Consider the following 68564-nt stretch of genomic DNA (forward strand, 5'->3'; position numbering starts at 1 on the left):
GTTTCCTAAGATAGGAAGGCTTACAAAAAAAGATAAAAGAAAATGAAGAATATAAAAAAAATAAAAAAAAAAAAAAAAAAAAAAGAGAAAAATTACTGCTTTATAGATCGATATGAAAATATGGTAATATATATATAAATTCCACAAAGAAAAAGGGAAAAATATGAAATTAGTCAATGGGTTTTCATTAATTTGCAAATAGCTCAATAGGATATATATATATATATATATATATATATATATATATATATATATATAACGGCTTAAAACTTCTCGTAGGAAGCAAAAATAATAAATAACTCCTCGTTCTCAACTTCCATTTCAAATTTTGATAGAAACTGTCAATCCACCAAGTCAGTACCAATGATAAAATGACAAGTGTCCCCTATAAAAAATATAAAATGAAAAAATATAAATATAAACAAAATAATTTTTTTAAAAAAATACAAGAAGGTGGTGAGACCGGATTGGCCGAACCATCTCACCACCGCTGGACAGTCTAGGTGTAGCCGAACCACCCACTTTAACCAAAAATTAGGAGTGGTTTAGCCAATATAGAGCGGTCCAACCACCTTTTTCTTTATATTATACTCTTTATTCTTATTATATATATATATTTGTCATTTTATTATTGGGGCTTATATGATAGAATGATGATTGTAATCAAAATGTTTTTTATAAAAAAAAAATAAGAGAGAAGATTTTAAACCATACACGAGACCTTGAAATTTGAAATTTGAAACCACTTATTTTGCATTTCTCCGTGGACAAGAAACCGCTCAATTTCAAATGAAATTAATAGTATTTTATGAATCTGAATATAATTTAAAGTTGATATATTTAACGGAATACATAATTTTACATTATTTGTTTTTTTAAAAACGTGCAAATATTAAACTTTAGATGCACCTTTAAATAGATGTCCGAACTTTAAATTTCGTTCATAAAATACATACTATCCATTTCATTTTAAATTTCGTTCATAATATTAAACTTTAGATGCACCTTTAAAGAAACGCATTGTTTGGTCGCCTAAGAAAAAGAAAAAAAAAACCCGACGCTTCCGCACCCGCCATACCCTTCGGTAATCCCCCAGCCCCTCCCCCACACGCACCAGTTGCTGCCCCCGGTTGCGGCCAGTCCCCTTGGGCAACCAAACACACAGAAGGTAGGAGCTACGAGCTGCTTTGTTTCTTCAAGTCCTTTCTCTTTCACTCTCTACGCCGAGCTACCTCTCTCACTCGCGCCTCCACGTTGAGGTAACTTTCCATCACAGAGATCTTAATCTTTGGGCGATTAGGGTTTACTTTTATCTTCAATTTAACTTTTATCCGAATCAGATTATACGAATCCTGCGTATTGAAAGCCACTATTTGTTTTCTTGCAATTACAGTTGATGAACTAGTATTTGGTGGTTTTGAAAGAGAAATAGCATAAAATCATTGACTAACAGATTAACTCAATTTACATATAAATCCATTATCTGTACTCATTCTATGAAATATTGTGAAGAAGTATATGCGTATTCATGCTTGTAATATAAATTGCAATTTAGCGGTAATAATCCATAAAGGACTGGGGGTCCTTTAGTGCCTAGAAGGTATCTTCTGTTGCTTCATGAATGTAACGTCAATTTTTATCTCTGTGGTATAGATGTAATATTTTGAAAATAAAAAATTTAGAAAGTATTGCCATATTCTTTCAAAATTGCTGATGCACAGCTTATAAGAGTTGTTTATATTTTTTGGGGTAATTATATAATAACTCCTAGAGTTTGACTTAGTTTCAAGTTAAACCCCAAGGTTTCATTTGCAACATTTTACTTCTTAATTTTTCAAAATCATTATAAAATCTGTACCCTCAATGAGTCTTGTTGACTAAAAGTAACAAAAACTCACCTAAGCTGCACTTGAGACCTTTCTAAGTACTAAAAAACTCTTTACATTAACGCCAAGCAGTATTTTAACGATAAAAGCCCGCAATAAAATGACATTAATTAATGGTGTGCATTTGCTAGGATTTTTTTTTAAATGTGTGATTAGGTTATATTGTGAGCCTTTTAAGTACCAAATGCCATCTGTAACTCTGATGGAGAGATTTTTGGTGTTCATATAGATCTGGAGTTGTTACAGCTTGTGCTATCGATGTATTCTATTGAATTACTTAATATTTTCTTCATACCACAAATCAGGGTTGAACTGTTAAGATTAAGAATTATCCTTTCACAACTATAATTTATTTAAACACTCCCTAAATTCAGACCTTCCTGTCTATCTCATGGCTTTATACATGGGGCTTAATCATCTGTCCTCCGTCCAATGTTGACTGTCTTGCTTTTTCTGTTGGACGTCCTAAAATGAGTGTCCACTTTGAAAAAATTAAAGAATTTGTGTTTTCATCTTCCCACTTACGAACTAGAGAAACCAATCAAGGGACACTTATGGTATAGTTTTACTCTTAATTTAATATTGTGTTATTTTGAACCAAGACACTCAATTTTGGAAGAGGGAGTAGATGAAATGCATATCTTAGATAATTGAAGAAATTCAAAATGTCTTTATTGATGTATGTTGGTTGATTTTCATGCAGTAAATATTTGTTTTGGAAGAAGCATAAAAGCCCATTTTTTCTTCAAAATGGCATTGGTGGTAATCTGTGGGCAACCATGCAGTGGGAAGTCCACAGCTGCCCTCTTCCTAGCTGAAGCTCTCAAAGAATCAGAATCAAAGCAAACTGTCAGGATTATTGATGAAACTTCCCTTCATCTTGATCGCAATCAGAGCTATGCCAATATGACTGCAGAGAAGAATTTAAGAGGAGTGCTTAGGTCTGAAGTTGATAGATCAGTGTCAAAAGATAATATCATAATAGTAGATTCGTTAAATAGCATAAAGGGTTACAGGTATGAGTTGTGGTGTTTGGCTCGTGCTGCTGGAATAAGATACTGTGTGCTGTATTGTGATGTCGAAGAAACCCACAGTAGAAAATGGAACGAAGAACGGAGGGAGAAGGGAGAAGCTGCTTATGATGATGTGATATTTGAAGATTTGGTAAGAAGGTTCGAGAAACCGGATCGAAGAAATAGATGGGATTCCCCTTTGTTTGAGTTATGGCCACATAAAGATGGGATAGAGAAATCTTCTGCTGCTGTTTTAGATGCTGTTTCACATTTGACGAAGAAGGTGGACTCAAAGACGCAGGATGTAAAAATTTTACAGCCAACAATCGCAACACAAAATGTACGGTTTTCAGAGGCAAATTCTCTATATGAGTTGGATAGAGCAACACAGGAAGTGATTAATGCCATTGTGGAAGCACAATCCCAGGCACTCGGAGGGCCTCTAAATGGGGTTTCTCTGGGCCAGGAATTCCCAACTATCAATATTTCAAGATCAGTTGGGCTGCCAGAGCTACGCAGGCTGCGGCGAACTTTTATTAAATTGACCGGACAGACGAGTTTAAGTGGGCGACCACCACCGTCTGATGCAGACAGTGCCAAGAGGATGTTTGTGGACTACCTGAACAGGGAACTGGGAACTGCTTGAAAGAGTATAATGTCGATGATGTTAGGAGTTATCTATTATTGGAGATGCCTTTGGACTAAACTGATTTTGGACATGGAACAGTGAAGAAAACGAAAGACAAATAACAAAAAATTTTACACTTCCGTTCTAGGTTATGTGAGACATGGAGTTTTTTCCACCAACAGACATATATTAGGGGTTTGTTTTTTTAAGGATTTGTACCGTGCTTACTGCTTATGTTCAGTTTTGAATTGTATCAAGGTGTTCGGTAATAGGAACACCAAGCTATCATTCCGACATTATTCTACTTGGAAAAATGCTCTCTCACTCTCTCTCTCTCTCTACCCTATTAGAATTTTTATATTCTAGAGTAACCTGTAGTAAAAAATTTCTGGGATGGATGGTACATGTCAACCATATCCTTGCTTGCAAGTTAGTCCTTACAGAAAGTGGTAGCTAGATTGTGATCGCAATTAAAATATATAAAGTAAGCATGGATTTTCTGATTTTCTCCCTTACCTCTGAGAATGCTTTTCTTGAAGGGGGTCCAGTGTGTGGACCTCACCCTGATGTGAGGGGGAAGAATGGCTCTTGCCGTCTTGCGTGGCAAATCCTTTAGTCAGAAAATGAAAGCTGAAAAAGATGCTGCCCAGCTGACTGAACAAGCACGGCACCCCCATTTAACTGGCTAGGGAGTTGTTATATTCAACTTTATATTCAACTTTATTTGGTAACTGATGAACAGTTAATAGTCAGTCTTGGCTATTTACTGTTTACATGTTAAGAAGACCGGCTAGAGTAACTATTCTGCTGGAAGAGAAAAAAAGCAGATAAAAGTTAAATTTAACCATTTTGGTTAAAATGACTAGTCTGTTGGAGATGGCCTTAGCGCATTGGGATGGGTGTTATGATTTAGCAGCGTAGGCTATCATCACTGCAGCAGTGAAACTCGGATATCGGCCCGTTTGAAATTTCATTTCTCCTTCCCTCTCCTTCTGTTTGCTTCTTTAAAAAAAATATCAATTTTAAAAAATTCTAAATTTTTTTTTTCTTTTTATATCACATTAACATTTTTTTATTGCTTTTTAAATAAAAAATTCACTACAATATATATATATATATATATTTTTTTTTTACTTTTTTTATATAAATTATTTTAATTTTATATCACATCAATCTTATTTTTCAACCATTAAAAAAAAGAACTTCAAAAGAGAAAGGAGAGGGAAGAGAAAAGGAAATAAGATTTCAAACTGGCCGATATCATCTTCAAGGATGGGCACTCAATGAGAGACGGGTCAGTTTCTGGGGTTAAATGCTCCAACCCAAGCTGACGAGTGACGACCCTTCAAAGGCAATTGAGCCATGTTCATTGTTCAGCCTCATTTTCATTGTCACCAAAGTTTATCCAACGAAGTTCCTTTAAATATACCGTGAAAAATTCAGTATCAGGGGGGAATCATGGACACAGCTCATCTTCTATTCGTGCCACCCTGGAGTCACTTGGTTGGGAATACAGAGAAAATATACACCCTTTTCACTCAACAAACAGAGTTCCATCATTTCCCCAGTCATTTGGTTAGGCTACCAAACTGGACCAACCTGAATAAAGGTTTTTTTTTTTGGTTGAGAAATTCCGAATTTATATAAATAGAACAAAAAACTTTAATAATTTAATTTAAAAATATATTTGAGAAAACGTCTTAATTAGTTCAAGCAATCCCCCCGCTGGGCCTGCTGGTGGGACTCCTTTGGATTTAGCAAATGCGGTGCTCGTCATCACAAACTCAGCTCCCCACGTTCGGAGTAGCCGTAGGCGATCAATGAGTCACCTTTTCTGTCTTTTTTTCTTAAAACAAAAAAAGAAAGAAAAATGGAAAGAAAATCCCCCCCAAACACTGATGTGACATGCGGAGAAGGCAACAATTGAATACGTCGACATGAGAGAGAGAGAGAGAGAGAGAGAGAGGCTACCCTATCCATTTAGCACTAATCTATTACCTAAAGTGGTATTCTGCTGATCAATCCCATAATCAAGGGACTTTAATTACGCATCTGGCTTCTTTATTTAGCAAAGCAAGTTTAACGGCCTAAACTTCACTTTACGACGGGTAAATCTCAACCGTCTGTCCGTCTTACTCCTTTACCAGTTCCAAGGTCCTGATTGGGCATTCTCGCTTAATTCCCACACTCTCAGCATTGCCATTTGCCACATCAGAAAACATAAAAAACCAAAGTGGGTTTAGAAGTCCCCACGCCATAAATAACAATTATTCCCCGCGCCATATAATTTATTTTATTTATTTATAATTTGTTGTGCACGCAGAAAATGATATATACGCTCGCTGTTAGTTTTCGTCTAAATCCGCGAGCCTCCTGCCTCCTGCCTCCTGGATCTGATTTCTGGATCACATATAAATATTACAACAAATGACCAACGCAAACAAGCCTCAAGAGCTAGAATCCGGTATATTTTGACCCACCCAATCGTACCTTTCTCCGTCTCTGTTTTTGCAATTTTCTCTGAATCTCAGTATTCCTTCTTCAGCGACCCAGCACTGGTACGCCCCCCAAAACCCTAATCCCAACTTTTGGAATCAATGTCGATTGCTCACTGCGCTTAATTTTGGGTAGGGAGTGATTTGGTGTTGGTTTGATTGGATCTGTGTTCGTATCTTTCCTTTTTGAGATCTGGGTTTTCAACTTTTCCTCACTGGATTATAATAATGGGGAAAGGGTTACCCCTTTTTTTTGGTGTGTGTGTGTGTGTGTGTGTGTTTTATGCTTTTTTGCTTGCTGAGAAATGAGAATCGTGGAAAAAAACGGAGAAGAAAATTTGGAATCTTATGATCAAAATGTAATCCAATTCCGTTATTTTCCTTGAAAACCGGGCGGTACAGTTAGTGACCTATTGTTTGTCTTCTTTGCAGATTGATCTGGTAGATTAAGAGGACGGGTTTTTCAGAATTGGCATTACTCTGTCGTGATCAGTTAGTTTATACAGTTTATTCTGAAATTCTAAATCTTGTGGATTGTTCCTTTCTTTTTGTATTATTGATCCGTAATCGGGTGTTGAAACTTGGGGCGCTAGCGATCTGGATTTCGTATTTTGCTTTGTTTTATGGTGAATCGATGTGAGTTTGCGCTGTACCTTCTCATAATTATGTGAGTCCGATGGTACAATCTAGTGGAAACAGTATACCCATGTTATTTGGAAAGTGTGAACGGTGGTGGTTCTAATGCTTGTAGTAATTGTCTGGATTCAACGTAAACATACACTGAAGCTTGTATGTTAGGTTCAAGGAATTGGGTATTGAGTGGGTATTCTTAATTCAATTGTTGAAGGGAGTTGCACGATTTGGACATGAGAAGCTCTTGGTTGAATAAACTATCCGTCATTTTTGGCCCTAGACCGCCACTCAGCTGGTTACTGTTGTGCCTCATTAGCTTGCTCGCACTAATTGCAGTTTTAGGATCTTCTTCCTCGAATGCCTTTGACTCTGTCACTCCCACTCCAGTGCCTGACGATTATTTGAATTATAGAAGGTTAAAGGAGCAGACAGCAGTTGATTATTTGGAGCTGAAGTCTTTCTCAGTCGGAGCTAGTCGGCAAAGAGAGCTTAGCCTTTGTGGCAAAGAAAGAGAAAATTATGTGCCTTGTCACAATGTTTCAGCAAATTTGTTAGCTGGGTTTAAAGATGGGGAGGAGTTTGATCGGCATTGTGAAGTTTCTAGAGAATTGGAGCGGTGTTTGGTTCGCCCTCCTAAGGACTATAAGACCCCCCTGAAGTGGCCCGCTGGTAGGGATGTGATATGGAGTGGAAATGTGAAGATAACCAAAGACCAATTTCTTTCGTCAGGAAGCATGACCAAAAGGTACCTATTTTTTTTTTTTTTTTTTTTTTTTTACCAAAAGGGACTTCTTAATCACAGCTAACTGCTGCATTGTGTGGACCTATAAATGCATTAGTGATTGGAACCTGCAGAACGCACTAATTCTGCACATTAATTGGTTTTTACACGATTTTCTTTGTTGGGTTTGTAATTGATTTCCTTGTTGGGCTTGGGAACAATTTTTTTTTTTTATAAGTAATAAACTAATCTCTTATTAAAAGTATAAGGCGCCCTTAAGTACAACGGGAGAATACGAAAGAAAACACCTAACTGGAAAGAGAAAAGCGAACAAGAATATCATCATAACTAATCGTCAGAGAGGACACAAAGGCCGCAGTCCAAAGATACCAAGTATGGAAGAAAGAGGATAGAATATCCTCCAAGGACCTCTCCAAATCCTCAAATCCTCAAAGCTCATATTGTTCCTCCCTCCAAATAGTTAAAAAAAGGCACGTAGGCACCAATTTCCACACCGTAGCACTTATTGGTGTTCCAGAGGTCCACTCGAAAAAGGCCTCCCTCGAAGGAGCCTGGGTCCACAACACACTCTTCCAAGGAAACCGACTCCTTTCAGAACAAGCCAAAGAGCAGAAAAATGACTTAACCTTGAACATACCTCTTTTGGAGGAGACTTCCCAAAGCTTATCTTTACCACCTCTTCTCATTGTAACTGAATGAAAGACCTGTAGAAAAGAAGCAAAGACACCCACCTCCCATTCATGCTCCTCTCTAGTTAAGGCCACGTTCTACAGTAGAACCGGCTAAGAGCTCCACACTAGTCGCAACAGAGGCGTCCTTCGACCAAGGAATACCAAATAAAACTGGAAAAGCAACATTCAGAACCATATCCCCACACCATAGATCATGCCAAAATCTAATCCTAGTCCCATTCCCCACCACAAGTCTAATAAAGCTTGGGATGGACTCCTAACCTTTTCTAATGTTCTTCCACAACCCCACCCCAAAGGCTCTTACAAGTTCAAGACAGCACCACCCAGGCACCTACCCCATAAGCTGCCATATTTTGAATTCACCACAATTCTCCAAGCATCCCTCTCAATCCCATATCGCCACAACCATTTACCTAACAGAGCACGTTTGAATACCAACAAATTTCTGATACCCAAACCTCCCTCAGAAATCTGAGAGCAAACCTTTGACCAACTCACCAAGTGAAGTTTGAACTCTTCACCTAGCCTGCCCCATAAAAAATACGTTGTAGCTTCTCAATGCGATTAGCAACACTCGTGGGTAGAGGGAAGAGGTGTGGGTAAATTAGCAAGGGTGCTCTTGATAAGGGTAATCCTGCCACCCTTGGACAGATATATCATTTTTCAACTAGCCAACCAATGTTTTATCTTTTCAAGAACACCATCCCAAATACGCTTCGCCTTATAGGAAGCCCCCATCGGAAGACTAAGATATTTAACCAACATATTGGACACCCCATACCCTAGAATTTCGGCCAATCTTCCCACTAGGTCAATGTTCCCCACAGGAATTCATTCAAACTTAGCCAAGTTAACCTTCAATCCCGAGACAGCTTCAAACAACAAGAAAAGACCCTGCAAATAACTCAACTGAGCGGGACAAGTGCTACAAAAGATCAATGTATCGTCGGCAAACAGAAGATGAGAGACAGTAGCGTTGCCCAACTGTGAAACCTTCTAGCAGCCCCCCATTAACCGCAACAGAAATCATTTGACTCAAAGCCTCCATCACAAGAACAAACAACAAAGGAGAGAATGGATCCCCTTGTCTCAAACCACGGGAGAGAGCCATTAACCAAGATCGAAAACCGCACAGAGGAGATACATTGAGATATCCAAGAGCACCTTTTTCCCCCAAAACCGCTACTCCTCAGTATATATAACAAAAAATCTCAATTTATATAATCATAAGCTTTTTCCAAATCCATTTTATAAATAACACTTGGCTCCCCCAATCTTAACCTACTATCAAGGCATTTATTGGCAATAAGAATCGGATCTAGAATTTGTCTCCCCTTGATGAAAGCACTTTGTGACTTGGAGATGACCTTCTCCATAACCATCTTTAATTTGTTTGCTAAAACCGTAGCAATAATGTTGTAGATACCTCGCACAAGATTGATCTGACGGAAATCTTTGAGATCTAAAGTACCTGGAATCTTCGGAATAAGCGCAATAAATGATGCATTGAGACTCTCCTCAAACAAACCTCCAACGTGAAATTCACTAAAAACCTTCATGATGTCCATCCATCCTTAACACATCCCAGCACGCTTGAAAAAAGGTCATAGAGAAGCCATCAAGACCCGATGCCTTATCACCATTTATAGCTGAGTCTACCTTCCTAACCTCCTCTTCTTTAAAGACTCTCTCCAACCAAAGAGCCTCAGACTCCAGAATGGAATCAAAGGAAAGACCATCCACCATAGGCCTCCACCTACACTCTTCAGTAAAGAGCTTTTGATAGAACTTGACAATGTGCACACTGATCTCTGCCTAATTGGAAGAAGACCTACCATCAATCAATAAAGAATCAATGGAATTGTACCTTCTGTTTGAGTTGGCTATAAAGTTAAAGAATGTTGTGCATTTATTGCCTTCCTTTAACAACAAAACCCTAAATTTTTGCCTCCAACTCACCTCCTCCATAGGAGTACATCCCTGGAACAATTAATGATTTGATTGTGTAAAATGATAGTATATATTTTTTACCATCTTTCCTGATAGGTTGATGTTACTGGAAGAGAATCAAATTGCTTTCCACTCTGAGGATGGGTTGATCTTTGATGGTGTTAAAGACTACTCTCGCCAAATTGCAGAGATGATAGGGTTAGGAAGCGATTCTGAATTTCTTCAAGCTGGAGTAAGTTTTATTCACATCTCATAGATGTAATTTCTAGTTGTTACTCGTTGGCCACCATTGGGTTTTAAGAAGCTGGAATTTGTTGAATGCAATTCTATATTTTCCTCTTAATGTGTAGTAACTTTATATCTTAATCAATCATACCATATAGTTTGCATTTTCTTTTGGTTATTCTCTTTTTCCTTTCTGATGAAGACCAGTAGAATTATTAGTTGCATTACATATTTTAATTTACTTATGCTAATTACAGGTGCATACTGTACTAGATATTGGTTGTGGATTTGGTAGCTTCGGAGCTCATTTAGTCTCATTGAAGTTAATGGCTGTTTGTATTGCGGCTTATGAGGCAACTGGCAGCCAAGTCCAGTTGGCCCTTGAGAGAGGTCTTCCGGCAATGATTGGGAACTTTATTTTGAGACAGCTTCCATATCCATCATTGTCATTTGACATGGTTCATTGTGCTCAGTGTGGCATTGTTTGGGACAAAAAAGGTACTTTTAGACTTAGATTAGATCACTTCATCTCACTTATTGGTGCTGTGCTTCCTTTTGGCTCTCGCAATACTTGTTACTGGTTGGTTCGTGCCACTTGGATTTTTGTTCCTTGATTAATACCTTCTTGGCTTTTGTTTTCTGTAACATTATTCTCTCTTTTTTTAACACACTAATAGATATACATAGTACATACCCAGAGTATAAAGCACTGTAGCACCATCAGTTATGAGTAAGTTTCTAGTCCAGCTGACTTTTCCCTCTCCTTTAATGACCCTTTTTGGAAAATATATTTTGAACAATGTAGAAAGCAGTGGTGTAAATTGCGCTCCCTTTTTGAATGGCAGTCACTGCTATATAAGGTCATAGTGATAATAATTCATTCCAAGCATGGAAGGGTCAACTTTTTTAAAAAAAAATTCGCCAGACTAATAAACTCATTTTGAGAGGCACGTGCATGAGCTCAACGGTAAAGAGAGATGCAGTGCATTTTGTGTTCCATATAAGAGGTCAGGATATATGACAAGTATTCTATTAGAAGTAGGCCTCTCAAACAAAATGTGTGTAACAAATAGGAGATGCGTATATGACAAGTATGAATTCAAAGCCTTAGTATTATTGAGCTCTTCTACATTATAACAACTATGAATTTAGAGCCTCAGCAGCATTGGGTTATTCTATGTTATAGCAAGTATGAAGTTTCCTATCATGTTAGTATTGGTCGAGTGATTGAAAGAATTTATGGTAAAATTGTGCTAATGAAGAGAATATATTAGCAGAAGTTGTATAAGAAAAAATAAACAGAAATGCAGGAAAGTGGAACAAGTCACGTACAATGGTGAATTGGTAATACTTTGGTAACATTTTTTGAGTTATAAGCAAGTGTGATCTGGTGTCCCATTTTCCCTTTATCAAGAATTAGTAAGATGGAAGCTGGATAAGTTTGAGTATATAATAAACCAAGAAATTTTTTTGGTGAAGGTGTTGAAGTTTCAGAACCAGTACATTGGTGAGAACAAGGGGTGATTTTTCGTGTTCCTAATAACTTGTGGAATCAGTATAATAAATTTCTTTGATTTACAGAGCTCTGTGAAATTAGGCTTTTGGTTTGTCAAAAGACTCTGATAGAAACTTGTTGAGCCTTTTTTTTTTCCTTGTGAATTCTTGTTTGGTTGTTGGAATAATGTCAGTAAGGGTGTAAAATGTTTGGCGTAATGGGATAGAGTTTGGATTTTCGAGAGGCATACCCTGACCTTTCTGTTAAAACGATTTGAATCCAGGATAAGCTCCTTTTTGGCTCAGTGACTAGCAGGTTTTTGTGATCTTATATTTTATTTTGTTTAAAATTGTTTGTCAGTTGTCTTGGGATCAAATAGTATCTCCTCTGCCCTTAAACAAGGATTCAAAATTTTGTAATCTCTTATTATGCATACGGAGTTGTTTAGTTCATGCATAGATTTTTGAGACCATAATGGCTTCTAGAAGCTATAGATGGTTATACTTTGTCTCCTGTGGAGTGATTTGGTTACCCCTAAATGCAGTGGTTGAATATTGAAGCAAGATGTATTTCAAAATAACATGCTAAGTAATAAAATGTTTGAACCCATGGATGCTATTCTGAGGTTTTTAATTCTTGATATCTTTCTTTTTAAATTTTTATAAATCTGGTCGGCTATGGGGTTGAGTATCATTTACTTGTAAAATGGCATGTTTTTGCTGTCTAATAATGACTTTATTAAACAGATGGAATGTTCCTCATAGAAGTCGACCGGTTACTCAAGCCTGGAGGTTACTTTGTATTAACCTCACCTACAAGCAAGCTACAAGGGAGTTCAGTGAGTATGAAGAAGAGAAACATGTTAACACCATTGGAAGAATTGACCCAGGAAATCTGTTGGAGTCTTCTAGCTCAGCAAGATGAAACTTTTGTCTGGCAGAAAACTGTGGATACTGATTGCTATGCATCTCGGTAAGGATATAAAAATGATGCACATTTTTCCATGAATAAGGCTTTGTTTTTGTTTTATTTTTTGGGAGTAGGGCTTGTACTTAGGTAAGAACTGTTTCAGCTTTGGTATTTCCTTGCTCCAATGAATTAGCTGTATTTGTGGAGCTGCCATATTTTTCTCTTTAACTTATGGCATTATTAATGCGTTCTTTTGTTCTTCTTTGCAGCAAGCAGGGTGCTATACCACTTTGTAAAGAAGGGCATGATGCTCAATCATATTATCAGCCCCTTGTATCGTGTGTAAGTGGGACCTCTAGCAAACGCTGGAATCCAATCCAGAACAGATCCTCTGGTTCCCAGTTGAGCTCAGCTGAGCTTGAAATTCATGGAAAGTCTTGTTTCATTATGGTTTAATAATCCTTCTTATTACTATTTTTTTGTTGTTCCAGCTGTCTAACCGTGGGATTATTTATTTTGTCTCTACGACCATTACAATCTGCTGTTACCTTTTTATTCAATTCCTAACTCATGTCATAATTCTGTGCCAGTTTGTTGATCTGCTTGTATCTCTGCAGGAGTTCTGCCTGAAGATTTCTTTGACAACTTGCAGTTTTGGCGATCAGCTTTGAAAAACTATTGGTCTTTGCTTACACCCTTAATTTTCTCCGACCACCCAAAGAGGCCTGGTGATGAGGACCCATTACCGCCATATAACATGATACGCAATGTGATGGACATGAGTGCTCATTACGGGGCTTTAAATGCTGCATTTTTGGAGGAGAAAAAATCAGTATGGGTAATGAATGTTGTGCCTGTCAGAGCTCCTAATACACTTCCTCTTATACTTGATCAAGGCTTTGCTGGTGCTCTGCATGATTGGTAAGTTGTTAATTTCAGTTCCTTTGGATATTTTTCTTAAGTGATATTAGAAGCTTTCTTTGGGTTTAATTGATCTGGTTGGCCACCCTATCACAAATATGATGCAAATTCAAGAAAGTAACTTCTGGATTTTAATTTTTTTTTGAGTGTGTGTGTGTGTCTATATATATATATATATATTTGTCTGCATGTGTGTGTGTGTGTATTACAAAGACAAATCAATACTTGCAAAAAGAATTATATATATTTGGATTGTGATTAGATTTTAGAATATCATGCTTATATTGTGTGAAGAATAGTTGAGGTTGATCACATTATTATCTCTGCGTTCTCTCCCTTTTTCTAATAAGAAATTAGGGTGAATCTGAATCTTTAAAATGTCAAGGAATATTCTCACTAAAAACTAGTGAAATATAAGATATTGTTAGATTGGATTTGTGATATACCCCTTGCCTGTCTGACATATATGTCACAAATTAGAAGTCAAATTATCTTATCATTAAAAATAAAAAGAAAATGAAAAGAAAACAAGCCCCATGTCAAATTATTTGTTTGTAATCTTTGAGCTTTGCCCCTACTACCTAGGTGGCTTCTCTTTTATACTTCCTTTGTACATGGGACGCCTTACGCTTTTAATGCTTTTAATGATATCTCAATTATTTATCAAAAAAAATCTTTGAGCTTTACTTCATAAAATTAATATACATGATTTCTGGCTTAGCTGTCCCAATTTTACTTCACTTTCAGAGACTCAACTCCCAAGTTTTAGACATGTTATACATGTACCTAACTTATATGGTTTGGAACGTTATGTTCATAAACTTTGGTTCTGAAAAAAAAAAGCTTGTTTTCATTTCTGGGCTCCATAACCTATCTCTTTTCTTCTTCTTCTTCTTCTTTCTTTTCTTTTCTTTTCTTCTTCTTTTTTTTTTTTTTTTTTTTTTTTTTTTTTTGTCTTTTCTTTAAAATTTGTAAATAACACTCTGTTTATAAATAAATTTACTGCATCATAAGTAGTTTCTTGGCTATTAGATTTATGGTTGTGATCATCTATTGGTGCACAGGTGTGAACCTTTCCCCACATACCCCAGGACATACGATATGCTTCATGCAAATGGGCTCCTTTCACATCTCGCTTCAGAGAGGTGCAGCGCAATGGACTTATTCTTGGAGATGGACCGAATACTGCGCCCTGAGGTATTTATATTGTACCACAGTAATTCTTTAGTGCTTATGCCAGAAACCATTGTGTTATGTGGATTGATTATTTTCAAATTCATTTGAAGATTGCCTGCAAAACCTTTCCTTGTCTTATACTCATATAAACCTTTATGCCCCCCTTCCGCCCTCTTTCTTGTTCCTGATCTGGCTTTTTCTATGCTGGAAAATTTCATGTAATATGAATTGTTTACCTTTTCGATTAAAATTGGAATATTGCTCATGGCACTTTTCCTTGTCTTGTAATCCGCTGATACAAGATATACACAAGTAGGAGGCGAGTTGAATTGTGCCCCTTTCCTTTTTTTTTAAAAGGTTTTCAGTGATGCAAGTCCACTTACATTTGATGTGCCTTCACAATAAGTTGTGGCAGTGATGTTTCGGATTCAATAATGCTAGTAGCTTGGATATCAGACTGCTATATGATGAGGTTGATAATCTGATATGAATTTCTGATTGGTTGCTAGGGATGGGCTGTTCTTTCTGATAAAGTGGGAGCTATAGAGATGGCACGCACAATTGCTACACAAATACGATGGGAAGCAAGGGTGATTGACCTTCAGAATGGCAGTGACCAGCGGCTGCTTGTTTGCCAGAAACCATTCATTAAGAAATGATAGATTGAGCATCTGGAGGTCTCGCCTTTTCAAAAGTGTACATTTTTTTTGCTCTGGTAATTCCTCTAAATTGGTCAGGAAATTGGGAAATATGAGGGCAATAATGACTTGATGTTCATGTTATAGTCATACGTACACCCTGCAATAGTTGGAAAAAAGTGAGAGCCTTGAGTCAACTGGTCTAGTTGTGATCCCTTGGAAAGTGCTGTTTAAACCCTAGCCACTTTTGTTGCTTCCCTTTCAAAAGCAACTTATTACACTATATATAACACTGGGGAAGCAACCAAACAACTGTTAATGGCGTGTTTAACGTTTATTACACGTTCATTAGTGGAGTTTCTTAACAATGCTTAGGTGTACATAGCTTCACAATAATCTTATGTTATTATTGCGCAGGGTTTCGATCATTTGATAGCATATATCCATATAATATATGCTTAGAGCCTGATGGATCTGACGCTGTCCACCATTGAACGAGAGGGCATGTGGAGGCTGTAGATTAAAGAGGTTTGCCACACAAAGTAGCTGCAAATCAGATTTTTTTTTTTTTTTGGTCAGAGCGCTTGTAGCAATTCATTCATCCAATTTTTTTTCGCATTTTTTTTTTCAAAAAAAAAATCTTTATTGATTGATTTTGGACTGCTTATCTTGGAATTAAACAATCGCTGCTGTTGAGGATAGAATGTGAAATGGCAACGAAATGTAAAAGAGCTAAAAATTGTATCTGTAGACATTTTCTCTTCTCCCTCGGGAATATTATAGTATCTTATTGATCATCTTAAGTATCCTTCTGTTTCGCAGATTTATGCCCGAAAGCTGTCGAAAGGACTCATTATGATAGTTAAAACTGAAACCAGGAGAACACAGACCAAATAATTACATTGATTTGGTGAAATTAGTAATTCCAATCAATCAACCACTAAGCCTTTGTTCCGTAGTTTAATACATTCCAAATTTCAATGGGGGAAACATTGTTATCAACTTATCACACGTTGATCAATTACGACTAACATGTTAAATATACACAAATTTTTCGGTCCAAGGTCACAAACTTAAAACGCAAGCCAACTCTTTGTACGAAGTCCCTCTATTCCTCATAGTTAAGGCTATTGAAGCGGATTTTTTTTTTTTTTAAGCCAATGGGGAAATGGTTAAAAATGAGTGTCTTTTTCATTCTTGATTTGAATGGAAGGGAGAATGGGAGACCATTTGAGAATTAATGGTTTCAAATGAAAGGTTGAAAGCGGTCCATCTAGCTAACAAATGTGCATGAGAATTTGCACTCCTAGATGCTTTACAAGCCTTCTAGCTACGAAATAAGGACAAGTGAAAATGAATATCCAAAATAATTAAAGCAAAGTTTCAATCCTTGAAGATATATTTACAGTTGTTGAATTGCAAGGATTATGTTGATAGCATCCCCTTCTATTTGCAGAGAGTAAATCTCAAGAGAGACGACATATTGAGTAGAAAGAAGAGCTGCTTGGATTGAAAGCGAACTTATGAATAAGAATGCACTCTTTTCCATTCTTATTATTTATTAGTAGGATATAAATTTCCTACAAGTTGGAATTCTTCCAATTAAGTCTCTAAAAGTGTCTTAAGCGGAAGCATTCTCATCCCGTCCCTCCCCCTGTTGTCAGTGTTCCTTTGAGTGACCTTAAACCTCCATGATTCCTCTGTTTGTTCCCCTTTTTCTGGTTGTTTCTTTTTGTTTTCTGTTTGTTGTTTGTAGGTGGTTGTTTTTTCTTGTTTCTGTTGGTCTCTTTTTGCCCCAAAAAAAAAGAGAAGAGAACGTAGTGAATGCTTATAAGCCACAAAAATGAAACAGAATACGAGTCTACATAATAGCCTGTGACCTTGTTACATGGAAGCAGGTGGTTCCTTTCTCCCAGTTCTACAGCAGAAAGGTCAAGTTCAAAGTTCCAACCTTTTTACCTTTCTTCATATTCATGCTATGAAAATGATAGTTCCTTTTATGTTCTCTCGTTGGGGCTTGGAGACATAGATGCCATGCAATGCATGTCCTCCACTGCTACATGTTCGATCAAAGAAACCCAACTGGTTTTATGGCAGGCTAGGGACAAGAGAAAGTCTAGCTGGAATTTTCCCCCACATGTAAAATCGTCTGTACGTCCACTTGAATATGAACAAATTTAGACAGGCTGTTATAGAGAGAACGTGGATCCGAGCAGATTGCAGACAAAACCAAGCCTTTTTGTGGAGCCACTGGAAATGTGCATAACTGGGTTCATTATTTCAACTTCATAATAAAGACAACGACATAAAAGTGATTAACTTAGGTAAAAGAGATTGTTGGAGATGCAGGGGATCGAACCCTGTACCTCTCGCATGCAAAGCGAGCGCTCTACCATTTGAGCTACATCCCCGCTTGACCTTACGTCGTACCTGCTTGGTTTTAAATGCTTTTTCTCATCTTGCTTTTCTTCCTGTGAACCTCCTCTAACACTAGAACTTTGGGGTTTTAGTTGTTTCAATTTCTTGAATTGTTCTCAACCAATGAGAAATCCAACATGGAAATGGTAAATAGGGGTGTAGCAGAAGAAAGTTTAAATGCAGTCCCTCATAGGATTGTATAATTATATGGTTACTTTATATCCAGAAAATAAAATTAAAAAAAAAAAAAAAAAAGCATCAACCTTTCTATAAAAAATAATAATTGAGAAATAACATAATAAAATGTGAAAGAAAAGCCGGTGGATGCAATAATAACGAGACTCATGCCTCCAAAGACTAACTAGATATTTAAAGAAAAATAAGGTCAAGTCATTAATACTTGACCAATATTATAGTCAATATCCCTTTTATGCCATGTTTAGCAACATGTATCCAACGTTGTCATTACAGGAGATTATAGTCCTTATCTTCCCAAATTACACTTTCAAGTTTCAAATAAGAAACAAGAAAAATAATTTTTCTATCTCTTAAATAAATAAATAAAGGAACTTTTTTTGTGTAATTACAAAATCCCGAAAATACCCCTCCGACAGAAGGGATTGAACGAATCCGAATCCAACCCCCCGCAACAAAAGTAAGTTGTAGGCTCCTAAAAACACCACCAACAAATCTCACGAATCGCGCGCTCCCGCTTTCAAATTCCCAAGCCCTGCCCTTCCCCCATCCAACGGACCAGATCTGGTCTTCGTCCCCGCAAACTTGCTCGATCTTTAACACCCCTCCTTCACCTCCCCTATATAAACCCCCTTCCCCTCCCATTTTAGCTTCTCATTTTGTGTTTTTTTTTCTCTCTCTATCTCTCATTTCGTTTGTTTGTGCTTGATTTTGGTTGATCTCTCTCTGAGAAAATGTCGACGGAGAAGGAGAGAGAGACCCAGGTTTACATGGCCAAGCTTGCCGAACAGGCCGAGCGTTATGAAGGTTCTCTTCTTTATCTTCCTCTTTCTCTTTTTGTTTCATTTATTTCATTTGCTTGTTTGGGAATACTGATCTGGATTTGTTTGTTTAAGGCCTCAGCATTTAGATTTGTTTTTCGCTTGGTATTAAATTATTTTTGTGTTTGTGTAATCTGATTTTATTTTTTTTCGTCTATGTTTGTTTATGCGAGGATGTTTGATTGTTTGGAGATATGGCTGGAGATAGTGGTGATGGGTTTTGGTCTTAGATTTATTTTTCTGTCGTTCATGAATGCGATTTATGGGATCGGTTTGTCGATGGAAGAAGTAAATCTTATTTATCGTGTTTTGTTGACTTGAGACCCGATGGAGTCCGTGGTGAAGTTGTTGGATTAGATTGGTTGATTGGAAATCTAACAGAAACGTGGAATATTAGTAAAGATTTGTTGTGCTTTTTGCATGCTAAAAACTGGCACTCGATGGCATTGTTGCTGTCTCCTTCCTGGTTGCTACATAATTCTCCTCTACCTGTTTGGTTTACCAAAAGAAAACAAAAGGATTCGATTCATCATTTACCCTTTTTCTCAGTGTCCTCCATTTATTCATTTGAAAAAGGGGAGAGAGAAAAAAAAAAAAAAAAAAAAGAACAATGATGCTCTAGAAAAGAAACTACTTTTGGGCATTTTACTTCCTTTTATTGTTATTATTATTTGAATGTAAGCCATTTCTTATATGTGATGTATTTGGCTATATATGTATAGCACTATAATGACACAAAAGTGCAAAGATCTGGATTAATTAATTTATGTACACGTAATGAACCTTATTTCAATGTTTTCTTTATCCATTATGTAGCCAAACGCCAATAGTTAGAATTAAAATTTTCTTGCCTTTTTGTTTTGGATCATTATACCCATCTCTGATTCTTTGTCAAAATTTTGGGTACTGCCAGATTTATTACTATGCATATCTCTGTAATTGTTAGAACATGTACAAAAAGCTCTTTATGAATTCAATAAAAAAAGAGGACAGCTTTATATGATGTACTTTTGAAACTATTCTCCAGTTGTATTACAGAAGTGATTTCTCTCTGAAATCTCATATTTGATTGATGACAGAAATGGTTGAGTGTATGAAAAATGTTGCAAGACTTGATCTTGAGCTGACTGTGGAGGAGAGGAATCTTCTCTCTGTGGGATACAAAAATGTCATTGGTGCTCGGCGAGCTTCTTGGCGCATTATGTCATCCATTGAGCAGAAGGAGGAGTCTAAGGGAAATGACCACAACGTTAAACTTATTAAGGGTTACCGCCAGAGGGTTGAGGAGGAGCTTTGCAAGATTTGCTACGACATTCTTGGTATCATTGACAAGCACCTGATCCCTTCTTCCACTTCAGGAGAAGCTACGGTTTTTTACTACAAAATGTGAGTCATGTTACTTTTAGGGTATATTTCATCATTTTTCCACTTGCTAGATCAAAGCAACTCATGTAGCAGTCCATGCAATTGATTACTTTTAGGCTTAGCAGTTTTACTTTATGGAATATGGTATATATTTATCTGATATTTTATGTTCAATATATTCCAAAGGATAACAAACGAGAGAATAATTGTGTCTAAGTATTTACTTTTTCTGCCTCCCATACTAGTGGTTCACATGTAATGGGGTAGACTCTTGCTGATTCATCCCCTGTCCCGGCCTAAGAGAGGTCAAAGATGTGGCTGAGTCATGGAATTAAGTTATTTTAAATTCCACTATTTATTTTTGAATGGTAATTCATTGATTGTACTTTTTTGGAGTCATTGAAGGGCTATATGCATGTTAATATATTTAACTTTTGTAGTTTGATGTGTTATGCATGAATGCAGGAAAGGAGACTATTATCGGTATCTTGCTGAGTTCAAGACTGACCAGGAAAGGAAAGAGGCAGCTGAGGAGTCATTGAAGGGATACGAGGCATGTTCATTTGACATATCTTACATTTCCACCCATGGTCAATCAATGCATGTTCGTGTATTATTCTTTACTTTTCATATTACTTGATCTGCTTTCCTGCCATCTCTTTGTTAGGCTGCTTCAGCCACCGCAAACACAGATCTTCCATCAACCCACCCAATCCGTCTTGGCCTTGCACTCAATTTCTCTGTCTTCTATTATGAGATAATGAATTCTCCTGAGAGGTATTAAGCTATTTCCTCTGTTATATGTTTAGGGATTTTGAAACATTTACAGACTAGTAATTCTTGATTAAACGTGTTACTGAAACTTGCAGGGCCTGCCATTTGGCTAAACAAGCTTTTGATGAGGCAATTGCAGAGCTGGACACCTTGAGTGAGGAGTCATACAAGGACAGCACCCTGATCATGCAGTTGTTGAGAGACAACCTCACTCTCTGGACCTCCGATTTGCCTGAAGATGGAGGTACTGTGGATGCGGTGGCTAGATTATCAGATGCATTAGTATAATCTTAGCATTATTGAATTGTTGAACAAGTCGTCCTGCAGATTTCTGTATAATGATCTAGCAGAAAACTTTAGGTGCTTGATGCAGACACTGTACAGGTGGTTAGAGCCTATGTTGATGGCCACTATTTTCATCTTACGTTAGTAAGATGGAGCAGTATGCGTCTCCTTCTAAACCTCCATTTTTGGCAAAATTTTAAAGCCTATTTGGTTAAGCCTACTGTTTGGTGGAATACTGAAGAAGCTCTCTTATATTATTTGTTTCTAGTTTATATGTTTATCCGGAGATAGTATTTTCTGAACTTGATGACTCAAATGTGAATGCTCTCATGCAGGTGAAGACAACCTCAAAGGTGAAGAGTCCAAACCAGCTGAAGCTGAGGTAAGTGCTTGCATGGATCCTTTTTGTTGCTTTAACCAAATACGGATTACCTTTGCTGTTTACTAAAATCCCGTTTAAACTATTTTGCAGCATTGACGGGAGTACCAGAGAGTGGCCTGCGCATAACAGTTTTAGGTGTCTGTCAGACTACTTCGTGAATTCAGCTTTTCTCATAAGGGGATTGGAGTAAACAATTTGGACATATCATAATTTTATTGATCTTTGTGGATCCAACCAAAGCCAGAAGGATCAATCAGTTGTCTGCCTTTTCCTTTTTTTCTTGGATTTATTTGATTTTTTCTTTTCTTTTTTACTTTTCCTCCATGTTATTTCATTGCGACTTGTTTATTTAAGCAATGGATATTTTTACATTTTTCTTAAACCATCTTGGGCTTTTTATCTTGTAATTTTGGATTAGACTTCGTAGATTGGAAGCTATTGGACCGGATGCCTACAAATGATTGCCACTTAACATGTGGTTTTCTTTCTTTCTCCTTTTGGGCGGGCAATATTTGATTGACTTGATTTGATTGTAGGTTTGACTATAGCTTTTTTTTATATACATATACCTCAATCTACAAATCAACCAATAAACCTTCCTCATTGCATTGTATCTCTAAAATATTTTAATTGGGTTGATGTACCATATTAATTTACCATCCGGGTTACAATGTCTTCTTTTTTATCTTAAAATCACAAAAATATTTATAAAAATTTGAAGGAAAATAAAAAAACTAACCCACGTCATTTTTTCTTTCCGATTTTTTTTTTTAAAAAAAAAAAATTATGCAGAGTATTTTTGTTATTTTGGAAGGTGTTTTGAGAAATATTACAATCCTAATAGTAAATCAATAAAATATATTAATCAAATTGAAAAATCGGAGAAACATTCAATAGATTAAAGAGGATATGTATACTTTCCTTCCATGAAACTCGTTCAATTTTTAGCTAAACTTCTAACATGGTAGTATGAGAGAACCTTCTTTCTTGTATTAGGCTATTAGCCTCATATTTGGACCCAGTCCATCAAGTCCCATAAGAGAGAGAAAGAGAGAGTCAGCAAAATTGCAAAGGATACACAAATGGGTAATTTAAAAAATCACTTGTAATCAATAAAACTGTAATCTCCCGAAACAATAATTACACTCAAAAAATTGCCCTAGCCTAGCTGTACGGCCAGAAAATTTTGGGCAAAAATTCAAGTGATGCAATCATGCACATATCTCGCTTTCCATATTTAAAAGTAGAAATATTAGTTTTGAGTTTATGATAAAAATAAAAAATTAAAATTTAAAAAAAAAAAAAAAAAAAAAAAAAAAGTTAAGATAGTGACTTTCTTTTTCTGGTCTAAAGGTGGTGGTATTGAGCTTGTATGCTACATAATTACTAATAAGGCCTAGCCTAACCAAAATTTGAAAAGCTTTTGAAATTTTTCTTCTTGGCATAGCAAGCGTTTTGGCCCTAAAGTGTCATGTCGGCAAATAATTTGCTGCTGCTCAGGCAAAATAAACCGAGGATTTTGGAGGTAATTAAAAGTTAAATGGCTAGCTCGTTAAAAGGGGGGATATTGGAAGCAAATGAGAATTTACAAACTGACTGGTAAAATTAAGGTGAACTTTTGTTTCTAAATCCAACGCATTAAGAGCAAAGTCTACAGTGAGAGTTATTCAGGATTAGCTTACTAAAAGCAAGCAATGAGAAAGGGATATTGGACAGTGAAACAATTGCAGCTGCTGTTGAATGTCTTCCAACGGTTCCAAGTTTTTGTCTTCATTTACAGTTTCCCTCAACAAGAAGGGAAACCAATAGAAAAAGGCAAACTAAAGAACCATGTCACACTAACCCTTCCAAATATATTTTAAAGAACATCGATCCCCCATCAAGTATGCGCATAAAGATTTGGAGATACAGAAAATATAGAAAGATAGAGAAAAGGCACCACTGTACAATCTAGCCAAAAAAAAAAAGTGATGAACAAACAAGTTTAAACAAAACGTGTATATATACCAAAATTGTCAGTTATGATTCTTCCTTGACGAAAAAACTTTGAGGCAAGCAAAAATCTTCCTCGTGATTCAGGATTTCCATCTCCTCATCATCTGGTTTCTGAAATTTATAAGAAAACAAAAAAGAGCACGATCAGCATGTACACTTTCTCAAAAGCAAAAACATACATGATGTCCAAAAGCAAGGAGTAGAAACACATATAAAATTTCCCTTTCTTTTCTTGTTCTAATGTGGTGGTGGGGGGGATTGTTCCAGAGTAAATATCCTTTGAATGATGCATTTACATTAACAAGTTGGGATCAGCAACAAAAATTCAACTCTACCATTTCAATATTTCAGGACACATTAGGGGCACCTAGAAGAGTCATTGACTTGTTTGCTTGTTGGTGGACGCCTAGAAGGCCTATGAGTGTTTTTTTTTATACTTTGTATCTTTGGATGGTGGCTTTTGTGTCCCTTTGTCGCTTAGTTTTAGTGATTTCCTTGTTCATTTTTCGTTTTCTAGTTAGGTGATTTCTCTTGTATACTTCCGGTGTACTTAGGGGCGCCTTAAGCTTTTAATAAGACAAGTTTATTAGTTATCAAAAAAATATTTCAGGACACATTGTTTTATTGAGAAAAAGAAAAACAAGTTTCTATATCTATGCATATTACTTTTTCTAATATGTCATTCTTATTCTTTCCTTAGACAGCAACCTCCAACAAAAAGCTTTCTACGTCCATCAAGAAACCTACTAACCAACCCTTCACATATGTATGCCTACATCCTCAACCAAACCACACTTCATTTTATGAACATCATGCTGCTCATCAAGCATTGCAAATGCACAGATATCCCAAATCCCATTAAACGAAACGATAACAAGGTGTTTCAATATTTGAAACATGTGAAATGCAAACTTTGATTGAAGGACATAAACAATTTCCAATTTAAATGGGGTTTAAAATTTTTTAAATAGAAAAAGGAAAATGGAAAGGACTTAAAAAAAGAAAAAAAAAAAAAAAAAAAAAAAAAAAAAAAAAAAAAAAAAAGAAGAGAAAGGTTGATCCATTTAATTATAGCATATAGAAATGAGTTTGGAAATTGATGATAACATGGGGAAAGAAAAAGTTAAATATATCATAAGAGCTAATCAAATACCAGCATTTCTAAGTTGTAGAAACGATCCAGCAGCTGCAGGACCTCATCAGAAGAGAAGTGTCGGTCAAAGCTGTGACAAGAGTGTAGATAATTGTAAGAGTATGTGGCAGAAAATGAAAGTTACCAAAATCTATGCTCCAAAAGCTCAGGACAGGTATGAGCAGAAGAGATTTATGAGACAGAACAAACCTTTTCCGAAGAAACTCCATCAAACCATAGAGGACAAAGTGGCGATGTATGCCTGCATGGAAACAATTTATCAGAGTGCTCATCGACTTCTAAATAAACTAATAAGTGAAGAACACAAACGGAAGTTGATTTACCATAATTTCCTAAATAAAAACAAATTAAAATGCTAGAGGCAGCTTTTCTTTACAATATGTAAGTCAATCCTTTGCCAATGCTTATTCTAGTTCCCCTTAAATTGAGTTAGTGATCAGACTCTATATGCACCAGTTGTACTGAGAATTGGCAGGTTCAAACAAGGGATATTATTCAATGAGCTTATTGGGAGTCATTAATAAGCTCTTGTTAGTTATTTTCTTGGAGAAAACTTCACTGCTTGAGCCTTTGCTACAAAATTCAATACTCAACGTCATGTAATAAAACAACATATGTTGCTTATTAGAATCCCATGCTTTTCGGGTAATATGTATAATGTCACAGAAATCTTCAATATGGAGACACCAATACTTAACCAAGGTAAGCAGGTACTCAACTACCACATTTCTCCCAGGAACTGGTATATTCATACCCCTCATTGACTGGTTTTTCAAGGTTAGTGTCACATATATACGACAATGTTGCATTTCAGACCCATCTTCAAGGAAGTATTCAACGCTGATGATAGTTTGAACTGGAAAACTTTGTTGCTATAACTTAAAAAAAAAAATTAAAAAAAAAAAATTAAAAGTACAGTACGATTTTGCTTTGGAACTCAGTGTAAGAGATAAGTGGAAGCCACCAGATCATTCAGTGGCAGAGAAATACAAACAAGAAGCTGATGCCCTACATTAACTGCCAAACACATGTCAGTGCATGCAAAGTTCATTCACGTTATTGTAATTAAATTCTTTTTTTTTAAAAAAAAAAAGTACCTTCATAATTTCTTAGATAAATGAATAATAAATCCCCTCAGTTTTTTAAAATTGATTTTATCTTCATAATTTGAAATGGTCCTTCCATGTGTTTTCCGCCCTTGTTAAGCCACGTCAGCATTCTTTGCCATGTAATATTAAAATAATTATTATTTATTTTTAATAAATACTAAAAAATTAAAATTTTAAAAAACTAAAAAAAAAAATTAAAATCTAAAAAAGAAAAAAGGGGAGGGGGTGGCTCAGCCACACATGCATCCCTAAGGGGGAAGGTAAATTTGCCTTATAAACACATAGAACTTTGAAATTCAAAAGAGAATTTGATTAAACCTGCCTTGTAGCTTAACTGGAGGATAAATTTCCAAAGCTTCTAACAGTCTAAGCTCCAATTCCACCTGTGATTGCTCCTACTTAAGCATAAACATAAGTAAAACAAACAAATTAATTTAATTTGTTTACACAGATATATATATATATATATATATATATATATATATATATATATATATATATATATATATATATATTGAGAGAGAGAGAGAGAGACGTGCCTTGGGGAGAGAAGAAGCAGAGGAAGGGGGAGCTTTGCAAGGAGAATGTACGGACATGCCGTCTTGTTCCTCTTCTCTATCTTTGCCTCCATTGTCCATGTCTATATGTATTTGTATATATATACGTGGGTATAAATATATTCCAAGTTCACACTTCACACAGAAGCGTGGTGTCTGTTTGACTGTTTCGGTGTTAGCCTCAAATATCTTCTTGGATCAAACTGAAAAGGAACAAAGCATTTTCTGTTCTTTCTTGGTTAGGGTTTTGGCGTTTGATCCAAAGGGGACTCCGAGCAAAAAGTGGTAATACTGTTTGGGTGCTGGGCTAGCCCAGAGTTTGTCCGGGTATTGGGCTTTGGGTTGAGCCCGGACTGGGCCAGGAGATCATTCTGAGCTTGTGGACTTTGTGAAGGTCTTGCATTTTCGTCCCGTTTGAAATTGGGTTATATTCATCTAATTCTAGGGGGAATAATGCTATTTATAAAAGATGAGCTCAGCTGCTGTGAACTCGGTGTCCTTCAGTTAAATTTGATTCCATCTTGGTTCGAATAATAAATGAGTTATTCGTAAATATAATAGTATGTTCAAATATTAAATGAGACATGCTCGTATAAATTCGGCTCAACTCAAATAAACTTATATAATTTCGTATAACTTCATTTTTATAAAACCTTTTAGTATTATTTTAATTTTGAAATAAAAACATCTTAAGAAAAGGAAAATTATCTTCGTAATATGATATATATGACTTGAATTATTGTTGATGTGAGTTTAATATTAGATATTTGTGTGTATATAATCGTGTTTGTGAGTATATATGTATGGATATGTGCGTATGTGGGCATGTGACAAACAAAAAAAAAAAAAATTCCCTTGCAACAAATTTCTTTGGTGTTCCTTAATCGGGGAACCAAAATTATATATATCTTTTCTTTTGGTCCATCCTGAAAGGATTTTTTACCTTAATTTAGAGTTCATATAAAGTGCCCGCCTTAATACTTAAAGATGAATTATTCAAAAAAAAAAAAAAAAAAAACTTATAAGATGAAATAAAAATAGAAAAAATTAAAGATGAAATAATACCTTAATTTGCTCCCCGCACTTCTTTCTTGCTTGATTTCTTCTCCAAATCTGTCTTCTTAGGCCTGCAAGTTTAGCACACCCCATTAGCACTCGGACAAGACAAATCCCCGAACATCTGACACGTATACATTCAGAATAAGAACCGCAGCGGTAAGGATGGCACTGAAGGAGGCCGAAACGAAGTCATCTGCAGGAAGCACACGAAAAACACTTTTTACAACTAATGCTCCGTTTGTTTCGACGTAAAATGGTTTCCGTCGTAAAATAGTTTCAGGGAAGTCATTTTTATGGAAAATATTTTTCGCCGAAAGCATTTTTCGATGTTTGGCGCGTACAAAAAATCATAAATATTTTTCATACAATCATATTAACCTATAAAAATTAATTTTTATTCAAAACATATAAATATTAATATAAAAATCATCGATGACGAGATTCGGTCACTGACCGACAAGATTCTGATCATTTTTACTTGATTCCGGCTACTATAGCCAGAATCCGGACAGTTTTGTCGGAATCTGGGATAACCAGATTCCGGCACAAACAGCCGGCCGTTCTGGCCAGATCCGGCCTGCCGGCCAACCGGCTAGAATCCGGCTCTCTGGCCAGATGGCCGGATTCCGGTTAGATTGGTCGCCGGAATCTGGCTGACCGGATTCCGGCGAAGGTGGCCGGATTCCGTCGCCAGATTCCGGCAACATTAACCGGATTTTTTCGGATTCCGATACCGGTAATATTTCGATGGTGGTCGGCTGCTTGAACGTGAAAGTCGACTGTGCCGTTTAAAATAGATCGACCACGTCTGGCGTCTTCGGAAAACGATTTACGCTCCGAAATTTACTAAGCATTTTTGGTAAAACAGAAATCATTTTCCGGTTGACTATTATTTTTGCCCCTACCAAACACCGAAAAATACGAAAATCATTTTCTAGAAATCATTTTACGCCGAAACAAACGGAGCATAAGATAAATTATTCACAAACAGAAAGACAAATAGCCACAAAAGACAACAAGTTTTGTTTGTTAATAATTTTTAGAGTATTTTTTTATTTTAAAAAAATATTTTAATATGGCCTAAAAGTTAAAATAATTGTAAATACTTTAAAAGTATTTACATTTTAAATTATTTGTTAATATTTTAATTTAAAAACAAAAACAAAAGGAAGACGGGATTGTCAGCAGAGTTATCATCAATATATCAATAGCTATATAAAATATTATGGCGACCCATATTATTATATATAATATTATGACCTAATTAACTGAATAACTAACCTTCAAATTTTCAAAAGTTGTCACTTGTCAGTTGGCACCCCACAGTAACAAAGAATTGTCAGATCCTCTCCCCAACGTCCACCTACCTAAGCTTCAATCCACATATCTTCCTCTACTTTTCCATTAATTTTCCTCGCAGTTGTTTAGCATCTCAGATTCTCAAGCAATTAATTATTTAACAAAAGGAGGTTTTTTTTCCTACTTATTTTAAATCAATATCAGATTCTTACAAACATATTTAAATATGTTACAACACAAATTTAACTTACCCTTTAAATTATAATCCAATTTTCAATACTCTCTTAAACTTTAAAAAGTTACAATATATTATTCGTTTAGTCCTTTCTTTAAGATATTTTGTTAAATTCGATCCATTGTTTGATTTAATCCTAAATCCTAACTGTATGTATGGATGACATTACAAGTTTTTAAAAGATGGCAACTCGTTTTTGAAAGTTATTAAAATTGAGAGGGACTATTACAAATACAATAAAAATAAATAAATAAATAAGTGAAGTTTGTCCAATATTTTGATGAATGGACATAAGTCAAAGTGTACAATTGGACGGCGGATGACATCGATGAAGTCGTGTGATGGAGACTTGAAATCTGAAAAATTACACTCCACGACTCCATCGTTGTTATTTTAGACAGGGATGTTCCTTTTCTTTAATCGTTTGAAGGGGCAACGGCTCTCGTGCGTTCCGAAAACGCATGAAATCTTGTGGCTGTCTCTGTAAATACTGAATAGGATTCTTCTGCATTTGTTAGTTGAAAAGCCTGAAGCCCTAATAACTCCTGTTCGCACCTAACTCTTAAACAACACAACAGCTCTTTTATAAATTAAGCTAAAAGACAAAAAGAATCAAAAACACACCCACGCTCTCTCTCTCTCTCACTCTCCATTATCGAAGTCCATGAGCTCATGATCACTATTTCCAAGAACTCCCATAAGTTATTTTGCTGTAACTCGATTGGGTTTCTGTTGTAACAGAAGCTTTTTTGGGGTTTCAGATTCTTATCTTCCCAATGTTCAACCACAGTCACTGCTTTGTCTAATTTTCCAAACCAAAATCCATCGTTTTCACTAAATCTTTCCGTTGTCAGAAAGTGGAAAGAAAGAAAACCCACTAAGAATTCAGGCCCTTCAAGCGTTTTCCTTACCAAAATCCCATACAGTTTTCTCTTTGTATCTCTGTGCATACAATGGCTTCAATTACCAACCCGTTTCAATCTTCGATCCAAACTTCACGATTCTCTTCACTATACTTATCACCCAACAGAGCTACAACATGTCATCTTGTGCTCAAGACTCGGTCAATGACTTCTAAGGCCGCACGCTTGGCGTTTTCGCCGTTGCCGGAGAGCCGGGCACCTCCAACGCCTGTTGAATTTCCCGGCAAGACCTTGAGATTTTCCGGTTGGAATCAACTGTTGAGGCGGCGAGGCTCTGTTGAATTTCCAGTCGTGGCAGCTACGGCCGCGGATGCGGATGGGTCAAAATCATCACTCTCCTTTTTTCTTTTTCTTTTTTCGTCAGTGAATTACTTCACTCTCCGTTTGGGTGCTGAGACAATGGAGTAAAAAAAAAGTTTTTCTTGTTTATTTCTTTCTACATGTAATTTCTCAGTAACCAAACGGGACTTGTTTTGACGGGTGTCTGTGTTTGTTTGATACTAATATCTAAAAGTTCAGGTATGCGAAGCCTTCTAAGAGCTTTTCTGAGAAATTTCCTGTGCTGGTCACCGGTTTCTTTTTCTTTATGTGGTAAGCTACCAGAGTATGTACATGTGTGTGTTAAGACAGTGATTCGATTTATGCCCATTTAGTTTGTAATATACAGTTATGTAACCATTTGAATGTTACAATTTGAAGAACAATGGCAATAGTTCGGAATTAATTGTTGAATTTGTCATTGAAGACATGGTCAACAGAATAGTTTGATCGTGAAAACTATATCAGGGTGCTAGGAGACAATGCAGCTTTATATACAGATTGCAATATATTCTCGAGTAAATGCACATTGCTGCAGAATATGTTAACGTGGCTCTCAAGTTTTCTTTCCATTTCATTGTGATAATTTCATATTTTCTTTCCTTTGTTTCTTCACATGATTAACATGTGTATCGCACTAATTAGTCACTAATTTCTTTATTCTTTCTGATTGTGCTGTCAATTATTTTGACCATGTAGTTGAGGGTAAATTGCAGTAACCATAATTCATACATGCCCCTGTCATTGCAGGAGTGTGTAGATGCATGTATACTTGTGAAAATGTTTTCCAGTCCCAGATGTAGGCATTCATATTTAATGTAGCTTAAGCCTGAATTGTCCCACCTCCCCCCAAGAAAAAGAAAAAAGAAAAGATCATAACAATGAAGGAAAAGAAGATGTAGTAAATTAACACTATGCTTTTCTAAAGTTACTGACTAAATAATTGCACTTTATCTCTGTATGTTGACAGTTTTGTGTTTTCTGTGCAGGTACTTCTTAAATGTCATCTTCAATATACTCAACAAGAAAGTCTATAATTATTTCCCGTATCCATAGTATGCTTCTTTGACAACACTGAAATTTCTCAATAATTTTTGTGGCGTTTGAAAAATTTCACCGCTAGTAACAATTTGAAAATCTTCTACATTTTTGCAGCTTTGTTTCTGTTGTACATCTCCTAGTTGGAGTGGTGTACTGTCTTGTTTCTTGGGCTATTGGTCTACCAAAACGTGCTGTATGTTTCAATTTCTTCATGTACTACCTTCTCTGCTCCAGGTACATGCATTATGGCTTGCACTAATGACATTGTTTTCCCCTGTAACCAGCCAATTAATAAGGAGCTCTTGACACTACTAACTCCTGTTGCATTCTGTCACGCCCTTGGACATGTCATGTCCAATGTATCATTTGCAGCTGTTGCCGTATCTTTCACACACACTATTAAAGGTATAAAAATTTGGGGAACAAATGTAAAAGTTTCTTATGATAATCTCATTGATATTTTCTGTTTGTTGGTCTCTATGAAATTCCTTGGACATATCTCTGAATGTGAGCATACATGTGTCTGTCTACATTTTTTAGTGTCGGTTGCCAGCATCATATGTTCAACTTGAAAGGACGCTGTCCCATTTTCATATTACTGACTTTGATGTCCTAGAGCTAGGGACTATCCCACTCAACCCAAAAATTAAAACCTTGTTGTGATTGTAAACCTCCTGCTTGGGCTAAATGATGGTGATGGTGTGAGTTGATTTTGTTGATATTCATTGGTGTGCGATCTATCATTTGTGCGGTATCATGAAACGTATTCCTGCATAAGTTCAGGAAAAGGAACTGCAAGTAGATACAACTATTGACAATTTTTGCATTTCCTTTTATGTTTTAGTTTTTCAGTAAAATTTGTACTTTCTTTTAAATCCGTTAAATTTATTTGATGTATATGTTGTGTGCATGCCTCTTTGATCAATAATACCTCAATGAGTTTGGTAAAGTTGAGAGACAATCAAGTTTATGATAGTTTTTAGTTCCTAACTAGTCTTGATGTTTTTTCTGCAGCTCTGGAGCCATTCTTCAATGCTTCTGCTTCTCAGTTTGTTTTAGGCCATCAAATTCCCTTGTCCCTGTGGCTCTCGTTGGCCCCTGTTGTTTTTGGTAACTCTTTAGACTTTGACTATTCCATAAAGCTGATACGTAGGATATATTACTCAAACCTGTTAGTAATCTTGTCAAAAACTACATGCATTTGTATGTGAGTTGTGTGTGTGCATCTATGGATGTGCATGTGGAGCCAATTTCTCAAGCTTGACAATGCCAACTCACCACTTAAATCTGAATGCAGTATGGGTTCGGGTTTTATGTTTCATCAACTGACCATTGATGCAATCTTTAACTTTTATTTTAGGTGTATCAATGGCATCATTAACTGAACTTTCTTTCAACTGGACTGGTTTCATCAGTGCAATGATTTCCAACATAGCTTTTACCTACAGGAGCATCTATTCAAAGAAAGCAATGGTAAGAGCTTTCAGTGAGTATGGTACTTGCTCAGAAGTTAGTTCTGTTCTTCATTTTATAAGCTCTAGAGTGTAGTTCCAGGTTCAAGAGCCCTAGTTATTTTTTGCTGTTTGGCCTAGTTCAAGAAGCTGGATGTTGATGTAAGGATTCCGTATGAGAAAGCAATCCCTATTAAGAGTTATTGGCTAATGCATATCCTTGTGTCAAAATCTTTTGCGATCACAGAAATCTTCTGAAAAAAATAGAAAAGCATTTTTTAGAAATGCCTTTTAGATGGAATGATTCGTGTGAGTTCTAATCAAAGCTTTCCTTTAATACAGCTTCGTGTGATGTGTTAAATGACCCCTTTGAGATTTGGTGACAAGGCATTTTTGAATGCAGTTGATTAAAGTGATGTCTTTAGTGTTACACAGCCAACTGTGGTCAACTTTATGTGAAACACCATAGGCTCTTGTCTAACAGGATTACCAAAAACCCCTAAGATCTTACTAGATACCATACTATGTACAACAATGTTATCAATACTTCTAACGGATTTGATATTTTGCAAGAGAACTATTATAATTGAATTCACTCCCTAAGAACATCAAGATTTCATAGTTCCAATAAGCAACTTTTGTGTGAAAATATGGGATAAAATTAAGTTGAGGGAACACATTTAGTTCTTTTTGCATCCATTTCTCCAAGCTTTCTAACCAATACTTGATTTTAACAGACAGGAATGGACAGCACAAATGTGTATGCTTATATTTCAATTATTGCCCTCTTGGTTTGCATCCCACCGGCAATAATCGTAAGTTAACTAGTCACAAACATTATGTAAGTTTTTATAAGGCCAATGTTTCACTAAAAGTTTATGTACATAACCATGGGAATTCTTGGGTTTCTTTCAGATTGAGGGGCCCCAACTTATGCAATACGGTTTTAAGGATGCTATTGCCAAAGTGGGTCTCTACAAATTCTTGTCAGATATGTTCTGGATTGGCATGTTTTATCACCTGTACAACCAGGTATGCTATCAGAATGCCATGTTCAGCTGCTTCTTTAATCTAAATGTATAGGAGATCATTTTGTTTGATATACCTTGAAGCCGACCACTCAGCTTTTCTGATTGGTTTCATCTTTTTTTTTTCTGGGTTTGCGAGATTACCCAATCTCCATAACATCAGTTATGCACTTGGTTTGGTTCTTGATTAGCTACTCCTTCAGGACCAATCAATGTGGATATTGGAGAATGCTATCATATGAAAAGACATTAGTTATATAGTAGGTAATATAAATTATAAAATTAAGGCATTTATCTCCTCTTATGACAACGGGCGAATACGCTAAATAACACGTGTCTCTATTTGGGATCTTTAACCAACCTGTGTACTTGTCTTAGTGTCTGGTAGAAACATGATGTGACTCAAATTTGAAGGGTTTCTGCATTTTCTGAGACAGAACTTTTCCATTCCTCTGCCTCCCAGCTTGATTGATAAGGTATGTTGTTGTAGCCCCTTTTTCTGTTCACTAACTTCAGGTTTGAACTTTGCAGATTGCTACTAACACCTTGGAACGGGTTGCACCACTTACACATGCTGTTGGAAATGTATTGAAGAGAGTTTTTGTCATTGGGTTCTCTATCATTGTATTCGGTAATTGCTCATTGCTTATTTATCTCATTTATATGCAGTGTTAAACAAGCAGCTCAGAATTTCAACATCAGAAATTTTAGATTTGACTAGCTGCATATTATGGTGCAAAATTTTGCAGGCAATAGGATATCCACACAAACTGGGATTGGTACTGCCATCGCAATTGCGGGTGTTGCCATCTACTCCCTAATAAAGGCAAACATTGAAGAGGAAAAACGGGTAAGATATCTATTCTATTTGTAATACTTGGCCTTCATTTGTGTGATTGACCGTATTTAACGGAAAATTTATCACGCATTAGGTAGCTCATTAGAGCATGTTTTAAAACATGATTTTTTTTTTTCCTGCATAAATTGAACCATTACAAACAAGCATAATTGTGATATTCAATAGAGATTAGGCTATGCTATCAGATTGTGAAATATTGACTTTGGCCTCACAAATATTATATTCCATTTCCAGAAGGCTGCTGCAACTCCAACATCGTAGGGGTGAACTGTTGGATTGACTAAGCAAACCCTGTATATTAATGAGGGTAGTGAGGAAATCCATATAAAGTTGTTGAGTGAGATCTTCAGAGCCAGATTTTACAGAGCTGGTGCTGCTGTTTAATTTGGATGCTTCAACTTTTCAACCTTTTGGTGGTTGCTTCCATTAAAATAACAGCTCTGAGAAAATGGTGAACAGAATAAGATCGACACAGAAGTTCGATCACAAATTCTACGAACTCAGTTTGTATTTTTAACTTCTTTGCGTTATTTAAATGTTGTAACATTTATCAGATGTCACAGAAAAGCTCCTTCAATTTGGTCTTAAGATTCTTGTCGTAAACAACCTTTTCGGAACTCTAATGCACATTGTCTCTCTTTCTCTCAACTTGATCAGTTTATGTTAGAGATGGATTTAGGGTGAGATAGGTTTAGCAGTTGAGTTAGAATAGAATTTTAATTAAATTAAGATGTGGATTTAGTTAATTTTATCATTATTTTAAGAAGATATTCCCAACACTAATGTGAGTGATGGATTTAACGTCGCCATTTTTTCCGCAGAGGCAGCGATGGTCAGTCTCCCAACTTCATCGTTTCGACCATTAGCTGTCCGATCAAAGTCAGCCACTATTCTCCACCGTCGGCCAAAACCCTGAGAAAAACCACCAACCCAAACACCCAAAACCCAACAAATTCTCATCACCAAAAACATCGAATTCCCACACCAACAAAACCCATTTGAATTTCCACGCGGAGGATCCTACACAATACACACGAGCGAAGAGATGTTTAGGAAAGCTCAAAGAATCACGAATAGTCCATTTTTTATTTTTGTTGATTCGGATTCTCTTTCTAGCTTTATGACCTAAGAGAACTGATTCCCGTACAACACTTTTACAACAAGTGTATAACAGCCCTTTCACATGGGGTGGGCTCCACAGTGTGTGGGGTCCACTCCATGTGAGAGGGCTGTTGTACACTTGTTGTAAAAGTGTTGTATTTCTATCATTTTTCTATGACCTAAACGTTTTTCTTTTTGTTGGTAATAAAACGTGTAAATTGTAAGGCAAATTCGAACAAAACATACGTGAGGATATTTTAGGAAGAAATTAATTCCGATAGGATGCTTCAAAGGTATTTGGGTCCTCTCTAGTTTGTTTGAATCCTTGTAAAAATAAGGACAAAATTGTCCAAAAAAATGTGAAAAGACAATTTTGTTTTCCACTTCAAAGTAAACCAAATATGGGAATCTCATATTCTCATAAATTCCATCAGATTCCTAATCATTCTCAAATGTAAAAATAGTCACAATTTCTAAGAATCCAAATTCGTAAATGTTAGATTCCGAAATCCAACCGCTAGGCTAATGCCATGTTTTTCACAAATCGGAGAGAATCAAAAAGAAAAATTCAATATCACAACTTTCTTTGTTCGAGATGTCTCTTACCAAGCTCACCTCTCAAAGACTTATCTATGGTTTGGAAGACAAATATTATCATATTCCTAATCATTCTCAAACATGAAAATGGTCACATTCTTAAGGATTCCAATTTCTAGACATCACATTTTTTGAAATACGAATGTCAAAAAGAATGTTAGATTCCGAAATCCAAACGTTAAGTTAATGTCACGTTTTTCATACAGCAAAGAATCAAAAACAAAAACTCAATGTCAAAACTTCCTTTGTTTGGAGATGTCTTGTTCTAGAAGACTGAAGTAGCAACCACATATCTATCTTCCAACCATAGACGAGGCTTTGAGAGGTGAGCTTCAACAAAATGGAGGCTTATCAATAGTGGAGAGAGTTTGCTATATTAACTTAAAAGTATCGGTCGGGTTTTTCACAAACCCAACCCCCTGTTATTGATTTCCACCCCGATATAGGTTGGAAATCAAAAAACTATTACCAATCCCCAAACCACTCCCCTCATATAGGGTTTTTTCTTTTTTTAGTCGAAGAGATTTACAGATACCACCCTTGAGCTTCAATATTGGTGCCAATTCAATTCCTATATTTTTAATTGTTGTATATTTTGATTTTGAACAATTAACCTCCTAAATTAAGTTTAGTGAAAAATCAAGTGTTCTGTTAATATTTTCTAAGAAACTCTAATCGCCATGTCATTGATATTTTCGTAAACGAAATTATTACAATTCATCCCCTCATGGCCTAAAATTTCAGCTACATGGCCAACCATCACCCCACCACTACAATCCCCTCCGCGCCTTGACCTGTCAAAACCCCAAATAACACCACCAAACCACTCTCACCGCCTCCTCTCATTCACTGATAATGTTGATGGCTCTGAGCTTCTTCCGGGACAAAAACTCCGGGAGCCTCAAAGCCAATTTAAAGGGAGAAGCAAACCCAAACACCAAGCAGGTTAATTGCATTCCATTATTGCATTTCAACGGCCGCAACAAAAACCCACCAAATATTGACAGGGAAATGGAAAGCCTACTCCAAATATTCTAAATTATTGGGTTTCTCCTACGATTATTCGTCAACTTTCAAACCCTACTCTCTCGTTTAGCAAGTCACTGCCCTCTAGTTTTCCTCAGAAAGCACAGAAAGAATACATTAAACAAGGAAAAAACAAGTATAAATAAGGCTGTAGGTGGCTCTGACTCTAATACCTCCTGCCAACACTCAAAATTGAGTACTATCAAATCATTTACAAACAAGGATGAAATCTCATGATTCTCATTGGAAGACAAAGCTAGAGAACTTGTGAACTTGGGGAACCAAATTTTCAGCATTGAGATTTTCCAGACCAAGAAGTGGCCGACCTGCAAGCAGAAAAATAATCGTTAATGAGCAAATAAATGGTCCATCTATGATACCCAATTTAATGCTCCACACATGTTAGTGCTCTTTTCTAGTGAAAAACAAGTAGTAATTATCTTTCATACCAAGACGGAATACATTCAAGAGAATTATTGGACCCCCCCTAAAAAATTAAACCAGAAATGAAAGTGACATGATTTTTTTAGGTATCAGATACGATATTCTGAACAGTCAAACTCATCAGTTACAATTATCAAACCATCCAATTTTCTAGGCCTCAGTTTAAACAATATACTTCAAGTATAGCCCAAATTGGAAATAACTCAGCTGTACGTCAGCAGGACTGGTCAAGGCAATAAGAATACTACTCCCCCTTCTTTAAGTATCCTTACCATCTGTCAATTTACCTATCTGGCAAAATCGGTGTTGTAACGAATATTAAACAGCATGTCCCTGCGACTCTCTGTACCCATTCGAAACTGGAACTTTTTAGCCAGGGAATCCACCCGGTCATCACTCTCATAGTCCATCTCACGAATACAACGCCTTCTGACCTTTTTAAGTGTTTCTTTTGACGGTACAAATCCAGCAGTTACCTGCCCAACAGATTTATTACACATGGCATTAGCTTCTTTCCAGAGATCAGACCAAATTATCTAAACAAAAACTGAATTATGAATCAAATAAAAAACGCACTTACCATCTCGTCAATCACAGAGAGTGCAGCTTTTGGATCTCGGTTGATGAGATGAGCGTCAATAAGCAATGAATATGACATTGCATTTGGTTTAACACCCAAACTTACTAAGTGCTCAAACACCCTCAAAGCTTCAAATGTCTGCAAAAGAACCAGAAAATTAACTGAGCAGGTGTTGTTTCTTGTATGCGTGTGTGTGTGTGTGAGAGAGAGAGAGAGAGAGAGAGGAAAGTATAGTCCTAAAAATATCCAACCTTCTTAAGCCTCCCAAATGCGTACATCAGAGCATTGTATGAATGAATATCAGGGGTCAATCCAAAAGTGGAACCAATTGCCTCAAAAGTTTGGTAGGCACGATCAAGGTCCCATATATTTGCACAACCTAAAATTACGCAATTTAGAGCAGCAACAGACTTGTAAGGAGGATCTGCACGGCTTAAATTCTCCAGTTGAAAATATACCTGAGGAATATAATAACAATACAGATCAGCAAGAAGCTGTATATGGATAAATACACTTAACTAGAAGATTCAGCTCCTACTACACAGCCACTATAAATCACGTGCATACTATAATCTATTCTAGTCTGATGGTGTACCAATCTTGGCATACAATAACATGGTCATTGATAAGCAGAACTATCAAAATTAACAATAATTAACGGAATAATGGATTGAACAATGAATTAAAGTCAAAACACAAAAATGAACTAAAGCCTCCCTCTCTCTCTCTAAATTACAAATTGAAGTTATGTTAATTCAGTTGCTCTTTTCTTGTCTACAAAATGTTCTTGAATGTTTGTGATTATCTTTACAGTGCTAATGTTTGTTTTTCTTAGGGTTCTGCACCTTTGCAGGTGACATATTGTTATTTATTTTGATTATTTTACTTGGAAACTAATTCCCTCAATGTGTGCCCTGATTAACTTAAAAGAGATTGAGCTCAAGCTTGAGCTTGACTTGGGCTACCTTATCTTAATCGAGCTGAGCTCGAGCTGAGCTTAAGCTGAGCTCGAGCCCACTAGAAATCCTATTGAGCTGAGCCTGAGAAGCACAAAGCTCAGCTTGTTTACACCCCTAACAAGAACCAAAAATATTGGATTCTTTAAATACATGCAATAGAACAAATTTGATGTAAATGCTCAATTAATATGCAGCAGAACACCTGAAAATATTTAAAAAATAACATAATTAAGATGCTATGCATATAAGCACTTTCTTCTCATGAGAGTGCTAATTAATAACTTTCAAAGATGGAAAGACATACTGAGTCCAAAGTCTCAAAACCCTTTTTGGAGCATGCCACGGCCAATGGATATAAAGAGGTAAAGGGAGAGAACATTTCTTGTTCTGCTTCTTTATCTGAATTACCGTAAGTTGACTCAAATTCATTTAGACTACCAAAAGCCCTCTGCAGATTGCCCAATGAAGCAAGGGCGTGTATCTTTCCAAGGTAAGATTCTGGGTTAGGGGCTTTCTTTTGACGCAAAGAGCGTCGTAGGATTGCCCATGATGCATCCAGAAGAGAAGAGTTGTAGGTTCTACCAGCAGTTCCAAGCGCCGATATAACTAATCCTTCATCTACAGAAAGCATAACAGATGGCCTTGCTTGCTCGCCACGAGCAATCCATTTGGCCATAAACTCCAGTGCATAGTATGCTAACTTGCTATTATCTTCTTGCATTGCAATTTCTGCAATATAGTAGCACAAGTTCCAGGAAGGACAAAGAGCTTTGTTCTGATCCATTGTCTGACAACACCAATAGAAACAGCTACAGATAAGAAACATTAAGCAAAAAGTGTACCTCCTCACATGGGATATTCGAAGTATTAATCAAATCAGTCATCTACCTTGCACCTCTCAATAATTGACAACAATGTATCCAGCCTGCCCTTATTAACACAGCTCTGCACACATTCAGTAAACACGTTCGTTGACAGCATATAACCAGATTTTAAAGCCAAATCTAAATATTTCAAGGCAGCATCAATCTCATCCGTCAAAAACAGCATGCCAACGACCAACTCATATGACTCATTATCAGGCAGAGATTCTTTCCCTGTCTGCAGCATCCTGATAAAACAATAAGTGAAGATGATCCATCAAAAAGTCAATGCATATCTGAATTCATATATATAAGTACTTTCTCTTTGACACTATCCCCAAAGGAAAAAAGTAAAGAAGGAAAATCCTTACGCAGTATTTTAGCTTGACAGTTTGTTCACACAAAACAATCATAATGCTAGTTCCATAAACTCTGATGACTGGTTTCTTTAGTTGTTCAATGTGTAAAATAATATGTCAAATTTCAGAATCTTCTTACATGTTGTCTCATAATTTTATTTTATTTTCAAGAAAACAAAAAAGTCCCTTTTACATACTGCATGAAAATGCCATTGAAAAGGGTGTTGCTGCTGTTCACTTATGAGTTTCAATCCAGACAACTTTATATACTGCATGAAAAGGCCATTGAAAAGGCTTCTGTACCATGACGCCCACATGTGAATTCCAGTGGAGACAAGACTTACATGGTTTGAAGGGCATTTTACCAGTATTTCACCCCCTTGGCCTTTTCAATGCATTTCTTTACTTATTTTAAGAGGATGAAATTTTTTCATTTTCCTAGAATAAAATTACCAAACCGACACAGAACTTTATTTTTTATATTTGTAGGGTATTTCCATAATTGAGTTGGGTCTAAAGCATTGTGGTGGTTCCTAAGAGTTCTACGCATGTTTTCTTCTTTTTCTTCCTTCTTCTCACCTGGCCCTGTTTTCTTTAGCTTTTCGTCAAAATACAGTAATTCCATAATCCTTAACCTTCTTAACCAACACCATCATTCCAACAAACCAAAAACCTTATACAGCTGCAGCCCAGAATTTCCTGCAGCTTAATACTCAATTCTACAAATAGCAAACTTCAATCTGATTCATTACCAGCATTTGTCATAGCTTTGATTTTAACATCAATTCTTACAGATACCCACATAAAGTGATTAATAGTCTTTGTGCTTGTTGCATCTAGAATATCCGAACTAGCAATGACCGAAAGGAGCTGTATGGAAATATCAAGCCCTGACCGTAACCAGTTGCTCAGTCATCAACCCCAACATTAAATCAGACAAGATAATCATGCATTCCAAAGTTACAAAATTAAAACGCCAAGAAAATATATAACTCAGCTTCATAGAATAACAAGTCGAAGCAGTAAAGGCAATGTATACAGAAGTGCGGTTGCTTTATCCATGATTCATTCGGCATACTAAATAAGTTGTGATGGACTAGTGGAGAGCCATAAAAACCACCATCTAAGCCCACGTGTAGTTAGTTACCAATAAGGGAAGAAACTTTAAACAGAAACAGTACTACTCAGCAATTTCATTGTTTAAGCACAAAGACGATCATAATCAGCTCAACGTAACTACATGCCATCACATATGTCAAATAGAAATCCATACACAGTTACGCACATAAACACATACATAACAAAACTATCCAAACATTGCGAGCAAAAACAAAAGATTGAAGGGCTAACCGTTCGAGCAATTTGGTGGCGGCGACGATCTCCTTGGCCTTGTACATGGCCTTGAGGACCAAGTTGAAGGACGCCGTGTTGGGGAGGACCGCGTAGTCCTCCATTTGGGCCACGAGGTCGAGCAATTCGGCGGCCGAGGCGTTGGTCATCAAGTTGGCCGTCAGGTAATGGTTGTAGAGGTTCACATCAGGCTTGTTGGGTTTGCCGGCCTTGTCCAGCGACCGAATCCAGTACTCGAAGAGCTGCTTCATCTCGTCCCAGCGCTGCGAGGTCATCCAATCGGCAAATACATTCATCAAGCTCTGGACGTCTAGGGTTTGGGAGAGGGCCTGGATGCGAGAGCTCTGGGGCTGGTTGAGGAAACCTAGGGGGACGAGGGACTGAGTGAGGGACGCGTTGGGGATGGGGCTCCGCCAGTTCTCATTGTAGAGAGGGCTGCCGGAGGCCGGGTTGGGAGGCAGCGGGGTGGAGGGCGAGGGCGGATTTGGGTCCGCGAGTTGGGGCTCCTGGGAGAGGAATGTGGAGGTGGTGATGGTCTTGAAGAAGGGATTGAAGTTGGAAATGGCGGTGGATTTGATTAGTGTTCTGGTGCGAGTGAGGATCGCCATTTGAGAAGCCATCATTGATTGGGGGAGCTTCCTTCAGCAGAGGTGTCTACTCTCAGTACGTTTCATTTGTTCTACATCCAGTAGGCATTTTGCTTAGGGTTTTGACTCGAGAGGGGTCTGAGGGGCTGGGGGGTTATCGCCCGATCGCTTTGAGAGGGGTGATATGGTAAATCACAACTATGTCTCTAAGATGAACAAAATTAATATAATAAGGGAAAAGTACACATAACCCCTTCAAACTACCACTCAATTGTCAATGTACCTCCTAAACTACCAATTGTGTCAATCTCCCCCTTTAAACTATCAGAAAATGTCAATGTCCCCCCTAAGACCAACAAAAAGACAAAAATGACCCTAATTTTTTTTTGAATAAGACAAAAATGTCCTCATAAATTCAAAAAAAATTAAAACTAAAACTAAAAAACTTATAAAAATTAAAAATTAAAAATTAAATTAAATTAAATAAAAAACGAAAAAAAAAATATTTTTAAAAAAAAAAAGAACAAAATTTTTAATTTTTTTTTTAAAAAAAGTAAACAAAAAATAACTGATTTTTTTTTTTTTACAAAAAAATCAAATGAAAAAAATAAAAAAGAAAAACCAGTTTTTATTAAATTAAAAAACGAAAAATAACAAATTTTTTTAAACAAAAAAAACAAAAAGTAACAGAAATTTATTATTTAAAAAAAAAAAACAAATGAAAAAAAAACCAGTTTTTATTAAATTAAAAAACGAAAAAGAACAATTTTTTTTAAAGAAAAAAAAAACGAAAAAACAAAAAATAACTGAAATTTATTTATTTATTTTAAAAAAATAAAACAAATGAAAAAAAAAAAACCAGTTTTTATTTAATTAAAAAAACGAAAAAGAACAATTTTTTTTAAAAAAAAAAAAAAGAAAAAAAAACTGAAAATTATTATTTAAAAAAATAATAAAAAACAGTTTTAATTTTTAATTTTTTTGTTGGAATAATTTTTTGTTATTTTATATTTTTTTAATAATTTTTTTTAGTTTTTATTTTATTTTAATAATTTTATGAAGGGCATTTTTGTCATTAGGGGGACATTGATATTTTCTGGTAGTTTAAGGGGGGAGATTGACACAATTGGTAGTTTGGGGGGTACATTGACAATGATGTGGTAGTTTGAGGGGGTTATGTGTACTTTTTCCATATAATAATTATACTTTGCTTTGTTTCTTAATAACATTGTGATAACATAAAAGGGTTTTCTATTATAGTCTTATGCTTGAGAGTTGAGATTTGAAATTCAACTGTCAGCATTTGGAAATTTTATGAGATTACAGAATTAGCTATTGTTAATTCATTTTTTTTATATTATACTAAGAAGAAAATTCATTTTTTTATCTTTTTTTAATGTTAAAGATGTTTTCATTACAAAGTTAAAATAATAAATTAAAATGAAGTTACGTGAATTTGGCTCGTTTAATAAACAAGCTTAGAAATTTTTCAAGCTATATTCGTTTAATAAATTAACTGATCTTAAACCTATTCGAGAGCAACTATGTTCATTTACAGCCCTATCTATGCTAATCTAAAGCCTAAGATTCAAGAATGAAAAGGAGACCGATGCAAGAGGATCGAACATGAACAACTTCATTATTCAATCTCATACTCGACAAAATGTGTATAAGCAAGCAAACTCATGAAGGTATTAATTGTTATAAGCATTGAGCTCACTCTCCTTCTCGACATCGTCACACTAAGCATTAGACAAAGGCCAAATCTTTGTCTTGGATCTAGGATGAAGATGAGTTCTTCGTCTTCTTTCAGTTTTTGCCTCCAACATTTTGAAAGCAGAGGGGTGTAAAACTGGTCGATAATCGGGTGCCAACTGATTTGATACTCGGTTAGCAATAACCAGTAGCCAACCCTACCACAGTAGTTACTAGTTTTATAAAATATTGAAATCAGTTATAACTAGTAACTATATATATATATATATATGTATTTTTTTAAAAAAAAAAACTAAAATAATAAAATTTAGAGTCTTACTCTTTTATTTTCATTCTAATTTAGGCTAACATATTGGGCCAAAAAATGTTGAAATGCCTTTAAATGGCTAAAAATGTATAAATTAAGCCAAAAAAAAGTAGGTCCAATACTCAAATTAGGCTCAAAAGAACTAATTTTTTTTAATTTTAGTTATCGGTCATGATAATTGGGTACCAACCAGTAACTGCTGATTATAAAATAATCAATTACGGGGATAAGCTCAATTTTACTCGAATTCAAAAAAAAAAAAATAATTAAACAAACCGAACTTAAATATTAAAATACTAAACTCGATTATAGCTCTAAGTGCAGAGAAATGGGGGTTTATAATAAAGGGGTGGCGGAGTCAAAAACCAACTTCGCCTTCAACTTTTGTCCCCAAGGCAAATGGGCCATCACCTCAACCTCTGCCGCTGTTGGAAGCTGCCCCGCGCGGGTCAAAAACAAGTCGGAAGCAGGCCGGCTGTCTGGAATCTTCTCTGCCTGCACAGACCTAATCTAAAGCTCTCCTGGCCCATCATCTGACCGATGAAGTTCTGAATCTGAAAATGGACCTGCCTATTTGAGCCTGGCCAGGTTTCCAATGCAAGCCAGCCCAAACCTCCATGCGAGTCTGCCTCCCTTGAATTGTGAAGACCAAAAGTATGGGCTGGGCTGGGCTGGGCTTGAATAAAGCGTGTCTCATTGTGCACCACATGTATAATTCTGAAAGAACAAGGGATCAAGGGGCCATGAAAGAGCTGAAACTGGGTAATATTTCCCATCTACTAGCCATTATTTTGACCATCGGATTGAATTGATTAAATAATCACATATCAGTTTAATTAATTGTTTTATTAGATTCGATTCCTAGTTTAGAACACCAAACAGGTGTGATATGCCCCAGAGAAGTTTGTACAGAAGCGAAGAGTTCACGATAATCAAACACTTGTAAGGCTAATCTACATTATCTATCTAAAAATAAAATAAAATAAAATAAATCTACATGATCTGATGATGGCCACGTGTCTGGATGTCTTTTATTTTGCCTAGACTTTCATAACCTATTCAACCCACCGACCACCATTAACAAATTATTTAGAGACATTTTACGAAATCTGGAAAATTCATTGAAAAGCCTGATCCAAGTCCCAACAAAATCTGTCAGCCAAACAAACACGTGCACGCTGCCCTAGTTTTAGTTTCGGTCAGTGGTCACTTTTTCCAACTGACGTACCAATTAATTAATAAAAAAATAATTTTTACACAACATAAAGTGCGCAACATCCCTAACTAATATTTTACAGCACTAAACTTTCTTACATTTTTCAGAGCCGCCAACCCTTCAATTTTATTTTATTTTATTTTTTTTACCTATTGGGTTGACCGAACCTGTCCCAGGCCAAATTGGGTGGCCGACTACCTCAATTTTTTTGTTTCTCAATTTTTTTTAAATGAAAATTTAATTTTATGTAATTTTTATGTTTTAGCATTTGATATAAAGAAATGTTACACACATTCTTACTTTTCAACATCCATTTCTTCATACTCTCAAGTGACTTTTAAAATCACAATTGAATTAAAATTCAATAAAGATCTATATCAAAGCCAATTGTAGTTTTAAAAGTCACCTAAATGTGTGAAAAAGTAAAAATATATGTAACATTACTTTTTGATAAAGCATAAAACCATAGGTTTCACTTGTGATACATGTCGACTCCATAGGATATTATGACTTCTTTAAAATATGTGGTGATTTTAAGGTGTGACGTGAATTTTCGTAAAAGAAATTAGACAAAACTTAAACAAAAGTATCAAGTGGATATTTTGATTAACGACACGTACTATTTATGATACTTTTTGAAATCAAAGCAATCGTTTGATTATGAACCTTATCACAAGTACTAAATATCATTTTTAACCCAAAAAAGGAAGAAAAAAAGAAGAAGGCAACGACAAAAGATCCACCAAAATCAATCGGTGTGACGCGTGAAAAATAAAGAGAAACACAAAATCTGGACCTGGCCTAAACAGCATGTAATTAAGTACTATCCAGAAGAAGCCCTTACACATGGGTCCAGACTCAAAGGCAACTCGTGTTTGGCAAGCGTCTCAATCCCACGTTGATTTTAAATTCCCTTTTGTTCATAGTAATGAAATACGTGTTTGGAGAAACAAAAATCTTATTCGTTCGGGTCACTTCTTTTCTTTTCATTCTTAAAAGTCAACTCATAGCAGGTTTTGTGGATCTTTATTTTGTTTTTTTTTGTGGATCTTTATTAATAAAAGATGATGAACATATTAAATTCATATTTTTTTTAAAGTTTAAGGATATAATTACAAAAGTGATAAAATATCATACGTGACAAGTGAAATTTTTCTCATTTTAAATTTAATCAAAACGTAAAGACCGTATTCTTGAAATTAAATCCAAATTAAATGAAAATTAAGGTTGAATATATACATATATCCTTATTTTAATATGGAATGTTATGAGCTGTGGTTAAAAAAGACAGCTTTCCATGATTCCATGAATATATGTAAACACATGTCCAGGAAGATAGAGAGGAGAGGAGAGGGGAGGAGGGCATCTTGGGGTGTGAATGTGGTCCATTTTATTCTCTCGTTTGGGCCGGTAGGAATTTCAATACCCCAATCAAATACTTTTTTGACACTTATCAAATAAAGTGATTCAAAAGCAACCACAGAATTTCAAAGAATACTTGCGAGCATTTTTAGCTTTTGGTTACCACCAAACATCTTTGCTTTTATGACCCCATCCCAAATAAAAAGCCAATCTTTTGATTAGGGTCTTCTAAAATTATTTGTCCGAATTTAAAAGAATTTAAACAAATAAATATGTGAGAAACCAATTTTGAGATTCACCTAACCAAATAAAAATTGGACTGCCCAACTACTTATCCGGTCATGTAGGTCTCATAAGTAGTCTCTCACAATCACCTATCCGAATTCTATCAAATTTAAACAAATAATTATAAAGAATCATAATCCAAAACCTTTGATTAAACCGGTTCCCATGTGTACTTCTCATCATTAGTTATAATTCTCTATTTATTGCTGTTGTAGGTCCATTGACTCCATCATCACCTTAATGATTGTTATTAAGATTTAATCAAATCATTCAATTGATCTTCTCAGTCACCTTAAACTTAAGTTAAAATTCTGATTCTATATTTTAAAATTTTTAGAATAAGTTATGATTTACGTAACAAATGATTGATTTGGTTCTCAACAGAACAAACAACCTCCTACATACCTTATGATACAAGAAACCTTTTTTTAGATGAGCAAATAATTTTTACTCGCCAAAAATAAATAAATAAATTATTTTTTAAAAAAAAATAGAAGAAGATTTTCAAAGTAACCTGAAACTTTTTATGGTACGATAAATAGAGTGAGGTGGCTTGGAGCTGTACATAGGTTGAGTATGTCCCCTAAAAGGCTAAAAGCCAAATCATCTGCAATTACTCATGAACGAAAGGCCAACCAAAAATGGACGAGAAATTAATAATATTTAAAACTTAGAGAATATTGCCTTTGGGTTTGTCCGTTGGGTGCCTTTCTCCAAATCAACTTGAGTATATTTATATATATACCCCCAATATTTCATCATTTTTTTTAATTTTGCCTTCAAAGTTAAAAAATTTGTAATAAACCCAAATAAAGTTTTTTAATTTTCCAATTGAGCCATTCCGTTAGATAATTTCGTCTTCCCTAATAGAAATTGCCCCACGTGTGATTTTTGCTCTCAACTTCACCAAAATGTCCTTATGTTTCATGTAAGCCACCCCAACCCCTGGGAATGGCTGCGTGGCCATTTTTGAGGTGGTGCCGGCTACCTCTGGAGTGGCTCGCAAGCCACTCACTTGTTATGGGGTGGTCGCAAGCCACCCCCAAACTCTCATTTTTTTCAATTTTTTTTTTTAAAAAAAATAAAATAAAATTTTAAGTTTTTAAATTTATAATATAATAAAAAAAATTATTTCATGATGATGGGACGACCTCTTCCTCTTTGGATCAGTCTCCCCTTCTTCCTCCTGCTCTCAGCCTAGGTTCCTTCGGTATCTTTAAGTTTTTAGATTTGATTTTTTTAAATAAGATCTACAAACTTCTAAAGGCATTTCCACACGATCCTCCATTCCACCAGGTTCTTTGGCTCCCCAGCTTCGATCCACCAATTGCGACTTCATCAACGGATCTCCACGCATCGAAGCGTGCGCCTCACGCCCCACCACAGTTTTCTCTTGTTGCTGCTACTCTCCATTCACCTCCTCCGTTTTGGCTGTTTTCTAATTGGTGGTTTGGCCACCATCATTGGTGTATTTTGAGGGTTTTTACAGCTGTTTTGTCTTTAATTTTTGTATTTGTTTATGGGCTTCCCTGTTGTTACCTTCCTTTATTCACCTCTGTAATGGTGTCTGGGTCATTGTGGCTCAATACACTTCACATATCACCTTCACTGATAACTCCGGTTTTGTGGCATCCGTGCATCAAATCATTGTGCTCGCATCACCAGAAGCATTGCTCCCATATACTTTCGTTCTTAATTTTAATTTTGAGTTGTCCATCGCTTAGTGTATTTTTTTTTCTGTTGTAATTTGTTTACATATCTATAAAATAAATAAATAAATAAAATAAAAATCCTGTTGGAGAAGCCGAAAGAGCACAAGTGCACTAGTGCAGTGATGCTCAGTGAGCAGTGATGGTAGACAGCACATAAAGGAATGATCTATCTGCAAGAACACCTCCATGGTAGGGCCGCAGTCAAGAGTACCAACCTAAACCAGGTTGGGTTAACTTTTGATCACCCACATGAGTTTATGACCGTTTGTTTAAAAAGTATAACCCGGGCCACTCAAATACGTGACAAAAAGCTCCAGGTTGCTCTGTTCCCCGTATCACTCCTCCCCATTCCTAAAAAACATATTTATATACTTTTAATCTTTACTACAAAAACTATATTATATATTAAAATAAACCATTATTACACCACGTAAAAAATAACATAAAAGGATCAGATACAGACACTCACCTCCTCTATCCACCGTCACGCTCATTTTGTTGTCTGCAAATCTCCCCAACGTTTCTTTCTCTCTCTCTCTCTCTCTCTCTCTCGATCTCGATCTCAAGCTCCACCAACTCCTCTCTCATTAAGGATATATCAATCATGGCTGTTCTAGTCTATCTGGTGCTTTTCCTGGCCCTGACTGGCCATTCAAGTAAGCTTGATTTTTGTGTACTCTAAACCTTTGATGGGTCATCATGAGTACTCATGGTTTTCTGCGATGGGTGATTTCTTCTGTTTTCTCTCTTTTTTACAACTAAATTATTTTTTTTTCTGCCATAGGTGCTACTTACTGCTTCTGCAAAGATGGGTTGAGTGATCAAGCCCTTCAGAAGACGCTGGATTATGCTTGTGGAGCTGGAGCTGACTGTAGCCCGATCCTTCAAAGTGGTGCCTGCTACCAACCTAACACTGTAAAGAATCACTGCGACTATGCTGTGAACAGCTATTTCCAGAGGAAGAATCAAGGTCAAGGGACTTGTGATTTTTCCGGCACTGCCTCCCCTAGTCAAACTGCCCCCAGTATGTCCATTCGCCTCTGCAATCCTCAAAAATTCATTCATCCAACCAAAAATAATAAGAAAAAAAAAATTAACTGATTTCTATCTTCATTTTCTTGGGTGATTTACAGCCGTCGCTTCCGCTAGCTGTGTTTATCCCGCAAGTGCCAGGTATGCTTCTTTTCCTCACCTCCTATCTTCAATCTGTCCCCTTTTGAATGAGTAGTTTGGATCATTTTACTATACAACGAAAAATAAAATAAAATTAGATATTCTCTTCAAATGAAAAGGCTTTCCCACTGTTTGTGGTTTAAAGGTCGGATTCCTTTTCCTTTTTTTTTTCGTTTTTAGTATAGATTCTTCATACTGTTGAAATTCTGCTGTGAAAATCCAGCTCCCTGCTTTTTGATTTTGCAAACCCACAATCATTGATACCTAAAGCAATGGTTTAGGGTTATTAATCAGTCTTCTTGGCAGTAGATCTTGCACCTCACAGATTCACAACTTTCATTGATTTCTGCACTAGTCTGGGCCAGCTGCTTACGTAAGGCTGAGCTGCCATGATGTTGATTTTTTGTAACCTCCTTTGTCCTGTTCTTCCCCAAATCTCAGCTTCACATCTGTATTCTGCATATTATACACTGCATAATTAGACATATTTATGTTAATATTATTGTCGTTTTCCTGTATTTCAGCCAAGCAGGAACAGGCACCACCACAACCAACACAAGCACAACCCCCCCAAGCACCACTACTCCCACAACTGGAACCCCAACAACAACCACAGGGTCAGGCATAGGCATCCCCCCTCCGCCGGGGCTTATCACCGGAATTAGCCCCACCGGAACCACCACCACCACCGGCATCGACGGCACTGGTGAAGGTGCCGCTCTCACCAGAGGCACGGGAATATTCTTCTCTCTTGCTCTGACCTTGTGGTCACTATTGCTGTGGGGCTGAGGGTCAAAAAATAAAACAAAAAACCTAGTTAATAGGAGGTATAATTTAGTAGGGTTGATGTGTGGACTAGATGTCGCCACGACAGGAGGGGTAGGCGTGTAATTTCCATTGGTTGCATTGGGCATTACAAACAAACCCCATTAAGATTTTTTCCTCCTATGTTAAAAAAAAAAGCTGGGAATTTGGCTCCTTTCTGAGTGGTGACATGACTGCTATTGTATTTGGGGGGGTTAGAGAGCCTGATCTCTTCTTTTTAGAGTTTGAGTTTTTGTTGTATATCTACAGAGAGGTAGTATTTTTTGAATTTAATGGAACTTTTATAAGTTCAGTGATTTTGGGCATGTTTACAATTTTTTATTTTTATTTAAAAAAAAAAAACGTGTTTACAATTCGAACACGCTTCTTGCTGTTCTTTTTGACAATTTGGCTCATTAGATAGAAAGAAAAAAAAAAGAGGACAAATAATACTAGGCGGCCTTTTGTGGTGTTGTGTTTATAAAGGTTGTCTAAAGGTGTGTATACGACAATACCCTGGGTTATGGTTAACCTGGAGGCTGGAAAGAGATCTACCTTCTGAGCCATTCATTCAGTATGGTAGGCCAAATGTCAAAACCATAGCAGAATAATTGAGTTTGACACGTGCGTGGCCATCTAAATCTAATGAAAAAGCGATCCCTCCTGCACGTGCTTGGGCTAAAAACTAGTGATCAATCCACCAACCATATTGTCGCAACTCACAAGCTCAAAAATCTGTCATGACATGATTGGGTCGGTTTTTTTATGTTCCTTTCTCAGTTTCTCTACCACAACAATTGGAAAATCCAAAACCCATAAGCAAGAGTAGATTATCTGATTCAGGAAACCACGAATGATTAAGAAATTTTGCAGCTGACACAAAAGTATTTCAAAGCAGGAGAAATTATGATTCTTCCATCCACTCAAAGCAGCAAAGATATATTAAGATATATAGTTAATTTCGTTTAGATACAGGGACAGGGTACTAGTGCTTGGTAGTGCTTGGTAGTTCTTGGATGAAAGGATATATTTAGGGCAGTGAAGCCCTAATGATAGCAAATTATATGGATAGTTGAGTTTCAATGCTTAAAATTTAAATGACTGACAGCATCTATATCTATTGCAAATTTAACACTAACAAATAACATAAAGATGGATTGTTGCCTTCAAGTAGGAAATGTTGTAGTTCCTGCATTTACAAAACGCCCCTTAAATAAACTCACGGGAGGATTACATTACCATACCATGAATATGGTGAACAGCCAGCTTTATATCATTTAAGCAGAGATTAGGGAGTGGACCTTCAATATTAGGAAACACATTCAATCTCTTTATAGCAATCTTCTTGCGCATGTTCCATAATCAATTTGGCAACTAAGTTTGGCTTTTCCACATGAGGAAGGTGGCCACAATCTGGTATTTGACGTATAATTGCGTTTGGCAGTTCACAGTGCAGTCTCTGCATAATGAGCAAAAGAACCAAGCAAGCCAGTTATTCCAACATAATCAACAAATGGTCATAAGGTGGAGTATTCAATTCTTGGAATGTCAAATAGATTTTTAAAAAAAAAAAAAAAAAAATTGTCACACGCAAGATCTCTCTTTAGAATGCGTTCAAACAAAATTGTTGTTGAGCATGTTTTACGAGCTATAATAAATAGTAAGTGGCTATGTTTGTTTTCTTTTTTCTTTTTTGTTTTCTTTCTCAAGATAAAACATTAACAAACAATTCAAAACATAAAACACTCATCAAAACACAAAAACAGTTTTCACCTTATGTCACATTAGAACACTTTTTCAAACTAAAAACAAAAAACACCCTTCAAAACACATTAACAAACATCTAGTCAAGCACATTAACACATTAACAAGCATTGATGATATGCAAGCATTCTATACTTTATATCCATAAAAATTTACTAACCACTGCAAGTTTGTTGCTAACGATCTGGTCATCCTCACCCCATATGATAAGTGTCTTTTGCTTTACCTGTTAAACAAAATTGAAGTAGCATTTTAAGAGACAGTAGAACTTTTGGCCATTTACCTGAGATAACTACATTATCATAAAAGAAAAGAAAAGAAAAAGGGGAGGTAAAACTAGAACATAGCTCGAAGGTATATGCTAATAAATCTTCATCTGGCACTTATGGCACCTTCCCTCCCACACAGTACTAAAAGAAAATACCTGTCAGGATCCATTCTCTCTCTCTCTCTCTCAGCTCTTTCACACACACATAAATAGAAACAATGATGATATGCAAGGAAGGCAAGTGATTTGTCATAAATTCATGCTTTTACAAATCTTAAGAAGAGAGACCTACTGCATATTCCCCCGCGGGAGCAGGGGGTTGAAAACCTCCTCTAACCAAAATAAATATTGTCCTTGCTAGTGCATAACTGTTGTCAAGGAAATTTCTTAAAGCCATTAAACATTCCAACAAAATGTACCAAAATGGACGTATTTTGGGAAACATCCATCCAACAATGTTATTTTGTTAACAAATTTTAAAGGAACACGGGATCCAAAAAAAGTGGTTGAGAAGATGGTAAGTAAAGTGGTTTGAAAGATGGTAAGTAAAGCCTTGCATAAACTTCAGTATGATCTCCAATATGAAAATTTGATTGGAAGATGCAACTCTTACTTTTTCTATCCTGCTTATTAAACAAGGTTACAAGGGTGACAAAAATAGCTTGTATCGCACATTTAGCATTGACTGCCTAAAAATCAATTAAGGATATGTCACTGAACACAATGTGCCCCAAGAACACATCAAATGTTCTCTTTCATATGCACCATAGATACCAGTTGACTTGCAAATTGTATTGGTTCTCCTTTTCTAAGTGTTCTTCCTACCCCATCATCCTATAACAAGAGCTCCTCCTTCCTATATGCAGAACTGAAGGACATTCTAACAATTGTTAACTTAAAAGGCAAAACAAATTGGCATATACCTGTTCTATCTGAGTACGAACACTGTAACCCCCGCTAATCATAAAATCCACAGTTGCATCTGCCCACCAAGGGAATAGACAATGCAAGCGGCCCACCTAGACAAGATAACAACAAAAGAACATCATCAGAATTGAAGTTCACCACTGCAGCATCCCATACATTTGGTATATATTGTTAAGAAAATAGAGTGATTACAACATTCATGCACTTCTATTCATACTAGTGTATTTATAGAAGCAAATACAATGTTGTAGATTTGAGACACCTCATACTAAGGCACCTCATAGGGACATCTCACTACCTTCTAGAATAGGGACACTTGTCCCTTTCCCTCATATTGGAATGGATCTTTCACTCAAAAAAACAGCCACCACTGTTGGCTGGCCTCACCATCAGCAACCACGAAAAGTTGGCTCACCGCCTTTCACACTACAATTAACCACAATCAAACAATACAACACACCATTGGCAATCAAAACACAATCAATGGCAACACACTCACAACCACCGACCACCCCTACAGACATGGCTAACCACCACAAACCACAAAAATGACCAAAAAAATTTCCCACACAACACGACGACCACAAGAAAACCATCGCCTACCACCACAAACGCTGGGCAGAATTTTTATTTTTTCGTCCACAACTCAGCCACTGACCACCATATTGATGAGCATGAGGCTGCCATTGACCTCCCCACTATTGCAGGCAGGGAGAAATAGAACAACAAAGAAAATGGCAGCATAGGGAATACAATTTTCTTTCTATTTTAATTCATAAGCTCTAATACCATATTAAAAAATATATAGTGATTTCAAAATTCACACTTTTCATTCATACACTAGTATTTGTCAAAGTAAATACAATGTTCTCGATTTGTGACACTCACACTAGGGCACCTAATAGAGACACTTCACTACCTTCTAAAATAGGGACACTTGCCCCTTTCTCTCTAACATATATGATAAAGTAAGAAAAACGATATTGCATTATTTCTTTTTTCCTCTTTCAATTAAAAGTAGTACTTTCTTTGAGAGGAAATACTCACATTAGTCCAATCTAAGCTGGAACTAAATGAGATGTCAGTGAAGGTCAAAAAATTTGCATATAAGCGCAGCGGGATGCTCTTCAATAAATATACCTGATCCAAAAAAGAGTGGGTCATGGCATTAAATGAGATATCAATGAGAAGATAAGAATGGGTTAACAGGTGCTGTTAAAGATCTTGCCAAAAATCTCCTTATCATCACAAACAGAAAAGGGAGCACAACCAATAGTTCTTATCGTGTTTCTTTGAATTGGTGCAGAATCAAAGGGTATCAAACCAAGCGTAGACCAAAACAAGTATATATCTTCTGTATTAGTTCATCTATGAGATATTGATATTCAATGGGTTAATTTTATGATGTTTTCACATTTAGTCAAAATGGTATCACAGACTATAAGAGGTGAATCGTGAATAAAGATGCAAACTATTAGGTTGCTGGGGCAATTGTAAGGTTGCTCTTCCTCTCTCTCATTTGTGCTGGTAGATCCGAAAAGCAAAAGGCAACAGCTAAAAATGTGGTTGGAAATATCTAAATATCTTACAATTGAGGTAACAACTCACTATCAAGTGCAAGTTTCAATTTTTTGTAAACTGATACTTATTACCTCAAAAACAGAAAGTTTCAATTTTTTTTAACAAGTAAATTTTCCTTCAGGCCAATGAACCAGAAAAGCATAATTCAAAACTTACATCTAATTTAAATTATTTCAGAATTTTTCATCCTGTTTCTCAAGCCTCATGGAAAAACCTGAAGCATTAGTTCTTTATTAATGTCAATTACATTTATGAATCAGGTATACAAATTTATATATAAAAAACAAATACAGGTCCAAGTTAATAGCCAAACCCCAGCATCATGATCAAGGACTATAACCAAAAGGATTGATGATGAATAAGCACTCATTAAGAGGATTTTGAGATGGATAGTTGCAACAGAGAAAAAGATACTAAGGTGGTTAGGTCATGTACAACAAAGACAATGCTGCAGAGAGGAATACTACAATTTATTGAAGACATTACTGAGAAATGAAACTTGAAATAAAACAATAAAGCATAAATTAGGGCTTGGGCAATGAGCAAAGACATTACAACTTGTATGAGGTGGTGTCCTTCAATAAATTTCGATAGCAGAAATAGTTTACTACTGTTGGCGGTCTGGATGTTAGGTTATATGGGCTACTTACCCCAGCATATGCTGCGATTCTGGGTAAATTTGCTAGATTTCCCGTGCCTTCTGCATACACACTTGCGTCAATTAAAACCAGCTTTTCAACCTGGAAAAAAGTTGAGCTAGAAAGAGTGATTGCTCGTAAATGTTAGAGGCATCAATTGTAACAACTTTCTACTATAGTATAACTTGTATCTTCTCACAAAATGAATTGATAGTGAATAATCATAGGCTCAACTATTTAATGTACTCACAGCTTCTGGATGGTAGACTGCAAAGTCAATTGCAACAGCAGCACCAAGGCTTGGTCCAACCAAAATCATCGGCCTTTTGATGTATGAGTTCCATAGCTGTTGTCAAGACGAGACAAATCCAACACAATGGATGAAAACTCCTCAGTATCATTAATATCGAAAATAGGTTCTTTCTGCCAATGACTAGATAAATACCCACGAAACTCAAACATACAATTGATTGTTCCTTTTGGTAGATAGTTCACTAACATGGGTAATTGAATCAGAGCTTCATAACAGCGGTACAAAAACTTAGTTCATCACATATTTATACTGGAATGGAAATAAAAGCTGTCAAAAATTGTCATCTAATGTTATTTTCCTCTTTCTGTAATATTTGAAGCTTCCATCATAAAATAAATCATAGCGGTAAACTTTCCTTATACACAAGCCAAGGATAAAAGAAACCATGAAACCTGATAAAAGTGTTCGCGCTTAGATGCCACATCACACGGTGGAAGTCTTTCTGGCACACATGCAAAAGCAGAACAACAAAAGCATTATCGAAAATCAACAAGAGCAAAAAGAGCAACAAAAAAAAAAAAAAAAAAGCAGATAAACGAACCCAGATCAGAGAAACCCCAACCAAGAATGTCCACAGCCCAAGCCTCTAAGCCAGCCTCCTCGAGCAACGGGTGCGTATATCTCCATTCTAAACAGGAGCTGAATAATAAGATGTAGCGAACTCCAATACACAAACTTATGCTCCGTTTGTTTCGGTGTAAAATGATTTTCGTCGTAAAATATTCTCAACAAGATCATTTTTCAGAAAAATATTTTCCGTCGAAATTATTTTCTAGTGTTTGGCACATATGAAAAATTACAAATATTTTTTATATTTTTATTCAATCATATTAATTTAAAAAAATTAAATTTTATTCACAACATAAAAAATATTAATATAAAATAATATATTTTTTATTTTTTATTTTTTTATATTTGGCGCATATAAATTCCGGCAAAAGTGGCCAGAATCTAGCCATTTGTGCCGGATCCCGACCAGTTGACAGGAAGCCGACTGTCCTGGCCAGATCTCAGCCAGTCAAATTCGGCCAGAACGGACGGATTCGGTCAGAACAGCCGAGGTTCTAGCCAAAAACTCGGGTATAATTTTTCAGATTTGGCACCGACCGGTGTTGGAATCTGGCGATAGTCAACTGCTTGAACGTAAAGGTCGACTGTGTCGTTTAAAAGAAAGTCGACTACGTCTACCATCTACGAAAAATGATTTATACTTTTATTTTTTGAAATTTACTAAGCATTTTTGGTCAAATATAAATCATTTTTCAGTTAACCATTATTTTCTCCCCTACCAAACACTGAAAAATGTCGAAGCCATTTTACGCCCAATTAAACAGAGCATTAACCAACAATTTCTTTCAACAAACAGTAATGCTAAAAATACACCTGTCGAAACCATGCAGAAGAACCACCGGACTTGTATTGCTCAGTGTCAATGGCCTCACGCAACTACTCATTATACAACTCTCCGAGAAGCTGACCTGCGAATTTTGGCAAGCACATTGAATTCAATACGATGTCTAGCACAGTTTTTAGGGTAGAGGAGTGAGAGTTACAGGTACAGGCAGCCTCTCAATCCTGGTGGCGAGCTTACGAGCGGATGGGTCTTTGATATTTTCGACTTCTTTGGGGAGGAAGGGAGGGAACCCAGCGCCAGCGCACGAGACTCCGAAACGCCTTGGGGCGCTGCGCCTCGTGGGCATTGTTGGTGGGGCGGGGCTGGCTGTGAGGGCGAGCATCTTCTTGTCACCCGCGGGGTGAGGTTAGAATCGGCAACCCCCCCCAACTACAGTTGCGGTTGCTCTGCTCTGTCTATCCGTCCCAAGTCGAGGACGAAGCAGAGTGTGGTCTGGGCGTCTTATTGAATTCGTGACTCGTCTGATTTGTTGAATTCGTCTCACGCGATTTCGTGGCGCGTCTTTTGACTTTTGTTATCTTTTATCACGGACGGATTCGACTTGTTGGGGCGACAGCAAAGTGTTGTTGAAGATCGCCCCAGATGTATATTAGACATAGCCCATTGGATGGGCCTGCAATTCTTTAGATTGTTCAGACGGACATTATGTAGCCCATTGCGGTCGTGTTCAGACTGTTCCTTTTTTAATGAAAGACTTATAGATTGGACTATGTCAATTTTAAAGAAAACATAATTAAAAAGTAGGATTAAATAGCGCAGAGGAGGTACACGTGTGAATAGGCCCATATCAAATCGCCGTCTCGGCTTAAAAAATGTCATTGGCGGTACTTTCCTTTAATTAATATTTTCAGTTGATGTTTCTGGTAATCCTTTGACCATTTTTTTAAAGGACTTTTATGTCACTCACTTTATAATGTTGATACTTGTCCCGATTGTTATGTAGCCACGTTTCATAGATGACATTTATGCTTTCAATGCCACATAGGATGAGGAAAAAAAATTATCTCAATTTTTATTTTTATTTTAAAAAAAAATAATAATCTAATGATTATATAGCACAAACAATGATCATATAATCATAATTATAATTATATAATCATATAATTATATGGTAAATAGTGAGCGGGGTCATAAATATGGTATTTAAACAACCCTCCTACAAAGTGTAAAAATTGAGCATCATTAACATCATGTCACGTTTTGTGTTTGGATTATTTTGTAAGCGGTAGTTAATTTCCACTGAATTAGTAAATAGAATGTATTACTACAAACATACCGCTAATTAAGCAGTTTACTTTCATAATAATAAGTACATGTTCTTATTTTCAAGAATGACAAACAAAATGAGCAGTAAAAGTTGTGATAGACTATTTATGGAACCCACCTAACTAGATAAGTGGTTGGACAGCCCAATTTTTATTTGGTCAGGTAAGTACCATGAGTCCCATAAGTGATCTCTCACAGTCACCTGCCCGAATTCTCTCAAATTCAGATAGATAATTGTAGATAATCATAATCTATAAAAGTTGCTATCCGCACCGAGTCCAAGATCCTTCTAGCTCCCTTGTAACGTTTTATTGCACAATTTGAAATCACCAACACAGCTGGAATTAGAAAAGCTCAATTAGTAATTAACACACACACACACTCGTATAATATGAAAGAAGAGAGATTAAAGAAAATTGATAAGGATGTATATATATATATAATATGCTATTGATCATCATGTGTGTGTTGAATCAAGAAGAGAGATTAGACCTCATTTTGAATTTGAGATCATAGATGCTTCTTTTTGATGAAACGATTATGATATATTTTCAAACAATTTGTATATATCGGGTACTCCATTTCCTCAAAAACTCTGCAAAACGCATAGCACTCTTTAACAAGTTTATACACTGGGTCTCCAGGGATGGCTTGGCCGAAACAATTGGCATATGCAATATGAATGCAACGGTTGAATTGAATAGGCATTAATTTTTTTTTCCTTCCTTCACAACTTTCAAGTTTGGTATCAAGGCAAAATTTTAATGGACTATGACCATTATAATCAAGGTGATCAGAAGGAGGAAAGGGGGCTTGAAGAGGACTGGAAGAGGGAATCATGACAAGATCACTAGCTTGCACCTTAATAAGAATGAGCATAATTAACTCCATAATCATCACTATAAGTTCTCTTGTATATTTCCTTGCCATCAAGTTTAATTATCACACGACTCTATAAATATTTTGGTTTGAAAATTTAACAAACAACAATTTATAGGCCTTAAACCTTGCCTTGCATTGCAAATGAATGGTCAAATATCTCTTAAACAAGAATTATTTTATTTTGTAAGTTTATCTATGCTTAAGCATTTTAGATCAAGGAAAAGCTGCTCAAGATTTGCGGCTTTTGAAAATATGATAAGTTTTCGATCGAATGACTTCTCTTGTTTAAGTTGTCTTCTGGTTAGGGCGATAAGATTTTTAATAAGAGTGTAAATAGGATTCTAATAAACAAGTGAAGAATGATGATCTATTAATAGTCACAATACATCGAAGGAAACTCATCATATTTTTCATAAATGAAAAGAAACTACTATAAATTATTTAAATTATTGAAGTTACGTATAAAAGTGACTCTATATATAAAAGTTATATATATATATATATATGAATTATTGCATACTCTTCTTCTGTCTCCAAAAAAAACTTTTTAAATTTATAAATTTGATATAAGTCGAAAATATTTAATTTTTTCATAACCATCACCCCTATTACTTCTGCAAACCTATAGTGAATAACAACTCACTTTCCACTAAAACTCTCTCTCTCTCTCTCTCTCTCTCTCTTGCTAAATAGATCTATATAGATTGTTACCAATTCTTTTTTATTACGTATATATTTCGTCTGGAATTAAATCAAATTCTTTTTATGTCCAAAACTAAACTTGAGCAATTTAATTATTTATACTGAACTCATATATCCGTTCCTTATTTTGAGAGAATTTGATTATTTTTATAAGTTTCATTTATATAAACTCTACCTTTTGTGCAATCAATATTTCAATACGATTTTTAACACCACATTTTTTCACCAATGCTTTCTTTTCTAATACCTCTTAACTAAACTATGGTTTAAATTGATTGGTAGAGCATCCTTAGTGAGCTCGTCATTTCAAAATTTTCACCAAAATTTGGTGAAAAACTTAAAAAAGCTCACTTCAACAAATTCTCTATAATTTCTCTATCTGGGCTCTTTCATAATTTCATCTCAAATTTGGCTCACAAGTTTTATGAGCTATTTAATATTTTATCATTTTTTCGTTTGTTTCCCGCCTCTCCCCCTTATTCACTTTTCCTCTGGAGCTTGGTGATGTTGTGCCCAGTGCGGAACCGGTTTACGCTTTCACCAGAGAGGGTGGCAGATGCACGCAACAAGGTCAACTCGGTGGTTGGTGGCAAGGCAGAGATCGACGACGTGGGCTTTTGCAGTGCTGCCGGCATCCTTTGCTGTGGGTCAACGCCACAGGGAGGCGGTGCGGAGGTTGGTAGCTCAGCGATCTATCGTTGGGCAGTGGAACATGACTCGTTGTTTTCGTGACCGCAGTTGAAAGGTCGGCGGCGAGGGCTAATTTCGATGCAGTTGTGCTTTGGATTTGGATTTCTAGTTGGGGGTGGATTTGTTTTTGGGAATTTTGGTAGTTGCGATTTGTTGTCTTCCGATGAGGTAGGTGCCTGTGTCTTTCGATGTGGTGGGTTTCTTGCAATAAGTGTGGTTGGGGGCATGGCTAAGGTTTCGCACCAGGCACAACAACACTTTTCCCACCCCATAAATGGCCGCTAGAGCCCATGATGTCGCTGCGCTCAACATCAAAGGGAATTCCACTATACTGATCAGCAATGAGTCTTGAGTATGGGAGAGTGAAGGACTACGTGATGGAGTGGATTGTGAGTGAGTTAAAGAAGGAATGACTGTTAAAGTGGTTGCTCTCAAAACCAATAAAAAATAATATCCAGTTAAAATAAATAAATATTTAGAGAATTGATGTAGGAAGCCTTTAAAAGTGATAGATAAAATAGAAAAAGTAGATTGTTTAACTAAAATTTGTAGAAAATTTGAAGAGCTCGCTAAGAATGATCTTATGATTGGATGGTTCCTCTTCGCATTGAGAAGTGTGGGCCAAGAAGAAAAAAACCAAAAAACCAAAAAAAGAGAAATCATTGATAACGATGTAACTCATGAATCAAAAATGGGTAAAACTCAAATATATATTTAGACACGCTAGAAATGATTGTTGTACAGTCATAAACACAATTTTTATTCAACTTTTTATAAGCGTCAGATTACTTCTTCTTCTTCTTCTTCTTCTTCTTCTTCTTTTTTTTTTTTTTTTTTTTTTTTTTTTTTTTTTTTTTAAAAAAAATTTAAAAAAAAACTGCTACATTGGTAAATACAACAATCATTTCTTATATATATAAATAATAAAATTAAAGAAATGAAGGAAAGAGAGAAGATACATAAATTAAGGTGGTTCGGCTTATCACCTACATCCACACGTTAAAGCTTTATTGGCGACATCTTTCATTTATTTTTTATTTAAGTATAAGACTCTATTTATAAAGCTTTACATGCGATTTGAATAATGTCAAATACAAACATTTTCCTTGAGTTAATGTAACAATCTCTTAATTTATGATAATCAAATCATCTAAATTCATTAATTTATGAGATACAAATCAATATTTATCACAAAAAAATTTATATAATTTAACAAAATATATATATATGTACCCATGCACGAGGTTGGAAAGTGGGCAGAAATGGCTCCATTTCCATAATATGGCCATGTTTGGAAATTCTCCTGTCCACTTCTCCCCCTTCCTGAGCATTGTATGTGTAAAAAATGTACGAAATTATCTTGTTTTTGTTTTTTCATTTTTTACCCATAGCAAGACGCATATTTCTTTACTTCAATGCTTTTCATTTTTTTTTCTTGCTAGGGGTAAAACAGAAAAGTGAAAAATTTATTGTCAAGAATGTAGTGGAAAATTTATTTTTTCTAAGAGCTATACTATTTTTTTTTCCCATTTTTTACCCTTGAAAAGATGCATATTTTCTCACTTCAACGCTTTTCATTTTTTTCTTATCAGGGGTAAAACAGAAAAGTAAAAAATTCATTGTTAGAAATGTGCGTATACATGACGTGCTCTAGAATGAACCTTTTTTTTTTTTCTCAATTTTGTATCCCTGTTAAGATGTGTATTTCATCACTTCATAACCTTTCATTTTTTTTATTCTTAGGAGTAAAATGAAAAAGTGATTTTTTATTTTTTATTTTTTGTTAGAGCTATACTTTTTTTACCTGCACACTATATACAAGGATAATATACCGCACGCAAGAAAGAGAGGAAGCAGGTGGAAATGAGCCTAGTTACACAGGGGACACTCATCCGTCTCCTGTGAGTCTCTTTTTAATAAAAAAATTGTTTTTTATTAAAAAGGTGACTTTGATGTAACATTAGAGCCAACTTTTTAATAAAAAATATTTTTTTTTTATTATAAATGGGTGCTGGAGGGCGGATGAGTGTCCCCTAGCAAGCATTTCCCGGGTGGAAATATTTCCAACCGGGTAACCGGCCTATATGATTTGAACCAAAAAATGAAGTAAATATTACGAGTAATGCTATACATTATTCCTTTATCCTTCTAAAATTGATGTGGCTCTTAAAATCATTATTAAACTTTTGATATATCACTCTTGAATTTTGATCCAATGGTGATTTTAAGAGTCACATTAATTTTGGGAGGATAAAATGAAGACAAGGGAATGATGTGTAGCATTACTCAAATACTATTTAAAAAAAGAAAGAGAAAGAGAAAGAGAAAGAATGAGTAAATACGAGCTGGAAAGAAATTAATTGCCAACTTACCCGGTCAAAAGTGCTCTACTCGAAGCTGTTCCTGCTTTTCATTGCCTCCACTAGGGAAACAACGAAGAACTCACTCAACAATTATACGCTTCCTAGCCGTTTCGCAGCGAAATCTGAGAAATATCGCTTGCCTCGTCATCCGTCATCTGTCATCGTGATACGGTCGGCAAAAAGGCCACGTAATTATCACAGTAGTTGTTAGGAAAAATGTTATATATTTGCTAATGAAGAAAAAGAAGTTCGATTTTTTTTTTTTAAGAAAAAAATAAAAAAATAAAAAATGGTTGATGTGATATAAATATGAAAGGAGTTTTGATTTTAATTTTGATTTTTTTTTTTTGTGAAATAAAAATAAATAAAGTTGTTTGGTAATACGAATAAATAAGTTTGATCTTTTTTTTTAAAAGAAAGAAAAAAGAAAACAACATTTATCTTTTAAAACTGATGTGACATTTTTAATTAATCATTGAATTAATATTTGTTAAATAAAAAAATTAATAATTAATTTAAAGAAAAACTCCACTTAACCTTCGAATTTTCATCATATTTGCAATTACTCCTTTAAACTTAAAAAACTTTCAATTCAGTGTATCATAATAGAGGAGTGTCAAAATTTTCAAACTATCCCCCAGTTTTTTAGGAAAAGAAATAAAAAATTACAAGATTTAAGCGTTGGTCAAAATTTACAAAAATACACATGCCGGAATATATATATTAAATTTTTTAACATGGTTTAATGGAAAATCCTAATGGATAAGTGAAATTAAAAGATTAATACACTAAATTGAAAATTTTTGAAGTTTAAAGAGTAATTACAAAAGGACGACAATTCAAAGATTAAGTAAAATATATATATTAGGTTTAATATTTTTTTATTAATTTATTGTTTAAGGGTATTTTTATCTTTAATTAAAACTTAACGTATAAAAATCGCATATTCCGTCTGATTTAATGAGATTTCCTAACAAAAAAGCGGAAGGAGGGTAAAAGTATGAAAATGGTAGTTGAATGCTCTCTTATAATAAAGATGTCAATTCATAATGACATGTTGACAATTGTCGATAGTTTAGGAAGAAAAGATAATCCTGCCTAAAATTTTCCTTAATTTAAAGTGCCACTCAACATTATTAAAAAAATTATAAAATAAAACTATAATATCTACAGTCTACCATTAAGTCTAGTCAGAGAGTCCCTTCTATCAGGTTATGGCAAAAACCAAGGGTTTTTTGCCCACCAATAATATATTGACACATCATCTCAAAACAAAAAAACTCAAAAAACTAAAGTGTTGTTGAAACACCAAATCTGGACCACGCTGAGAACGCCCCTGCCCAAACCCGCACCACCACAGCCAGGCCGGACACCGCCGGCACCGCCTAGGCCGAACGCTGCCGGCACCGCCCAGGCCAGACCACGCCGCCAACGCCCGTACTGGACCACGCTGCCACCGCCCGGGTCGGAACACGCCGCCACAGCCAGGCCAACCCCAACTCCTCCGACGTGGGTTTGGACGCTTTCGGCAACGCCCAAGTCGGAAAACGCCACCAACGCCCGTGCCGGACCACACCGTCCAGGTCGGAAACCGCCACTGTCCGGGTCGGAAGATGCCGTCACAGCCAGGCCAAACCCGACGGTGAGTGACGCCCGACAGAAGGGGTGGCCCGAAGGCCACCCCCAGGTTCGGGCCAACCCCAGACCTCGGGGGTGGCCGCGCGGCCGCCCCATGGACCGTGGGGAGCCGCGCGGCCACCCCCCAGTGGCCAGGGGTGGCAGCGCAGAGCCTGGGGTGGCCATCGGGCCAGCCCTAGATGGATCTAGGGTTGGCCCTAAGGCCACCCCCAGACCCCGGGGATGGCCGCGCGACCGTCCCATGGACCAGGGGTAGCCGCGCGGCCACCCCCCAGTGGCCGGGGGTGGCCGCGCGGCCACCCCCAGGGCCTGGGGTGGCCTTCGGGCATACCCTAGATCCATCTAGGGGTGGCCCGAAAGCCACCCCCAGACCCCGTGGGAGGCCGCGCGGCCACTCCCGGCCTCTGTGGAGTGGCCGCGCGGCCCGCTGGCGGCGGCTTTCCGGCCTGGGGCTGCGGATTTGGGGCGGTGATGGTGCTCTTCCGGTTGGGCAGCGGCATTTCTTCCGGTTGGGCAGCAGCATTTCATTTTCTTGGGCAGCAGCATTTCATTTTTTGAGTTTTAGCTGACTTGTCGATTTCTTATTGGTTGGCAAAATACCCTTCCTTTCTGCCACGACCTTACAGAAGTTATTCCCGTCTAGTCATTCTTTTCCTGGCAACAAAGCAAACCATTAAAGAAGAAGAGTAACATGGAGCCCACAACGTCTGGTACCATCCATTCGTCCTTTAAATAAACACACATCTCGTCTGCTCGATTACACCAAAATCCTTCTCTCCCTATATAATTCCCGATCCCAAATTTCATCTTCCACGCCAAGAAAATCCAACAAGTACGTGAGTGAGAGCCTTTACTCTGCAAAAACTGATATGGAGACGCAGCAAGAGAGAGAAGGATCTCTACCGCCACCGCCTCCCTCTCCACGTCAAGGTGGTCACTCCGGCGGCGGAGAGTTCTCTGCGATTCTCACAGTCCTATTATCCTTCATCGCCATCGTGACCATGGTATAAACCTCTCAAAATTTCTAGTTACCATCTTATTTTCCATCTTTGTTTAGCTTATAGTTCAATCAAGCTTTAAATTAATTTTCTTTTTACAAAATAATCTTATGTTGTTTTCCGCTTACTTTCATTGGGAATTTTGTAACTGCTTAATTTGAGTTGCAATTACTAATTTGTCTCGATATTTTCCATTATAGAGTACAATTGTATTTCAGGATCTGTAATATGTGACTTTAATTCCTCAATTTTATTTTTTGTTATTAAAATGTGATCATTTGGAAATTCAAGATTATTCCCAGTTTTTGTTTTCCTATTTGGTAGTGGTAATAGTGGTGCTGTGTGGACTTGCATAATGCCAGACAGGTTTAACATACATTAATATTCTCATCAGAATGGTCGCTACAAAGTAGCATTTCACCTTGCATTTAAATACCTTTTTTTTGATAAGTAATTTTTTTTTTTTTTTGATAAATAAAAAGATTTTATAAAAAAACCATAAGGCGCCCCTAAGTATACAAGAAGTATACACAGGAACAACCCAGATAGCCTACAAAAACAAAGGAAAGCCAAAAAACAAAGGAAAGCCAAAAAACAAAGAGAAGCCCCAATAACCCAACAGGAAGTATACATTAAAATACCTGGTTCTAACATCTAGCGAAAATGCTTCAACAGTGTTCTTTTTAACCTTGTGTTGAAATATCTGGCTTTAACGTCTATTTTCATTTAATTATTAATCTTTCTGAATGCAAAGGGCATGAACATCATGTCACCAAGTACACACTTGGGATCGCAGCATTATGCCTGAAACTTGTACTTCTTGGTTATTGGCAGAAAGGTATATTTGGATAAGATAGTGCTTTAGTGTTTTCTTTATGCGATGATTATGTAATTGGCTCATAGAAATGCAAGTCTGATTAAAATTTTAGAAGTTGAATCTCATACACTGGTTATCATTTATCTTAGTTCAAAATTTATGACATGGAATTATAAAATTTACAGATAGCGATTCCATCATCATCAAATTTTAAGAATAGCTTGTCCATTGTGCACCAAGTCCCAGAGGGTCATGTTGGGGTATACTGGAGAGGAGGCGCCCTTCTTAAGATAATTACAGATCCAGGTTTAACTATAGTTCCTTTTATTTATGATTTGCATTCAGTAGTTGCTCTCTTTAGAACTTTATGGAATGCCACAAGTACTTAATATGAATTTTCAGGTTTTCATCTAAAGATGCCATTGATAACCCACTATGAACCTGTTCAAGTGGTTCTTCAGACAGATCAGGTAGATTTTGGAATAAAGATTGAGTATTTTATCCTGCCAGTCTAATGCCTAAATTTGCCCTGTGTGTCAAATTGCAGGTGAGAGATATTCCTTGTGGTACTAAAGGTGGTGTCATGATCAACTTTGAAAAGATAGAGGTAGAACTATGAGATATTGCTCTTTAGTAACATTACAATTTACAAGCAGACTAAATTTTTAATGTTTTGAGTTTATATATTGATTATAATGCCCTTTCCAGGTTGTTAACCGTCTTCGTAAGGATTATGTGTATGAAACACTGCTGAACTATGGAGTGCATTATGACAACACATGGATATATGACAAGATTCATCATGAGATCAATCAGTTCTGCAGCTCCCACTCTCTTCAGCAAGTCTATATTGATGTGTTTGATCAAGTATGGATGCTAAACCGAACATACCCTTTAAAGCCATTGATGACACTATGTTTTGATTTTTTATTTAATTTTACAGTATATTAATTCATCCCGATGCTATTAAAAGTAGCATACTTATAATCATTCATATGTAGGTGTTGAGTTGCCATCATTATTAAGAGTCTACCCATACTTATACTCCTTTATATAGCTGTGAAACATCATGGTACCACCATGCACTTGTGTGTTATATAATGTTTGTGGTGTAACTGGTGTTAGTGTTTCCTTTGTTGTTTATTGAATCCTTATTTATTTATTTGTTTGATGTTATATTGACAAAGCATTT

General features: G+C 36.3%; 9 protein-coding genes, 1 long non-coding RNA gene and 1 other non-coding gene across 17 annotated transcripts in view; 6 read left to right on the forward strand and 5 right to left on the reverse strand.

Annotated features, from left to right (window-relative positions):
• Positions 1 to 999: 999 nt before the first annotated feature.
• LOC133869367 (protein KTI12 homolog) lies at positions 1000 to 3851 on the forward strand. The gene is made up of 2 exons (XM_062306347.1): positions 1000 to 1259; positions 2590 to 3851. The coding sequence occupies exon 2, from the start codon at positions 2637 to 2639 to the stop codon at positions 3543 to 3545; it is 909 nt and encodes a 302-aa protein (XP_062162331.1). The 5' UTR covers positions 1000 to 1259; positions 2590 to 2636; the 3' UTR covers positions 3546 to 3851.
• A 2007-nt stretch (positions 3852 to 5858) lies between these two features.
• On the forward strand, positions 5859 to 16200 carry LOC133869377 (probable methyltransferase PMT5). 3 transcript variants are annotated; one of them, XM_062306364.1, is made up of 10 exons: positions 5859 to 6085; positions 6455 to 7400; positions 10136 to 10271; positions 10522 to 10762; positions 12506 to 12731; positions 12938 to 13097; positions 13285 to 13589; positions 14654 to 14786; positions 15275 to 15442; positions 15821 to 16200. In XM_062306364.1, exons 2-9 carry the CDS (start codon positions 6889 to 6891, stop codon positions 15422 to 15424), a joined length of 1863 nt encoding a protein of 620 aa, XP_062162348.1. In that variant the 5' UTR covers positions 5859 to 6085; positions 6455 to 6888; the 3' UTR covers positions 15425 to 15442; positions 15821 to 16200. The 3 variants fall into 3 exon arrangements, 1 of the variants encoding a protein (XP_062162348.1); XR_009900429.1 differs by having other exon boundaries at positions 5860 to 6154; positions 15275 to 15480; XR_009900428.1 differs by having other exon boundaries at positions 5860 to 6085; positions 15275 to 15480.
• Positions 16201 to 17741: 1541 nt separating this feature from the next.
• TRNAA-UGC (transfer RNA alanine (anticodon UGC)) lies at positions 17742 to 17814 on the reverse strand. The gene has a single exon. It is a non-coding gene; the product is annotated as a tRNA-Ala (tRNA).
• An 838-nt stretch (positions 17815 to 18652) lies between these two features.
• On the forward strand, positions 18653 to 22131 carry LOC133869393 (14-3-3-like protein GF14 iota). The gene is made up of 7 exons (XM_062306376.1): positions 18653 to 18823; positions 19917 to 20223; positions 20668 to 20755; positions 20870 to 20979; positions 21072 to 21220; positions 21597 to 21643; positions 21734 to 22131. The coding sequence occupies exons 1-7, from the start codon at positions 18751 to 18753 to the stop codon at positions 21737 to 21739; spliced, it is 780 nt and encodes a 259-aa protein (XP_062162360.1). The 5' UTR covers positions 18653 to 18750; the 3' UTR covers positions 21740 to 22131.
• A 1345-nt stretch (positions 22132 to 23476) lies between these two features.
• LOC133869397 (uncharacterized) lies at positions 23477 to 26716 on the reverse strand. The gene is made up of 5 exons (XM_062306390.1): positions 26440 to 26716; positions 26223 to 26295; positions 24981 to 25032; positions 24792 to 24861; positions 23477 to 23749 (listed from the first exon to the last, which is right to left on the reverse strand). The coding sequence occupies exons 1-5, from the start codon at positions 26536 to 26538 to the stop codon at positions 23663 to 23665; spliced, it is 381 nt and encodes a 126-aa protein (XP_062162374.1). The 5' UTR covers positions 26539 to 26716; the 3' UTR covers positions 23477 to 23662.
• Positions 26717 to 29573: 2857 nt separating this feature from the next.
• LOC133869419 (triose phosphate/phosphate translocator, chloroplastic-like) lies at positions 29574 to 35318 on the forward strand. Its single transcript, XM_062306412.1, has 12 exons — positions 29574 to 30293; positions 30493 to 30564; positions 31281 to 31346; positions 31447 to 31525; positions 31617 to 31737; positions 32347 to 32442; positions 32693 to 32805; positions 33521 to 33598; positions 33699 to 33815; positions 34343 to 34442; positions 34561 to 34661; positions 34905 to 35318. The coding sequence occupies exons 1-12, from the start codon at positions 30004 to 30006 to the stop codon at positions 34929 to 34931; spliced, it is 1260 nt and encodes a 419-aa protein (XP_062162396.1). The 5' UTR covers positions 29574 to 30003; the 3' UTR covers positions 34932 to 35318.
• Positions 35319 to 37307: 1989 nt separating this feature from the next.
• LOC133869406 (pentatricopeptide repeat-containing protein At1g26460, mitochondrial) lies at positions 37308 to 42700 on the reverse strand. Of its 2 annotated transcripts, none has more exons than XM_062306405.1 (7): positions 41950 to 42700; positions 40266 to 40488; positions 39682 to 40164; positions 38670 to 38876; positions 38419 to 38556; positions 38126 to 38314; positions 37308 to 37720 (listed from the first exon to the last, which is right to left on the reverse strand). In XM_062306405.1, exons 1-6 carry the CDS (start codon positions 42570 to 42572, stop codon positions 38126 to 38128), a joined length of 1863 nt encoding a protein of 620 aa, XP_062162389.1. In that variant the 5' UTR covers positions 42573 to 42700; the 3' UTR covers positions 37308 to 37720. The 2 variants fall into 2 exon arrangements, with proteins under 2 accessions (XP_062162389.1, XP_062162383.1); XM_062306399.1 differs by having other exon boundaries at positions 38111 to 38314.
• Positions 42701 to 49598: 6898 nt separating this feature from the next.
• On the forward strand, positions 49599 to 51428 carry LOC133869451 (PLASMODESMATA CALLOSE-BINDING PROTEIN 3-like). Its single transcript, XM_062306458.1, has 4 exons — positions 49599 to 49790; positions 49919 to 50158; positions 50268 to 50307; positions 50832 to 51428. Exons 1-4 carry the CDS (start codon positions 49739 to 49741, stop codon positions 51094 to 51096), a joined length of 597 nt encoding a protein of 198 aa, XP_062162442.1. The 5' UTR covers positions 49599 to 49738; the 3' UTR covers positions 51097 to 51428.
• Positions 49915 to 58480, reverse strand: LOC133869428 (alpha/beta hydrolase domain-containing protein VTE7). 4 transcript variants are annotated; one of them, XM_062306437.1, is made up of 11 exons: positions 58156 to 58480; positions 57986 to 58080; positions 57144 to 57241; positions 56995 to 57044; positions 56540 to 56635; positions 56302 to 56391; positions 55118 to 55210; positions 54067 to 54162; positions 53036 to 53101; positions 52413 to 52570; positions 49915 to 50763 (listed from the first exon to the last, which is right to left on the reverse strand). In XM_062306437.1, the coding sequence occupies exons 1-10, from the start codon at positions 58336 to 58338 to the stop codon at positions 52421 to 52423; spliced, it is 1017 nt and encodes a 338-aa protein (XP_062162421.1). In that variant the 5' UTR covers positions 58339 to 58480; the 3' UTR covers positions 49915 to 50763; positions 52413 to 52420. The 4 variants fall into 4 exon arrangements, with proteins under 4 accessions (XP_062162421.1, XP_062162431.1, XP_062162413.1 ...); XM_062306447.1 differs by having other exon boundaries at positions 49915 to 50777; XM_062306429.1 differs by lacking the exon at positions 49915 to 50763 and adding an exon at positions 52204 to 52300 and having other exon boundaries at positions 58156 to 58479.
• A 780-nt stretch (positions 58481 to 59260) lies between these two features.
• LOC133858781 (uncharacterized) lies at positions 59261 to 60273 on the reverse strand. Its single transcript, XR_009898590.1, has 2 exons — positions 59775 to 60273; positions 59261 to 59620 (listed from the first exon to the last, which is right to left on the reverse strand). It is a non-coding gene; the product is annotated as an uncharacterized LOC133858781 (long non-coding RNA).
• Positions 60274 to 66261: 5988 nt separating this feature from the next.
• Positions 66262 to 68564, forward strand: part of LOC133869461 (uncharacterized) — a 3778-nt gene continuing 1475 nt past the window's right edge. Inside the window, exons 1-5 of the mRNA XM_062306468.1 lie at positions 66262 to 66561; positions 67558 to 67678; positions 67775 to 67842; positions 67920 to 67979; positions 68081 to 68239. Of these exons, the coding sequence (XP_062162452.1) occupies positions 66427 to 66561; positions 67558 to 67678; positions 67775 to 67842; positions 67920 to 67979; positions 68081 to 68239 (543 nt within the window). The 5' untranslated portion in view covers positions 66262 to 66426. The remainder of the gene's footprint in view (positions 66562 to 67557; positions 67679 to 67774; positions 67843 to 67919; positions 67980 to 68080; positions 68240 to 68564) is intronic.

This window comes from Alnus glutinosa, chromosome 1 (genome assembly GCF_958979055.1).
Source record: "Alnus glutinosa chromosome 1, dhAlnGlut1.1, whole genome shotgun sequence".
Taxonomy (NCBI): domain Eukaryota; kingdom Viridiplantae; phylum Streptophyta; class Magnoliopsida; order Fagales; family Betulaceae; genus Alnus; species Alnus glutinosa.

Bases quoted from the DNA above. Each gene is read 5' to 3' on its own strand.
- LOC133869367 (XM_062306347.1), top strand. From the start codon at position 2,637: ATGGCATTGGTGGTAATCTGTGGGCAACCATGCAGTGGGAAGTCCACA.
- LOC133869377 (XM_062306364.1), top strand. From the start codon at position 6,889: ATGAGAAGCTCTTGGTTGAATAAACTATCCGTCATTTTTGGCCCTAGA. The intron at 12,732-12,937 runs GTAAGGATATAA...TCTTCTTTGCAG, and splicing joins ACTGATTGCTATGCATCTCG to CAAGCAGGGTGCTATACCAC. The intron at 13,098-13,284 runs GGAAAGTCTTGT...TGTATCTCTGCA, and splicing joins CAGCTGAGCTTGAAATTCAT to GGAGTTCTGCCTGAAGATTT.
- LOC133869393 (XM_062306376.1), top strand. From the start codon at position 18,751: ATGTCGACGGAGAAGGAGAGAGAGACCCAGGTTTACATGGCCAAGCTT. The intron at 18,824-19,916 runs GTTCTCTTCTTT...GATTGATGACAG, and splicing joins ACAGGCCGAGCGTTATGAAG to AAATGGTTGAGTGTATGAAA. The intron at 20,980-21,071 runs GTATTAAGCTAT...TGAAACTTGCAG, and splicing joins ATAATGAATTCTCCTGAGAG to GGCCTGCCATTTGGCTAAAC.
- LOC133869397 (XM_062306390.1), bottom strand. From the start codon at position 26,538: ATGGACAATGGAGGCAAAGATAGAGAAGAGGAACAAGACGGCATGTCC. The intron at 26,296-26,439 runs GCACGTCTCTCT...ATGCTTAAGTAG, and splicing joins CTGCTTCTTCTCTCCCCAAG to GAGCAATCACAGGTGGAATT. The intron at 25,033-26,222 runs GCAGGTTTAATC...GTTTCCATGCAG, and splicing joins TCCTCCAGTTAAGCTACAAG to GCATACATCGCCACTTTGTC.
- LOC133869419 (XM_062306412.1), top strand. From the start codon at position 30,004: ATGGCTTCAATTACCAACCCGTTTCAATCTTCGATCCAAACTTCACGA. The intron at 31,347-31,446 runs GTATGCTTCTTT...ACATTTTTGCAG, and splicing joins AATTATTTCCCGTATCCATA to CTTTGTTTCTGTTGTACATC. The intron at 34,662-34,904 runs GTAAGATATCTA...TTCCATTTCCAG, and splicing joins ACATTGAAGAGGAAAAACGG to AAGGCTGCTGCAACTCCAAC.
- LOC133869406 (XM_062306405.1), bottom strand. From the start codon at position 42,572: ATGATGGCTTCTCAAATGGCGATCCTCACTCGCACCAGAACACTAATC. The intron at 40,489-41,949 runs GTTAGCCCTTCA...TTGTTTTATCAG, and splicing joins GCCACCAAATTGCTCGAACG to GATGCTGCAGACAGGGAAAG. The intron at 38,315-38,418 runs GTAAGTGCGTTT...TCTGTTGGGCAG, and splicing joins TCTCTGTGATTGACGAGATG to GTAACTGCTGGATTTGTACC.
- LOC133869451 (XM_062306458.1), top strand. From the start codon at position 49,739: ATGGCTGTTCTAGTCTATCTGGTGCTTTTCCTGGCCCTGACTGGCCAT. The intron at 49,791-49,918 runs GTAAGCTTGATT...TTTCTGCCATAG, and splicing joins GGCCCTGACTGGCCATTCAA to GTGCTACTTACTGCTTCTGC. The intron at 50,159-50,267 runs GTATGTCCATTC...GGTGATTTACAG, and splicing joins CCCTAGTCAAACTGCCCCCA to CCGTCGCTTCCGCTAGCTGT.
- LOC133869428 (XM_062306437.1), bottom strand. From the start codon at position 58,338: ATGCTCGCCCTCACAGCCAGCCCCGCCCCACCAACAATGCCCACGAGG. The intron at 58,081-58,155 runs GTAACTCTCACT...CAAAATTCGCAG, and splicing joins TTGAGAGGCTGCCTGTACCT to GTCAGCTTCTCGGAGAGTTG. The intron at 55,211-56,301 runs GTAAGTAGCCCA...TTTTTGGATCAG, and splicing joins GAATCGCAGCATATGCTGGG to GTATATTTATTGAAGAGCAT.